Source organism: Gopherus evgoodei, chromosome 2 (assembly GCF_007399415.2).
Source record: "Gopherus evgoodei ecotype Sinaloan lineage chromosome 2, rGopEvg1_v1.p, whole genome shotgun sequence".
Taxonomy (NCBI): domain Eukaryota; kingdom Metazoa; phylum Chordata; order Testudines; family Testudinidae; genus Gopherus; species Gopherus evgoodei.
The window spans coordinates 157,202,859-157,266,068 of record NC_044323.1 but is presented as its reverse complement, the minus strand read 5'-3'; the positions used below and the strand labels follow the sequence as shown (position 1 = coordinate 157,266,068).

At 43.2% G+C, this 63,210-nt stretch overlaps 1 protein-coding gene and 1 long non-coding RNA gene across 6 annotated transcripts; one reads left to right on the top strand and one right to left on the bottom strand.

The window, feature by feature from the left end:
• Positions 1–14,885: 14,885 nt before the first annotated feature.
• On the bottom strand, positions 14,886–35,281 carry ENTPD4 (ectonucleoside triphosphate diphosphohydrolase 4). 3 transcript variants are annotated; one of them, XM_030552045.1, is made up of 14 exons: positions 35,159–35,281; positions 32,329–32,440; positions 31,713–31,835; positions 29,594–29,788; positions 27,841–28,046; positions 25,608–25,758; positions 25,415–25,518; positions 23,967–24,026; positions 21,775–21,929; positions 19,824–19,990; positions 18,042–18,366; positions 17,447–17,532; positions 16,434–16,595; positions 14,886–16,053 (listed from the first exon to the last, which is right to left on the bottom strand). In XM_030552045.1, exons 3-14 carry the CDS (start codon positions 31,718–31,720, stop codon positions 15,825–15,827), a joined length of 1,848 nt encoding a protein of 615 aa, XP_030407905.1. In that variant the 5' UTR covers positions 31,721–31,835; positions 32,329–32,440; positions 35,159–35,281; the 3' UTR covers positions 14,886–15,824. The 3 variants fall into 3 exon arrangements, with proteins under 3 accessions (XP_030407905.1, XP_030407906.1, XP_030407907.1); XM_030552046.1 differs by having other exon boundaries at positions 32,329–32,413; XM_030552047.1 differs by lacking the exons at positions 32,329–32,440; positions 35,159–35,281 and having other exon boundaries at positions 21,799–21,929; positions 31,713–31,825.
• Positions 35,282–48,194: 12,913 nt separating this feature from the next.
• On the top strand, positions 48,195–59,770 carry LOC115646338. Of its 3 annotated transcripts, none has more exons than XR_003998998.1 (3): positions 48,195–48,305; positions 49,482–49,549; positions 59,743–59,770. It is a non-coding gene; the product is annotated as an uncharacterized LOC115646338 (long non-coding RNA). The 3 variants fall into 3 exon arrangements; XR_003998996.1 differs by having other exon boundaries at positions 48,195–48,780; XR_003998997.1 differs by lacking the exon at positions 59,743–59,770 and adding an exon at positions 50,383–51,105.
• Positions 59,771–63,210: the final 3,440 nt, after the last annotated feature.

Below are 63,210 nucleotides of genomic sequence, written 5' to 3'. Positions count from 1 at the left end.
TCTTAGAGTCAGTGTTTCTGCGGATAGAGTCCCTCATCTTGTAAGTATGGCCTGCATTCTTTGTTCCTAGATGCATGACTTGACATTTGGAGATATTCAAACACATTGTGTTTGCTTGCACCCCGTTTACCAAGCGATCTAAATCACTCCGTATCAGTGGCCTGTCCTCTCCTTATTCACCACTCCTCCAATCTATGTGTCATCTGCAAACCTTGGCAGTAATGGTTTTATGTTCTCTTCCAGGTCATTGATAAAAATGTCAAATGGTTTAGGGCCAAGAACCGATCCCTACAATAGTAAAGCATACACACTTGAAGCCCAGTTTTTAAAGATGGGACAATGCAACTGCAAACACAAAACACAACCGCATGCACACCCTGTTACACAAAACTTACCACGTGGATAAGTAAATACCAGATTTGCATCAGCAGTCATGGTCTCTGCTTGCAGAAATTAGGAACACACCATTGGTTCTCTTATCTTTGATAGCCGGTCCCTTGATCATTCCTCTCCAATTTTCAATTCATTCTCAACACCAGGAGGGATGATTTAGTAGTCTAAACCCTGTGTTTTCATTATCTAGACTCCCTGGAGCCACAGGTTCAAATCTCATGTAGGTCAACTTGGCCCCTCATCACAAAGCAGATAAACTGAGCTCTGTGAAGGTTACTTTGTGCACAGATTGCTTGGATGATACCTTAAGAACAGAAGGAGCTACCTGCTCTGTAGAAGCATTAAAGAGGCCGTGGCACTTGTCATGAGAGTTGGCTCTTACAGAGAATGCCTATAAAATTTAAATTTGAGAACTATATCCCTTCTTTAGAATTCTTAGCATGGTTCAAGAAAACTAGAGACAGGATCTCATTCTCTAATAAAACTGATTTTAAGTTTTTGTTTTTTTTTATAAATAGAATCCTCTTATGGTTTTATTGGTCATTATTATAAAGGAGTAATTCACCTCTGAAGCGAGGCACTAAATGGTCTATGCACTAAGCAAATCCTACTGAAGACACCATGGTTTATTTCACCCCAATGCCAATAAAATTCAACAGGACTTTAACAGAAGAAGGTAGTGGTGGCTTTGAGCTGATCTCCCTGACCAAATATTCCCTTCCACCCAATATTGTGCAACGTTACCTTCCACCCCAGAAGTGGCTGCATTTCATCAGTGCTGTCTGCAAATAGACAGTGAGGCACTTTGGAATTAAACACACTACTAAGTAGTATGGGTCTTTTCTACACAAGGGGAATGGTTTTCTAGCAGACTGTTTGTTCTTTCACTACACATAAAGCTGAACATGCTGGAGAGTTCAGATACAACTCTTCCACCTAGCAAAGAAAAATCCCAGAGGATTAGAAGTTGTAGCTGCTGTGCAGAGATTTTAATTAAAGCACTATTCTGATTCTGCAGCTGAGCAACAGAAAGAGTAAAACCACACCCTTAACTAGATAGCATTTTGTTGTTGTTGTTTTTTGTTTTCATTTTTAAGGCTTAATGCAACATCTTTTCCTACAAACCATTGACATCTTGTTGCTTGTGCCTGAACAATCTTTCAAAAGATAAATAAGGGGTAGGGATGAGTTATGAAAACCGAAGTCTGCTCCCCCAAAATGGAAGAATGGTGAGGTTTTGTATGCGGAAGGAGTTTGCTGAAAATTCAGGCTCAGCCATTCAAGGTGCAGAGCATCCTCATCTCCTACTGAGGTCACTGAGAACCAAGGACAGGTGACAGGATTTGGCCCTTTGGCTGCAACCAAGGCCCAGTCCTGCACGTGTTGTGCATTCAGAAAATCCCACTCATTCCCCAATTATAGGACAGTACCATGACCTCTTCAAAAAAATGGACAGTCGGCGAAAGGGAGTCCATCTCACCTTGCAACACGGAGAACTTGAAACAGTTTTTGACGTAGAATTGTCATTTCTCAACCAACATCATTCACTGTAAAACAATAATTTAACAAATTAAGGTAATTCAGTGTAACATGAGGTTTAGTGCAAAACTTCTGTCTCATCTAATATAGTCTAAAGCTCCCCAGGATCTCCTAGTTTAACTGGAAGCACTTCTTTTAGGAATAGAAGAACTCATTTTGCAAAATCTTAAACCTGCTCCAAAAAAGTGATGATTTCTAGATTTAGGGAAGAAAACACTCAATATTTTTGAGGTTCTGCTTCAAATTGGCTTTGGCAAAATACATGTCCTAGGCTGCTGCTGTACTAGAGAGGAAGCATGATCTTATGGTTATACTACTGCATTCAGGAAATTTAGATTCAATTCCCAGCTCTGCCACAGACTGCCTGTGTGACTTGGGGCAAGTCACTTCAGCTCTGTGCCTCAGTTTCCCCATCTATAAAATGGGGATATTTCCTTTTGCACTGTCTTGTCTGTTTAGCCCATAAGCTCTTCTGAGCAGGGACTCTCTTACTATGTTTTGTACAGCACCTTACAGCACCTTACGCAACAGCGGCTCTCATCTCAGTTGAGCCCTCTTGGTGCTATCCTTAATAATATTTTGTTTTTTAAAGCTGTATTCTTCTTGTGATCCTAACAGCCTGGAAGAATTAATTCCAAACACCCTTTATTGCTTGCATAGCACAGGCCTCTAGTGGTTAGAGAGAGATTTGCTTTAAAATTAAATTTCCACTGGAAAACAATGGCTACATTTCAGGGAAATAAAGATTTTTGAAAATCACAAAAGTTCTGCCAAAGCCTGAACTTTAATTAAAAAAAAAAAAGTCTAAGAGTTGCACACAACCACAAGTGCCATTGGGTCTTCCAACGGCAATATTTGTAATATTCTTCCAGACAGTGAAATTAATCAATTGCAGAAAGCAATCAGCTATAAAGTAAAACCACATGCCATGGGAAATATGGCAATAAACATAATGCAGAGGGCACATAAGCAAAAATAATAAAACCAAAACACAATAAAACTGTTATTCTGAAACAGATTGAAGGCAACAGTTGCAAGACTCCTAACCTCTTATCACTCCTTGAGAACCTTGGTATGTGTCTGAGCCAAGCCTCCCCACTTAGGATTCTTCTGGTATGCTCATGGGCATTATGAAAACACACTGTACATTGATGAAAACAGGAACTCCTTTGAAAGGCACAGCCTCTGGAGTATCGTGGCCTTTAATCAAGGAAATGAGCTCCATGTAGGCATTAAAGGAGACTTTTTATTCTGGGGCCTTCCAGAGACAAGGCAACGCTGGTGGAAGAGAAATTTTCTTGCAAGCACTGATGCAAGAGAGGGACCTACATGCAGGATCTCTCTTCAGCAGAATTATTTTAAAAAAAAACATATTAAGAGTGCAATGTGGCTGTAGAGGACATGAAAACCAATAATGCCATATAGTATTGTCAACTTTTAATGTTAAAAAAAAATAAAATCACAAGTTTCAAAAAATATGTTATATAAAAAATCAGAAACTGGCTTCTGGAAGGTAAGCTTTGATCCATACCGAATGATGACTTTGGCTATTAAGATTATATGGTAGAAGACTGGAAAGTCATTTGTTAGCAAAACAGGCTCTGGGAGTGCGATGTGTTTTGTTTTTTAAAAATGTGAAGACACTACAGTCACGTTTTTCCTTGGGAATTCAGCACCCCCTTCATGGAGATCTTCTAGTGGTGCAAAGAGACGAATTACCACTAGGTGGAAACAGTTCTCCGTATAGCAATAATATCCTCTTGTATGTGGAGCTTTACATTTCAACACAACAAACCAAAAATTAAAAGTTGTCTTACACCCACTGGGCCAAATTCAGCAGGGACTTAAACACTGACTAAAGCTGCTTTTGGGGGTTGATTGTCCTATTCCAGTGAGAATCAGAGGTCATTCCACTGTAGGCAATGCGATTACACCAGCGTGAGAATTGATGAGGGAGAACTATTAGGCCCTTTGGGTGTACATTGGTCAAAAACAGGTGCAAGGGACAAAAGGAGTGCAACCTGCACCTCAGTTTGCAAATTCGAATTTGTGGGTGCAATGTACAGCTGTATCCAGTTCCATCAAGGTTAAATTTGAATGCAGGAGCATTCGGGATGATGCAGCATGAACTAAAGTTATGGTGGCAGCTTTTTCTTACACTTCCTGTCAATTTTTTGTTCTGCCACAACCTCTCTCTGCCTCCCTCGGTGTGTAAGTTGCTAAATTAGTTTGACACCTACAGGAGGCCAAACTGGTGTAAGTTACACTGCCTTGCTACTTCCAGCACTGCTTATGTCTCTGCTGAATTTGGCTCGGAGACAACAGGCTTTATTCCAGGCTGCATGGGTAATGCCATCACCATGGGATGAGCATAAATGTATGAGTTCTGGGACATGCAAATTCTCCTCTCACCCCAAAAAGAGAGTTATGGAAACCTGTGTGCTGAGGAATCTGGTGCAGATTCATCCTGACAAGCACAGATCACACCTAAACTAGGAGAGTCTCTGCTAATTGTGCTCTTATGCAAGAGTCTGAACTTGTAACAACTAGTTCAAGGCCTGGTAAAGGATTGAAAGACACTCCTTGGAAATGACATCAGCAGACTGTAGGGAGCTCATGCTGATGTGAAAGTGGGCTGAGGAATGCAGGTGGGAAACAAAGATGTAGGGGAGCATTGCGGGGAGACGGGAGCATTGCGGGGAGACTGGCTTTTGGATCAGTCCTGCCAGATGCTGAGCATCCTCAAATCCTATTGAAGTCAGGAGCAGGGGGGAAAAGAGGGGCTGAGCAGCCTTAATTTGCATTGAGCTCACCAAAGCTGCCTACATCAGCCTTCTCTCCCCCTCCAATTTCCTACCAGTGCTCACACCAGCTCAGCACCACTGGTGGGAGCACTGATGTAGGCAAACTACCAATGGTTGTGAGAGTTTATTGCCATGCCACCTAGACCTGCGCTGAGCAAACTTAGAAGAAATGATTGTAAAAATGCCTGCTGTCCCTTGACACTATGTTCACATGAATATTCCCACCAACAGAGCTGTACCAGTGTTAGCAACCGCAGAGCACTCTGGAGAAGAAACGGCTCCTCTAGACAAGGCCAGCGAATGGAGGGTATTCAGCCCCTCAGAAAGTCAGGCCCCTAGAAAGGTGGAATTTATTTTCCGTAGGCTCAGTTCATTCTCCATCTTGCAGGCCAATTCTATCAGGGAATCGGGGGCCAACAGGTGCAGTCCACCTCAAAAAGCATTCAGAGCTTTCGAGATCCCTGCTAACATCCATGTGGACTGCCTGTGATACTAAGATTCTTGATAGTTAGAAGGGAATAGTCTGTTTCTATAGCACTTAGTACAATGGGGTCATGGCTCAGCAATGTTACAGCAATGCAAACAGACACAAAAAGGTAAAACCCAACGGTAAGCAAGTGAAGAACAAGAGCAGATAACACACAGAAATACCAAAGACCGACATCCTTTTGATCCCTCAACACTGATCAACACTTTCCTTTTCTCCCTGTTGCCAGTTTGTCTTTTTCACTCTGCATTTATCTTGGCCAGGTAGGTGACCAATTCACTACATCGGAATAGCAGCAACAAGCATGGACATGTCCAAATCTGGATAAAGCATCTTTTCAACATGTGCAAACCCTCTGGGGATCCCAAACCTTGGGATGGTTCTTCAGAGCTGAATGACAGCATCTCTGAGGGCCACCTGCCCACAGATGCACTCGTTTTGAGAAGAGCACATGTGCATTTGGGGTTCAGGGGAGAGAGGGGATAAACAAAAAAGGAAACCAAACCACTTTATAGGATGCAAATTGTTTTAAAAGTCCTATCTATGGTACTTATCTGGCCTCTGTCACCCTAGTATCTGAGCATCTCACAAGCTGTGATGTATTTATACTGCCAAGATCCCAGTGGGGTAGGGCAGTGCTACTATCCCCATTTTACAGATGGGGAACTGAGGCACAAAGAGGCTAAGTGACTTGCCCAAGGTCACACAAGAAATCTGTGGTGGGCGAGTGAAATGAACCTGGGCCTCCAAAGTCCTAGGGTATTGCTCTAACAACTGGACCATCCTTCCTCTCAAGCCTGTCACTCGGTTCACTAGACTTTCCAAAATGCTCAGCACCCACACTCGGGACTAGATATTCAGAAGATTTTAGCTCACATTTAAGCACTTAAATAAGTGGACACATTTTCAAAAGGGCTCAGCACCTTGAGTGCAGGGCTCTTCTGAAAATCTGGTCACAGGTATCACAGTGGGAGCAGCTGAGTTGGGTGCAATCGATCCTTACTCTTTCAGGTAATAGAAACTGTTAACACTACTGCGACCGATGGCTAAATATTCCATTTCTCTTCCCAACAGACAAAGAACAGGGAGACAGAATGACACTGAACTGTCCTGGTTTCACCACATCCACAGTAAGACAGTATCAAAATTAAGTGGAAGATGATTCATTTTTAACATGTCAGTAACTGTCAATTTCTCCTTCCACTTGAAGAAGAAGATCATCAATGGAACTTTTTGTTTCACTTATTGGTTGAGTTATCTGTAATAGAAAGAAAATGGTGGGTTTGGGTGTCTAATTTGGGATGCCCTAAAGAGGCCTGATTTGTAGAGAAGCGCCCTGAAAATCAAGGACTTCAAGGCATCTTACCTAGGTCACCTAAAACTCAGGACACCCCAAATCATGAGTCACCTTTGAAAATTTAAGCCAATGTCCCTGCCCTCAACAACTTACAGATGCCATCAGGGGTTGGGGTGGGAAATGTTAGACACTGAATGGGACAACTATGTGGGAAAGCATCTGTTGCTCTCCAAATTGAGGCAGTGGATCAGAAAAACAAAGCTCTCAAGAACAGAAGCAGAATACTGTTGTGCACCCAAGACTGTTCCTGAGTGAGAGGAATATAGCAAGTCACTGCTGGGTACACTCCAGCCTTTACTGAGCTTCATGCATTATTTACTAGCAACAATGATAGGAACAATGAAACAAGAAGGAACAGGGTGCCCCAGATCAAGTTTATCTTCAAGCTGGTTAAAGCTATTGACTGTCCCCTTCACTAAGTGCTAGAGAAACCTGCATAATTAGGAAGGCTCTTTTGTTTCCACATTCTGAAGGCCCCAATCCTTCAATCTGGGTAAAATGAATGGTGTTGTTTGAAAAGCTCAATGTTTCCCTGCTCCACAGGTATGTTTCAAATGGGGTCCACTTTTGTCTTCCAACCACTTCGTCCATTAAGAAGACACATTTAAGAAAACGGCTGCACCTTTCTGCATCTCTTGTTTGCTTTGCACATGTTTCTCCAACACAGCAACAAAAAGAAGAGATGAATGATACATTTAAGTGGCCATGAAGCTAAAGGTTTAGGTGTCACTCACCTGCCCAGCCAGGTCACCAACAAAGGTCAAAGAGCAATGCCCTCGCCTCTTCTTTGCGTTCTTCCCACATGCCTTACCAACCCTAATGGGCCCAGGGAATGGAAAGAGTGAACGGGGGAGGTAGGAAAAAGAAAACAAACCTTGTTACCATAAAAGCACACACAAACAGATCAACACAGCCTTTGTCCCCACACGATCTGATCACAAGGTTAGGACTAAAGTGAAAACATAGCTAAGTCTCTTAAAGGTGTTGCATTTCACTCAGATATTGTTGCTCAGGGCTAGTTTCTAGGTAACAATATTTTTCAGGGGGTTGGGAGAAGGGAGAGATTAGCATGGTTTTCCTTTTTCTTTTGATTGTGTATTTTTGTAGACTTAAAAGGTCAGGCAATCTGCAAAACCACATTGCTTTTGTCCTTCTCTCTCAGGTTGGGTCACAACAACTACTTCTAGTAGAAAAGAGAACTAGTAAAAGAGGATGATCCAGTTTATACCAATAAAAGTATTAAATCAGGATCACATAGCCAGATTTTCAAAGCCGCTCAGGGCTGGATGTGCCAGCACTCAACTCCTCATTTAGGCATTTGAATAAGAGCCAGAGTTGCAAGAGTGCTCAGGACTCAGCTGCTCCCATGGAGATTTACAGCCAGATTTTCAAACTGGCTCAAGAACCCCCAAGCTCTTTTGTAAACCTGATTACTTATTTTGGGGCTCAGTGAAGCTCTTCTGCAGCTCTGGCCCCCCATTGGGGGTGAGGATGAGCAGTTTTGGCAATCTGGGCCCATGTCCCAAAATCTTTTGGGGGAGGTCCTAACAGTTGAAGAAAGCCACCCTTCTGCCATCTATGCTAGTGGTTCTCAAACTTTTGTACTGATGACCTCTTTCACATAGCAAGTCTCTTGAGTGTGACCCCTCCTAAAAATTAAAAAAAAACACTTGTTTATATATTTAACACCATTATACATCCTGGAGGTAAAGCGGGGTTTGGGGTGGAGGTTGACAGCTTGCGACCCCCATGTAATAACCTCAACCCCCTGAGGGGTCCCAACTCCCAGTTTGAGAACCCCTGGTCTACGCTGTACAAAGAAGAACATGCAATGAGTTCATATGAAGTGATCAGAAAGAGGGACTTGTGCTAAACTGAATGCTGCTAAATTATAGAAAAGATGCAAAAAGAATGGTCTCACCCATGTCACACTCACATTTACAAATATTAATACAAAAAGGGGAATGAATGCATTTTAAGGAGCTTGGACAGTAAATGCTAAAAGTGCAAAGAAAAATCATGGCTCTAGCAAGATCCTCACGGACCATTACCTTTTAGTCACCTAGCTTTTTACTCAGCATCCATTTCTTCATCCTTGCACAGTCAGAACTTAAGGAGACTCGACACTGGTATGAAGACGCACCAGCACAGATCCAGTTGAAGGACTGAGGCCTTTGCATGGGTTTTGGCTGTTTAGGCCCCAGTCCTGCAGTGAGCTCCATACAGACATCCCACTGTGCTACAGAGACTCTTGCTTTCTAGGGGCCACAAGTGGAGAACTTACTTTGGGATTGGGTCCTTAGGAATTGTTTACATGGGGAAATTGACGAATAGTTATTCTGCAACAGCTCCCCACCCTGGAGGTTGTTCTTTTGGAACTCAACACATGGCGTTATTCCAGAATAGCTCTTGTGCTTTAGATTCTCATCCTGCTTATTCTAGAATAATTTCCCCATGTAGATAGGCCCTTAGATTGTCTGGTCTTTGGAGATATGGACTGTATGGATGGCACCCACCCTGCATATTAATTAAACAAATATCCTCACATTTCCACACAGGACTGGGCATGGACTCCCAGCTGTTGATTTTTTAAAAAATCCCCAAAGAACTAAGCTTGCTCATGTCAGCACCCCAGCTCCACGCCTCTCAAGAGCAACGTAAGCCAGAGGCCTTAAACCTCTGTATAATTATCTTTCCAAATAGGCTGAAGTAGATACTTAATGTTTTTACTGCAGAGCCTTGGAAACTGCTGGATTCCCTTCCCTCTACCCTGGCTTGCTCATGATTCTTCATGGAAAAGCACATGTACAACTGTTTCTAGGCTGCTAGTAAATCAGGTAAGTTTGATAGTCGGCTCTAGATCTTCTTCTGTACTGTGCACCTCACTGCAAAAAACCACAAAACCATTAGCTACCCTGTACACAGCATTCATAGCAGATCTATAGCTCCACAGCAAAAAAAAAAAAAAAAAAAGGCAACTGAAGTCTCCCTCAGCAGGACTCCTTCCTAAATGGCTTATTCTTGAGACTTCGAGTATTTCAGACAAACATAGCAAAAAGATCCTGAGGGTTGGAATACAACCTCTTGTGGGTCCTCAATATGGGGCTCTCTTTTGAGGCAGCCATCCTCCTTACCAAAACTGCTGTTCTCTGTAGGCAATTTGAGAACTGATTGTCCTTCAGCCCCAGCCCTGTTTCTTCACTGTATCTTATGCAGCTGTGTGAGGTCTGTGCAAAAGGGTTAACTCCCTGCTTGCTGAAAATAAGTAGACCTTTTGTTGTGCACAAAAAAAAACAACTGTTGCGTGCAGTTCAGTATACTCCTGGTTCTTTTCTAGTTGCTTGCTCCTAAACGTATCACCGTGAATGACTGGATGTATTGCTAAGCTTTCTGATTTAAAACACTATACCCCACAGCCCACCTCGTTCTTTTAGGTATAACTAGATTTTAATCAATGAAGCAACAGGGATTTTTAAACCATGATGTAGCAGAAGCCTGCCCAAGAGACCAGGAGGCTAGGAGCAATTTGAGGAATCTATAGTTTATTGATCCTTGAAATACACTCCCCTGTTGATAGCTACGTTAGTGACTACCTAAGACTAGGGCTACATTGCAAACTGATCCCTCTTGTGCACTGGCAGCACACAGATGGAAAGGTGAGTACCTAACAAGATTTCCTTTAGCCCTGCAGGATTCCTGAATCAGAAGGATGCCTGGTCTGATTTTCAAAGGTGCCAAGCATGTCCCTTTCCCCTGGAGTTCAACACAATTTGTAGCAGCTCAGTGCTTGCTCATCTTAATCAAGCCTCAACAGCTGAATTCAGAGAGCTTTTGGATGCAAAATAAGCTCTTAAGCACAATACAATTTACATTAATGAGGAAGTTTTTAGCCCACAGGCCTGACTGATCTTAAGTGTTTTGCCATGTGCTGTTTAAATTTTCAATTAACCCTAGCTTGGCAGCTTTTAGTGAAACAGAGCCTTTCAAGGGCTGTGCTTCCACTGTGGTAAGGAACAATCATTTGCTATGTCATCCTTACTTTCCTTTCCCACAAGATGCAGGAGACCCGAACCACTGGCATCTCAGATTCACTGCACTGCTGGCACCTTTAGGGACAAAACTCAAGGGGAGAGAGGCAGGTCCACCCATTCTGGGTGCCAGAGACTCACACTGACCAGCTGAAAATTCTTTTTTTTTTTTTTTTTTTTTAAATTTCTGCCACTGGCTTTCATCTTTCTGATCCCTGGTATGAGCCTTTGTCTTTGTTACTATAGGAGACCTGTTCAAAGTCCTAGACTACAAAGTAATCTTCAAATAAACATATAACAAAGGATACCTGAAAAAGTAGATCAATTGCTTTCATTAAACATACACTAGTATTCTCTCAGAGATTCACTTGTTTTTGACCATTAATGATACAAGAAAATGCCGCTTTCTGCTAAAAAGAAAAAAGAGACAAAAGTAATAAGTTGAACTAAATTTGATAAACAGTTGAACTTTCTACAATGCTATAATATAAAATAAATCCTCCTTCACTTTGCTATACCCATCACCTACCCTTCACTCATTTTCATCTCTCTGTTCCTCCCACTTTCCCTATTCATCCCATCAGTTCCACACAACACCCCCGCTCACCAGAAGTTTTGGAAAATGATCTGGAACGATCAAATTCAACACATTGCTTTCCTATATAGCCCTATGAGCTATTCACCATTTCCTTTATCCTACCCCCATCCATCCCTCCAGGGTACATTATCCACAACTGGTGTAACTTGTTCATACAGCACCCAGAACAATACAGGCCTGATCCCCCATTGGGGCCTGCGGGCATTACCATGACACCAATCAAGGTACTAAAATAGCACAACCAATTCTCATCATAGCTTGAAGCACTGAATCACACTTTTGAAGCTGAGAACGCATTCCAGCGCAGGGTTCCTCAACCTTTTTCTTTTTGAGTCCCCCATCTCCCCCAGCATGCTATGAAAACTCCACAGCCCACCTGTTTTTCTGCATATAAAAGCCAGGGCCAGGGTTAGCGGGTAGCAAGCAGTGTAGTTGCTCGGGAATCCTGTGAAGCTAACTTGCTCAAGCTTTGGCTTCAGCCCTGGGTGGCGGAGTTTGGACCCCCAGGCTTCAGCCCCGGTTAGTGGGGTTCAGCCTTCTGCCTGGGGCCCCAGGAAGTTGAATGCCAGCCCTCCTTGATGGACCCCCTGAAACCTGCTCATGCCTGCCCCAGATGGCCCCAGACCCCTGGTTAAGAACCACTGTTCTAGTGCAGAGTCAACAAACTCATTCCCTGCTCTCTTGATGAGGAATTGTGGGACCTTGGGAAAGCTATTTATGGCATATTTTCAAAGCTTCTGGAGCTTTAGGGCACCACCCCTCTTTGAAGTGTGTGTACAAAAAGCATCTAGTGGAACAGGACCTCAATCCCACCGGAGAATTATCTGTAAAAGTAAGTGCTGAGGATAAAAACCAGATGGTTAAATCCTCACAGAAGAGCACTGTTTAAAGGGAAACATACTTAGGCCCTGAAACACTCCCTTCCACCTTTTTGTTGCTGTTTTTAGAAGTGAAAGTCACCCCTTGAGTTTTATATTTTTGCATGCTGAATTTCGCAAGACACTCTATATCTTCCAGTAAATGATCCTTGGCATACCCCATACCAGTCAGACTGCAAACTTCCTCCCCACTTCACCACTAACCTCAACCCACATCCGGAGGGAGCCCTTTACCTAAGCATGCTTTTGTGCTCACTCAGTTCTCGGCATCTCAGCAGGAAGTCCAAGCTCTGCCATAATCATTCGGGTAATCGTCCTGATAACCATTATCAGGTCAATGAGTGCAATGAGTTTGTACTAGCATTCCAGACATCAGAAGCAAGTGATTAAGCCACTTGCTGCTATGGAGGGATATTATCTTACGTATTCATTTAGCTAGCAATCAGAAAAATACCACAATTGAAAGCACATTTCTACTTCAGGTGGTGAAATGCAGAGTTTCATGTCATGTACTACTCCATTTTTTTAAAGCTATCTGTTCTTACTCAAAGGTTCAGTTTAAGCCTTCATTACAATTCCATTTCAAAGTGGCAATCATCCATCCAACTATGGTGGTAGTTTTTAAACCAACCCTCCCAGCAATCAAAATACAGCTATGCCTGCACAATCAGAGGCATGGCGACAACATTACCATCTACAACAGATACTGGTAAAACTAGACTTGCACTGTAAAGCATGGATTTCAAAAGTTAAATCAAGGTCAGCACTGACAAGTCGAACACAAAATCCCCAGAACAGAATGGTCAAGCTCTTTTAATCTAGGGTGACCAGATGTCCCGATTTTATAGGGACAGTCCTGATTTTTGGGTCATTTTCTTATATAGGCTCCTATTACCCCCCCAGCCCCGTCCCAATTTTTCACGTTTGCTCTCTGGTCACTTAATCTGTGCTTGGGCCTCTCTCAGGCTGAAATTTGAGAGGAATTACAAACCATAAATCATATTAATAGAATAAAGGACAGAAGAGACCATTACAATCATCTAGTCGGACCTCCTCCAAAACACAGGTCTATCAAGCCCCTATCTTGTGGTTGAGCAAGAGCACATCTTTTAGAAAGACAGGCAACTTCTGCCTCTTTGTGTACACTTGAATTACCTGGAACCCTCCTGTACCCTGATGCTATATAGCAGGAAGCATTATTTGGCCTGAGAGGAATAAACAGGATGGTCATCAAGCTAAGATCTGGGCTACGACTCAGGAGCTATGGGTTTTAGTCTCTGCTCTGCTCCAGACTTCCTTTCCAACCACAGGTAAATCATTAGTCTCTGTGTTTCAGATTTCCATCTGTGAAATGGGGATAATTCCTCCCTGCCTCATAGGAGGTGTGTGATAATAAAGCTATTAATAAATATGAAGTGCTCAGTCAGATACCATGTCTGTGCTACGTGGATAATCTACAATATACAAAAAGGCACAATTCCTTGGGCTAGAGATATGAGAAACTCTTTTTGTGAATTTAAGTGCCAGAAAGATTTTTGCATGAGGATTTAGCCTAACTTCTCCTTAAATCATTCCCCCATCTCCTTTCAACTCCTTGTAAGTTGTACAGCTCAAAATCTGTGTTTAAGTCTGGAAACAAGGGTAAAATGCTACTAACAAGCTGGGCTTTTTACATATAAAGAAAACTTGTTATTGAAATGGTATTAATTTTAGAAGGTAAAATCTCCTCAATAACACTTACAGTGATCAGTTATAAAGCTTGAGTCCCAATTCTGGAACTGTTCACTCATGCAAGTAGACCCACTGGAGAAAGCAGAACTACACTTGTAAAAGTTTATAGGATCGGGCCCATAACATACAGAAGCAGCCAGTCCCACACTCATTGCAACCATTAATCAATTCCTTTTCCAAAGTAGCAGCATGCTTTAGGTCAGCACACACAAAATAGCTCTGGAAATTTAGCAGAACATTCAGATTGCATCAGGTCAGCGTGGTCTTTGAGAAGCCTTTTGCTGTAGATCTGATCTATGTTCTAAAAACTGATTGAAACATTATGCTTACTATGCAAGCTGCTGCTTTTCTGGAGTAGCCAGTGTTTTAAATGCAGCACACATTGTAGTAGTTAGCTACACAGTGATGTCCTAGTCAGATCTGAAGCGTAAAATACTTCGCATCTCTGTAGCTCTAAGATATGGGGGGCTATAAGAGCTCTACTGACATTAATTATGCCTCACAACAGCCTCTGAAGATAGATATTTGATCTATTTGGAAATTCCTATCAAACAGCAAGCTGTGTTTACAAGATTGAACAGTGGCCATGATACAGGCATAAGACAGATCCATCCCCAATAATTTTTCCTCCTCACTGATTGGGGAAACTCTTCATTCACCAATGAAGTGCAGCAACTTCTGGGATGGAGCTTAACCCCTTGAACAGCATATACAATCATGCCACAACAATTTAAAACAGGAAGTGAAAACATACGAAGTGTTTAGATAGGCAGAACATAATTGCCAGAACTTGGTCAGAGAACAAACCTAGAATGATCTGAAACTTAACAAAAACCAAAAAGAAAAAACCACCCACAGATCTGTTTGCTCTTAGTTTAAAAAAAAAGGGGGGGGGGAGGGGTTAGCTCTCTTGAAAAGTTATGATGGGGGGAAGATTGCAATATTGAGATTTGCATAAAGTTTCATAAACACATTTATACTCACCATGGCAGGTGATTTATAACAGGCATGTTAGAAGCGAGAGCAGGCATGGTTTTATATAGGATAAAAAAGTTTTCATCAACGAGAGGTTCATATAAATGCCACTTTTAATCATGAACAAGTTTGCTTTCAAGTAAAACTAATATTGTTTTAAATAAAATATAAATTAACAGGTAAGTTATACCAGGAAAGAACAAAAACAAAAAGACAATGTGCACGTGTCTGTTCCACTACGACTAACTGAAGTCTGTGCATTTTTTCCAGTCCTTTCAAGCTTATGAGAATTTCAGGGACATCTCTGGACCATCACGAAATGAAGGATTAAAAAGAAATCACTTTTGCCATAATAACTATGCTTCTGAGACATCAGGGCGAAACCTGTAATGACTAAACGAAGCAATGATTTTAGTTGTGTTTTGCATAAACACAGCAGTAGCCACATAGATGTTTCTCTTCCATTGCAGTATTTCAACACTTAAGATGTCAGCTTTTCACATTTTATCAGGTATGGTTTTTACTGCTTCTAAAAAAATCCCGCACTTCCTTTTTCTTGATTTATGAAGTTGAGCGTTTAGAAGTTGAGTGATATCAACCATGGACTTGAAAAAAAAATGCATAGCTATATCCACTCATCCTAGTAAGTGATATTTCACAATTTTACTGAAGGAAGAGAAATCAATCAATCAATCATTCTGTTACCATAAGCTGCCTCCATTTATTCATTTACTGGCATCAAGTGTTGACTTCTCCTCCTCTTTAACATGAAAGTGCATCTACATTTTTTAATTAATTAAAAAAACCATTTTTGGCAGATATTCTCTAGTCCACTTGGCGTAGTCTCACCTCAATTTCCCATAATCTAAGTTGTTTCCAAACCTCTTGCTGAGTTCAATACTGCTAGGAGAGGTTTCCTCATATGATTCTTTTGGGAGGGGAGGACAGACAAAAAAAGGAGAAACCCTGAGGTAAAAAAAAAAAATGGCTTGTACTTTAAAATGTCTAATAAGGAGGCTCTTTATCCTAGTATTTCATAAGGCTCCTGGAATCTTCTGTGGTGGGAGGCCTTCCTCAATCCAGAGAGAAGCGGATGAGCCATTGCGCAGCATTCTCCGGTGAATCCGTCTCAGCCTCAGCAGATACAGCACAATGGACAGCAGCACAATCAGAAAACAGACGAAGAACAAGTAGTGATTGTAAACAAAGGAGAAGCCCCTCCAGTGGGAGTGATTGCCTCTGAAGTTCTCTTGCTGGATGTCTCTGAGAAACAAAGGGGGAAACACGTACAAAATAGGAAACAGGACTTCAATCCTTCAGCGAGGCAAAAAAATGGCCTTTTGATCATCTTACCACAAAAACTGATAGTACATACAGTAAACACGCCACAGCAAATATTACTGTAGCTGAGCTATCTGAAGACAAGAGGTATCTAGCTGACTTGCTGGCATTTGTGTTTATCCACAGAGATATTTACTAGACATGCTTTGGTTTAAAATAAGCACCCAGGCCCTACCTACAAGTGTTTTGTATGCTAAACTTGAAGCACTGTTTCCTCTGCTCCTGTTTGCAACCTGCTTTCATATCAAGCCACCCCTTCCATCCAAGCCTTGCACCTAACCATTTGCAAAAACAAGCAGTACCTTAAAGGTAAAAATCGTGTTCGGTAAAGAATGGCTCCCAATGTCCATTGCACTTCCTTATCATAAACCTGCAGAGCAGTTTTTAAATTGCTGTAGTTGATGGGAAAAGAGAAACCACTGTGGAACACTTCATACATCCAGGCAGACTTAAAACACTGATACCTACAGAACAAGCAGAAAAGGCTGGTCATTTGATTTTTCATTTTTTATACTACTTATACAGTGCCATCGGGTCACACAGTACTTATATACACCAAATTCAGATCCCTGCTTTGAGGGGTTTAGAGTCAACTGTTAAGACAAGAATATAGACAGCCCCAGGCCCAATGGTCTTGTACATTAAGACAGGTACAGAGAAGACCTAGCGTATACATAGGTGACAAAGGGTTAACCGATCTCTTATTATTTAAGCCCACTCTTCTCCACCGATCCAATAGTGATGTGGGTTAGCTGTTCTGGACCTCACGGGAAATGGGAGTTGGGTTGCCCCCTCTCCCCCACCCCCTTTTATGAAGGGATGGCACCAAGGATGAGACTGAAAAGCAAAATGGAAGCCATGATTCCTAGTCACCTGCTCCAATCACGATACTGCACCGCAAGATAACACCGGTCCTGCCAACCAGTGACATACCGAGATACCGCTGATTCCATTAAAAGTTTTATAAAACAATAAAAATGCATTGCAAGATTGTTCCCTATAGAGTTGCATTACTGTGTCGCTAAAGAGCGATACTGGTTTATGATCAATCTTTCTTACAGCAGATGCAATTCTTAAGCTTCACTCAACCTGATCACAATGGGTCCCTTCTGGCCTGGGAATCTATAAAATTCACATTCAGATTTCCAATGCTTTTTTAAAATGAGACCCACCTTGCCTCTCTAATATCCCGGGACTGACACAGCTACACCTACACCATATATAACAATATTTTAAAATAAGGCATTTGGGCAGGACACTTCTCTTCTGGCAACTCTGCATGAATGATTTCTGCTGTACAAACATGAATACTCACTTCAATCTATGAAGATCAGCATGTGATGCATAAAGACCATGGTCAAAACGTTCCTGCAGGACAGACCACTTAGTGGCACAATAATCCTTAACGAAATAAACAAAAAAAAGGCTCTGTTTACATATTGAATTAAGCAAAATATACTATGCCAATGGATAAGCAGCTTTATAAATCATTAAATGTAATTTAAAAATAAAAGTCAAAGGAAGGCTGGCAAAAAGTTAGTGGGTCACAGTTGGTTTGTGTTCTGGTCCCTTTTTACATGATTTTAAGGGCATATGCTGCGTGACAGATAAAAACGAAAGAGACTGTAGTTACTTTTTAAAGTATAAGACTTCTGCCTGATTTTTCTACAGCCCTTCTGGAGTTCAGCTCTCAAATTCTGGGATGGAACTTGCTCACCTTAGAATCCCTCTATTATTATGTAGTAGTGAATCGTTCTCATGAGAAAACCCTAATGAGGCCAGACAATGAGCTACCGTCAGTTACATACGTAAAAGAGTTTTGATTCCAAAGGAAAAGCTTCATTGCCCCCGTTTCATAAGTCGACGCTGTTTTGGATCACTGAGAAGATTATACCTCAAGAATGCTTTACCTTTGCAGCTTTAATAAATTTAGCAGCATTGTAGTCTCCCCCCATACGCAATACATCTTCGGTACAGTAGAAGAACTCAGAGAAGCCATAAAACTCGCTGTTCTGGAAGTGCACTGCAGGCTGATAGATGCCATTTAAAGACGTCTGGGTTTCATTGGTCTTATTCATGAGAGGCTGAATAATTTCACGACACAGATTAAAATCTCCAGTCCCTAGCACATACAGTGTCTGTCCATTCTGTCGGATTTCATCCTCAACCTCCAGAGGCAGGCAAGGGTCCAGGTACGGAGACTCAGAAGTCATACCAGTCTGTTTACCCAGAAGTCTGTTACAAGATTAAGCACAGTTGAAACAACCACTGTATGCTCAAAATCCTATTTTGGACAAAGATGTATCATCAAAACAGACAGAATGAACACCAACTCATTCTGACTTGAGCAAATTTTGGCACTTACTTTTACATTCAGAATACATCAAGTCAGGCACACTATGCTAAATCTACCAGAGTTACAAGCCATTTGGCCTGGAGACAGAACAAAAATCCAAGCACTGCAGATTTTTTGTTAAGGTTTTACACTAACTTCATGAAGTGCATCTAAAAAATGTCATGGTGCAGAGCAGGCTTTATTCACAATCCTGAAGCTACCAGAAATAATAGCTGCATCTCTACTCCAGTTACAGCTTGGCTAGCAGATGCAAAAGTATTTAATTAGCATAATTAAAGAAACATTTAATAAAAACAGTAACTGGAAGTTGGCACCAAAAAAAAAGGATAGGTACCGCTAAAATGGCTTCTAAGGCCCAGTCTACAATGCCCCGCATTTTGGATCAAGGAGGTGTCAACAGCAAGGTGCTGTACTGCAACTCCTCCCTGTGGACACTGCGCACATTAACTAAAATAAGCAAAGTTAATAACTTAGTGCAATTTGATAACTTAATTGGTTAAAAGCATCCTGACTGGTTAATAATTAAGTCACACAGTGTTTTAATATCATGGGCTGCAAAGAGCCACAGGAGACACATTAAAGAGCTACTTGTGGCTCGCAAGCTTCAGTCTGAGTATTACCTGCTCAGGATTGAGGCAGTGTGGGATCTGGAGGAGATTTCTGTTTTGAGGGTGAGTCAGAATTTTCCCCCAGCCCCAAAAAAGAAAACAATTCTTCTATTTATCCAGTCAGACATCTGGCACCTGCAGTTAACTATACGGCTAGAACAGACTGGTTGGCTCAGTGAAGTGTGAGCACCTCACATGGGCTAATTCAAATAAATTCAAAATGCTCCCAGATCCTCCTGTGGCTGACGGAATAATTCCTCCTCCAGCAATCTCAATGGTAATTTACACCACTTGTATAAAAACTGACTGTTTCCAAGAATGGAGCTTCCAAATAATTTGCTAGAATGGTAGGTCCTGGGAACACCCAACACTTTGGATCACCAAAGCAGGCATAGGTGGTTCTCCCAGTCCACTCTTTCTTCCCTGGAGCTGGACAGTCCCAAAGCGCTGACAGTAAAGCCATGCAGCAGCATTAAAGCACTTGAGTCCTGTTTAGCTAGCCATTCTCTGAACATCATACATCTGTAATTTGTGGGGACACAAACCTATTTCAGTCCATCAAGGTTCCAGTGTAGTCAAGTTAGGGAATGAGTAGTAATAGTATTTAAAGAGGGACAGGATACTGCTCAGCAATTTTAGATGCGTCCATTTGGGGATCTACATTTTGCTTGGATTTTCAGGACAGTTTAAGCATTTATGATATGAAAATCAGCCACACAGCAAATTACCTGTTTCTAAACATTGTGTTGGTAAATATACTGTCCTCGTATCTCTGCCGTGCTGCATTCCCACCAAAACCAAGGAACGTCGCTACGTACACTCTGTACACGTGCTTGGTCTGATGAGCATCACAGCCCAAATTGAACTCTGCAAGCAAGTTTTTCGCTACTTCTTCCTGCAGGCACCCAAGTGACAGGAGATTAGAGAGACTTTTGAAATACAAAGCAAAGCTAGTCACTACAAGCCTGTGACCACCAGAGGTCTACAGGCACTGAAGTGTCATTTCAGATCAGATTCTCACAGCTTCTCAGAGACTCTACATTCAGCCACTCTCACTCAGATCTCCTCAGACATGTCCCAGTATTGCTTGTCAAAATTTCTGAAGAACTACAGAGAAAACACCAGTTCGAAAGACACTTTGGGCTGGTTCTCCACTACGAGGAGATTGAAGCTGCTGCAATTGATGTAGCAGGGATTGATCTAGCGCGTCTAGTGAAGACCCACTAAATCAATGGCAGAGCGCTCTCCAGTCGACTCCAGCTCTCTGAGAAGGGTAAGGGAAGTCAACCAGAGAGTGTCTCCCATTGACTCAGCGCAGTGAAGGCACCCTGACAAGTCAACCTAAGCTATGTCAACTCCAGCTATATTATTCACATAGCTGGAGTAGTGTAACTTAAGTTGACTTACCCCAGTAGTGAAGAGAAGCCCTTCATGCAGAAGGTGCCAAGAGAATCAGCGTAATGGTGCACGGGGGTTCCAGCATCTGCAGTAGCAGGCTCAAATATCACAGGCATTTTCTTGGTACACATTCAAGAGGGTAGAGGGAGGACCACGGTATCACAAAAACTCTTTAGATCCAACATCTGACCACAAGTTCAGATAGTATAAAACTATACGCTAGTAAACAATTCTTTACAACTCCTTGTACTATCAAATTCGTCTTTAGTTCAGAGGAAATTTTTTTTTTTTTAAATAGCACAAATTGTCAGGTTCCTCTCCCTGTTTAATTTTTGAAACTCTTATACTTTAAGTGCCTTGTCAAAGACTTGTAATAAAACAAGGAGCTCAGATGGTATGTACTTCAAAGATTAAGATGATCCCCCACTAACAATGGTATTGAATTCCAAGTTTTTAAAGAAGTCTCCTATCAGATTTCCACTCCTGTATCCTCTTCCTATATATGGGCATATCCCATAGATGTGTGTAGGGAGAGGGGGAAGTATATTGTAGTAGATCTTTTGAGTTAAGAGGAGAATTCTGCCCTCTATCTGAAGAGGCAGTGCTTGCTAATACAATAGTTCAGACGAGGAAAAATTCAATTTCACAGACTGCTTAAATAAAAATTGTTTAATTTTAACAATGTATTGTAGGTCTAAGCCTGTTTCTCTTATATAGTCTCTCCTCTGGCAAATTTCCCAGGAAGTCAGTGAGAGTATGCCTTATTCAAGACTTCAGGATTTGCCATAAAAATCAATACATACTTTTGAGATTAAAATATGTCATATTGTTTCATTTGAAATTTAGAAGCAAGTTAGTTCTCATATTTTCCACAGTACATACACTGTGTCGGGAACATAACACATTTTGTTTAATACAGTGACCTGTTACTTTGATCAATTTCTCATGTTCTAGCTTATCAAGGGAAATTACATGACAGATAAATACAGCTTCCTTGTCATGCGGGAACTACACAAAACTTTTAGCATGAAAACTCTTAAGTACAAGTCTGCTTAGAAAAATCCAATTAAGTGAAATACTTGTACGAATGAACGTTCCACCATGCTTTATCAACTTTTTTTTCAAATGAACAAAACACAAATGAATTGCTTAGCTGATGAGGGACTCGTGGTCACATCTTCTCTTGCCTGGTTTTGGAATGTGATGTAATGAAACAAAAACCAATGATATGTGTTAAATACAGGGGGGGAAAAAATGAAGGAAAATTGTACAGATAATAACCTGCTGTGAAGAGGCAAAGCTTACAGTTTTTGGGACTTCATATGCTATCTGGGTCGACACGCCGCCCATGTCAAGAATACCCACTGTCCTCTTACGAATGATGGCTTCCTTGTTCTCACTGGTAGGGATATGTACCTCCACTACTGCATCATCCTCTGGAACACAAAATGAATATCTGGCACTACTGAGAAATACATTTGGGATGGGATCTTAAGCAGTATCAAACTCAAAGAGAAAGAGCACCTTCCACTGAACTGCTGTGTTGCTAATGACAAACTTTAATACTGAACATGAATCACTAGACCAGAGGTCGGCAACCTATGGCACGCATGCCAAAGACGGCACGTGAGCCAATTTTTAATGGCACGCTGCTGCCTGCCGGAGTCCCGAGGAAATACAGTCAGTGAGGGGCAGAGCCCGTGCCCCGTCGAGAGTAGCTGCCTCAACGGCCTGCCCATGGGCTCCCACGTCCCCTTACCCGGCAAGGAGACCTGCCCGGGGGCGTGGAGGGGCCCGCTCACCTGGGATGCCTTGGTATAGCTGGCCATGGCGGATTGGCGGTGCGCTGGAGCAGCGGGTTCACTGCGGGACCTGGTCCCAACTCCCGGCGGCAGAACGCAGGGATGGTGGAGGTGGGAGAGGCCAGGGGCGGCAGCAGCGCTGGCTGCTGAGCGTCCCCAGGAGGAGGCAGCTGGCCGAGCCAGGGACTGGTACTTCTGTTCGTGAGCTGGGAGGAGCAGAGAGCCCTGCAGCCTGGCGGCACTGAGCGTGTAGCAGGTGCGGGCAAGTGGGAATCCATGGTGGCCAGAGAGCCCTGGGGCGAGGACCTCGCATACCGCAGGGTCATGCGCCGCCCGGAGCGGCTCCTCCAGACACAGCCAGAGGAGACTCTCTCGCCGGGGGGTGCTAGTTGCGCTCATGCAGTGTGCCATGGGGCCCCCGAGTGGGTGAGCCGGTTGGGGGCTGCAGGAATGGGGTGGGGGGCTCTGCTCAACACCCCCCCCCCCACGCACACCCAGTCCTCTGCCCTGAGCCTGTATCCACCTCACACACACTCAGCCCTCTGCTTGACTCCTTTCACCACCACCTCCCCCACGATCCCAGCCCTGACTCTGGCACCCCCACACATATCCAGCCCCTCCCCTGCCCTGACACCTGCACCCCCCTCATATGCCCCCAGCCCTCTGCCCTGACTCTTGCACCCCCCTAACATACCCAGGTCCCCCACCCCCCATGCACGCCCCACATCCCGACTCTTGCACCCACCACATCCCCATCCTGAGCACCAAATGGGAGCTCTTGCACACACACACCCACATTTCCACCTGCACCCCTCACACCAGATGGGAGCTGCCCAGGTAAGTGCCCCACACCCAAACCTTCTACTCCAACCCTGAGCCCTCTCCTTCATTTTAGCTCCTTGCCAGACTCTTCACCCCCAGCCCTCAGCTCAGTGCAGAGAGAGGAAGAGAATGGGCCAGAACCAGGGAGAAGGTAGGTTCCCACAGTATGTGGGCAGGGCTAGGACCCCAGACTGGCAGCGGGCTGAGCGGGTCCGACAGCCAGGATCCCGGCTGGCAGGAGCCGGTAGATGGAAACCCTGAGCAGCAGTGGGCTGAGCAGTGGTCTGGGGTCCCAGCCACTGGCCCCGCATGGCCCACTGCCTGTCTGGGGTTCCGGCTGCTGGACCCTTGCCAGCAAGGGTCCTGGCCACAGGCCCCGCTCAGCCCGCTGCTGGCCCAAGTGAACAGAACCCCAGACCAGCAGCAGCCTGAGCGGGCCAACGGCATAAGATCAACAATTTAATTTTAAAAGAAGCTTCTTAAACGTTTTGAAAACCTTGTTTATTTTACAATACAATAGTTTAATTACACAATATATAGACTTATAAAGAGAGACCTTCTAAAAAACATTAAATCTTATTACTGGCACGCGAAACCTTAAATTAAAGTGAATAAATGAAGACTCGGCACACCACTTCTGAAAGGTTGACAACCCCTGCACTAGACTAGTCACGTGAAATTTAGATACTGCTCTTCGCACAACGTGTGACTGATGTGGTACAATATGCATACTGGAGTTATTTGAAGACACTCATTAAAAAATAATTATCTGGCACTTTACCAGCCCCCAGGCCCCATGTGTTGAAAATATAAAGGAAGTTCCTTCTAAAATATAATTAATATACTTGCCATCATCAATATGTTCAAATCGTCCCAAAACAAAATTGATGCCAATCCACGCATATACTCCTAGAAGCATTTAAAAAAAGAGTTTGTAAAAATGTCAGGTCATCTGGCAGCTTTTTAAAAAACTATTACAGTTTAGTCTCCCTCAATTATCTTTATACTCATTTCATTTGTTAACAATTTGAAGCATTCCTTCAAAATTCAACAGTTTTTGTCACCTAAAATATTCAAACAATTCTCAAAATCCTAGCTCATTAGTTTAATCATTCAGTAATTCAGTCATTCTTTAAGGCAAATTAAATAAAAAAATTCAGAATAAAACGGGAAGATATTGTCAACTGTAAGTAAGGCAACGTTTTAGTCACGGGTATTTTTAGTAAAAGTCACGAACAGGTCACAGACAGTAAACACAAATTCATTGCTCGTGACCTGTCCGTGACTATACTACATACCTGACTAAAACTTGGGAGGGTTTGGGGGGATGTTGGCTCAGGGGGACATCTCAGGGGGGCGCTGCGGGTGCTGTAAGTGCCAGGGGGAGTGGCAGGGGTGGCAGGAGGCTCCCTACTTCGTTCCTGAGCTCCGCTTGCTGCCTCTGCTCTGGCTCAAGCCCCAGTTCTGTAGCTCCCATTGGCTGGGAACTGCGGCCAATGGGAGCTGTGGGGGCAGTGCCTGCCGGCAGAGGCAGCACATAGAGCTAGGAGCTGAGGGAGAGGAGTTCCTGTAGTCCTTCCGGGAGCCCACCCTAGGTAAGCACCACCCTGCACCCCAATCTCCCCTAAGCCCCTCTCCCCACAAACTCCTGCTGCTGGGGGGTGACACTGCCCCAGCAGCAGCTGGTGCAACTGGCCCAGGGACTGCCTGAGCTGCTCAGGGAGCCCCTGGGTCAGGCACACCAGCAGCTGTTGCAGAAGTCACAGGAAGTCAAGGAATCTGTTACAAACATGCAGCCTTATCTATAAGCCAGTAATAGCCAACTATACTTTCTCTACAGTGAGCTTGTATGTTTCTAAAAAGAGTACTTTTTTCATACAATCATAGAAATACAGGGCTGGAAGGGACTTTGTGAGGTCATCTAGTACAGCCCCCTGCACTGACGCAGAACCAAGAAAACCTACATCATCCCTAGGTAATCCACAACCTTCCTTGGAATCCTATTATATCAGACTTTGGCTGATGTCAGAAGTAAGAGAAAATGGACAAATATGCCTGACAGCTAAATAAGGAGACATTTGTTATTTCTCCTGATTTTAGATGACATTTTACATAAATTATTGGGGCATTTTTTGCTTTTGAACAGAATGCAGAACAGTTGCTGTTGAGACATAAGATGTCTTAACTTACCAAGCATTTTGGCAAAGAAAGCAGCCAGAAATAACAAGAACTTAACAAAACGGGACTGGAACGAAACAAATATTTTAAAACTGTTTTCTTATACAGCATTAACTTACCTTCCTGTTTCCCTGAAATAACTTCTGCATGAGAGTCCGAAAACAGAAAATCAAAATGTACAGGAATATCAGTGAGCAGATCTTCTAGTATTGCCTTCTGCTGGCTGCAAAATTACCAACATTTTGAACAATGGTTAAACTACTCAGAACACTAGGATCTTTAAACAGTGGAAGAAATAAGGTACCTATTCACCTCTCAGGCAGGATTCTCATCCCTGCAGTACAGAGGATATAGAGAGGAGTTTCTTTGTGTTTTGCACGGGGCACGTGTTCTGCAGCATAGTTCAGAAGTGGAGAAATATAATCGCTGACTCTTTCAGGAGAGCTAGCAAACTCTGAAATGCCTGGAGAAACACACAGATGAATGACAAAGTGCCAAGTGTAAGGTAAAAGCTTCTTTCACACAAAGCATCAAACTTGCTTTTAAAAAAACAAACTCACAGGCTTTGAAGTTTTTTTTGTTTTTTTTTTTTTAATACATAAGTCAGCTATTTGCAAATGCTAACCAGTTTTGTCAGAAAAGGGCTCACAATCAGTTAGTGTGTATAACGGAATTACTTAAAAACTAAAAAAAAAAAAAATGATTTGCTCTACTAATAATTTTCCAGCTAACAGTCAATGCAAGCCACAAACCAAATACAAAATACTACTCAAGTATCTATGCTATATAAACACCCTCATAAGAATTGATGGTAATTTCTTTTTAGCTGGAGCAATACAAGAGAGTGACTTCTAAAGTTCTGAAATGCAGTTTACCTCACCCTTCTCCCATTTCAAGTTGTTTCAGTTCATTTTTAAAGTTAAGATTAGTATAACTCTTAAGTGTTCCGCCCAATCCTCACTGTGATCATAACAGTGCTAGCTATGCTATCACCAACATTTCCATGGTCAGCATACACAGGGATATTTTCACACAATGGCATGAGAACTATGCAACAGGAAGACATGGATTGGACTTCAAAAGGAGATTGCTTAAACTCTTATTTTAAAGAGTTCCCAAACAGTCAGTTTTTAATTATTCAAATACATTGTTCCAGTGACAGTTACCCAATTGTCTACTTTCAAATTTTAGACAGATTCCATTTATCAATTAAAATAACTTTGCATTTCACCTACGACATTACAGCATTTTGCAAACAGTAAACCTTATAAACCCTGAGAGAGAAGTATTTCCCACTCTGAAAAACGGAGGTAACTTCTGTACAGAAGTTAAATGACTTAAGGTCACCTAGTGAGTAAACTGCAGAGGTGAGAAGATAACTCAGGTCTGACTCCAATACTAACCAATAGCCACAATCTATTCTTCAGCTCATTATTGCTTTTATGAATTTGTCTCTGAAACATTTAAGAAAAACCAACCCACTACTTGTTTACCAAAATAACAGAAACAAAACCGATTACAACTGAGCAGAACTGGTTATTTAACTGATAACTCAACCTGTAATGCTTATAGGTACCTCCTACCTCCACATTGGCAGCATTGTAACCGTAAAGCTGAATAAAGCACCTTTCAAACCAAACACAGATGAAGTCGATGGAGAGCTACAATAATGCAGTTGTCCATTTCATGGTCTTTGGGAAGCTACTGCAATCCAGCCATTAATATATGTATGTAATATATGTAAAATTTTATATGTAGCAATTTTAAATAATCTGTGGCAAAAACTTCTTTATTGATATGCCTAAATATGAAGTATATATTACTCCTTAATTTACAACTGCATCTAAGAGATTTTAAAACAGGGGTTCTCAAACTGTGGGTTGGGACCCCTCAGGAGGTCATGAGGTTATTACATTGGGGGGGGGGTTGTGAGCTGTCAAGCTCCACCCAAAATCCTGCTTTGCCTCCAGCATTTATAATGGTGTTAAATATATTAAAAAAGTGTTTTTAATTTATAAGGGAAGGGGTCGCACTCAGAGGCTTACTATGTGAAAGGGGTCACCAGTAAGTTTGAGAGCCACTGTTTTGAAAGATGTACATAGGTTGGTTGGTTGTATTTAAACTGACCATTTAGGCAGCAGGAAACGGTTTTTGATTTTGAAGTTAAAACCCCTATTTTCTCAGGCAAACCTAGCGTGATTATTTTTATGATTGGAGACAGGAACAAGCTCCATTATGACAATATTTCAAAAAGCTTAATTTTCAGATGGTTTTTGAATTAAGATCCAATTTCATGAAACTGCAACGCTGTTCTATTTACTACTCTGAGGCCCTTATAAAAGGATGTTTAGTAAATACACCTAATTATTCAATTATGCCTAGAAACCAGTTGTAACTACTGGACTCCAAAAATCAAAAAAAGAAAAGAAGTCAGCTGTCTTCTGAAAAATGAAACCTTGGGTTTTTAATGTAAATCTTGAATATTGTTTTGGGTTAGATAGTTAGCTGTTTAGAAAAAATTACTGAACATTAGGGGTTTTCATACCTGGTTTAATTTTCATAACCACTGGTTTTCTGGTTTTGTCCCTCATTTGTTTGATGTCCAACAGATCATGCGGGTTGCCATTGTGTCTTGGCCAACAATATACAAAGATCCTAGACCCACTGCTGCCACAGTCTACCACGATGCCATAGTTCAGATTGGGATTGCTGGTATCTGTAGCTTCAGTGTCAGTCACTCGAGCAAGGTATCTAGAAGCAAAAGTAGCTGAAGTCTACTGGGAATACGGTTTTGCTTACATATTTGTATTACAAATGTGATTTGATACACCAGACAAAAAAATATCAACCACTTTTGCCTTCTACTAAAGGACCTCACAATTTTTTTATACACATTAAGACAAGCAACACATTGTGGGATTTGTAAGCATTATCTTCATCTTACATAGGGATAACATGAAGCACAGAAAAGAGAAAGGTCTGCCCAAAATCATCCAATTGCTGGTGGCAGAGCTGGAAGTGGAAGCCAGGAATTTCTGACTTCCAGTCAGAAATGTTACCTGCCACACAACACTTCTCCTTCCACTTTTTATATGTGGGGATAAGAACAAATCCAACATGCTAAATTATTGGAAAGTTTAATAGTTAATAAACTAAAAGCAATTTTAAGTGAGGAGAGGTACATTAAAGAGAAACACAAGTGAAAATATTTAAAAATATAACTATGCACATATAGACATTCACATACAGCTGATTCCCCTTATTAGCAATCTCTCTGTTGCCAGCAATGAATTGCTATTATCTGAAGGTTGTCAATAAACAAAAGACAGATGTGCAGAGCTGCAACTATGGGAGGAAGCACTGCAACATGCATGATATGTCTCATCGCAGCCCTGCATATCTGCCTATGGTTGGGAGAGGAAACTGTGGACAGGAAAGCAACAGGGAGGGTTGTAAGGCTGCAGTCAGGGAAGGCATGTCCAAGTGCTTCCTTCCTTTGCTGCATCCCTGCAACCTTTCCTGAAGCTGGGGCTTGGTACATCCCTGCACTTTCTTCCTGGCTGCTGTCCTGCAAGCCAATGAAGGAAGCACTGGGACATGCCGAGCCTAGGTTCTGGTATCAGGGCAGGGCACAGCCTGGAGAGGACAGACAGGTACCATGCAGGCTCAGGCCCACAGCGCTCCCACTCCCTGTGGAAAGCCCCTGCAGCTTCCCTTTCCAGCTGCAGGCAAGTTTTTGAGACTGCAGCCAGGCACGGCATATGAAAAAATTATCAATAAGTCGCATGCCTGTTACCAATATCTAAATCCCATTAACATTACAGGCAGTGGGACAAGACCAGTTCCTGGCAAAACACTGCTATTACCTGGAAGTTAATATCCTGATTGTTATTAAGTGACATCCATTGTATATGTAAGAGATATATAAACATATACAATTGTCCAACAAGCTCAAGGTAAGAGTACTAAAAGGATATAGTGTATAAAAAGTTCAGATCGCACTTATAAGCTTGTTTAGAAGTTTACATCTTTGCCTTCAAGGTGTTTACAAAAAACAACAAATGTGAAATTACCCCAAGAGTGATATACAAGGTTTGGAGAGAGGAAAGATTATTCCAAGACTGATTTCAATTAGCAACATTTTACATAAAATGCTTTCAGTCAATTTATTTTTCCATGTGGCTTTGTACACACCAGGAGATCCAATCACTACCCACTGGTTCAACTGTTTGAAGTGATCAACCTGGAACTCCTGAGTTATGTTCATTTCCTGTCCTGAACATTATATTAGTCCTCACCTGTGAAACTTTTTATCCCTGTACGAACGCCCATATTTATTCCGGATGACAAGGGAATAATAAAGCAAGGAGATGGCAGCAGCAAGTATTCCAATGACAATAATTTGTCGCAAAGTGGTGTTCAGTATACGAGGACACCCCACTGGGGAGATGCTGAAGTGCCAGGAAGCAGGAAACAAACAGGAGATGCTGATTCTGTAATTTATAAAGGAGAAAGACTGCTTGAAATGCATCCTAACAGCAGGGCGCTAAGCCTTCCCAAAACTGGTTAAGAATTTGAACAAATACTTAAATGAACTTCCAACTTTAAAGGTACACACAAAGGACCTGCTCCTGTTCCTAATAAATTACACTAAACTCAGTGGGATCAAGATTACACCTTGAATGCTCAAAGCTAAAAGTAGTATCACCAGTTTAACAGCCAACAAACACCTTTCTGTTGGAGCATGCATCCTTCAATTTCAGTCAAACAGATCTTTTTTTCCCCCCATCTTTAACTACCAAAATCTTAACGTCTCATAGGCCTCCAGCTCAGGTTTTGCTTATGTTTCAATGACATCCAGTGTTAACAGAGGTGAACAATAATTGCCTTTGTAAAATGCAAACCCAAATACTTCAGCACTATGATAGTACATGAGACTTAGGTAATGAAACTGAGTAATAAATAAACAGCCTTACTTCCCCGTACAAACAGAGCAAAAATGAAAAACCCAAAAAAGACAGACAGTAAGTACTGACTTATCACATCAGATTACTTTTTGTATTAGCCACACACGTAAGGAAATGGAAACATTTTTCTCCTCTCAGATTTTCACAATTAGGCAAGCGTTTGACACATGCAGCATTCTAATCCACTACACAAACTTTGCAGTTCTTCAGTTCTGCTTCAGAAGCCACGCATAACAAGTTTTAAAAGCTGCACAAGAAAAGCTTCTTTCATAAAGCTCATGAGCACAAACATATCAGAATGAGTTTTGAGTATAAAACTGTAAAAACCTTTTTTTTGATAAGAACAGCCCTACTGGGTCACACCAAAGATCCATCTAGCTCAGTGTCCTGTCTTCCGACAATGGCCAATGCCAGGTGCCCCAGAGGGAATGAACAGAACAGATAATCATCAAGTGATCCATCCCATTGCCTATTCCCTGCTTCTGGCAAACAGAGGTTAGGGACACCATCCCTGCCCGTTCTGGCTAATAGCCATTGATGGATCTATCCTCCATGAGCTTATTTAGTTCTTTTTTGAACTCTGCTATGGTCCTGGCCTTCACAACAGCCTCTGGCAAGGAGCTCCACAGGTTGCCTATGCGTTGTGTGAAAAAATACCTCCTTTTGTTTGTTTTAAACCTGCTGCCTATTAATTTCATTTGGTGACTCCTAGTTCTTGTGTTACGAGGAGGAGTAAATAGCACTTCCTTATTTACTTTCTCCAGACCAGTCATGATTTTATAGACTGCTATCATATCTCCCCTTCGTCTTTTTTCCAAGCCAAAAAGTCCCAGTCTAATTAATCTCTCCTGATACGACAGCCGTTGACCCCAATCATTTTTGTTGCCCTTTTCTGAACCTTTTCCAGTTCCAATATAGCTTTTTTTGAGATGGGGCAACCACATCTGCACGCAGTATTCAAGATGTGAGTGTATCATGGATTTCTATAAAGGCAATATGATATAGCCTAATTTGCATTTTAATTGAGCTATATTAAATGCCACTGTAATTACTTTCCTTTAATACCATTGTTTCATGGAACTCAAACTGTTGGGCTCTGGAAGATGGTGTTACAGTGCAAGTGCTTTAGAATTCTAACATCTCTATTCTGCATTTATTCTTAGCTTTGCATAATCATGTTCAGCAGAAATGTGATCCAAGACTCATCATTTTTCATTTTCAGAAGAGTTTCCAAATAATTAACCAATTAATCCTCAACATCTCTGTGAGGTAGGTGGTATTGTCCCCACTACAGAATATGGGAAAAAAGAGGTTGAGTGGATGCCCAGGTTGAGAGGCACTCAAACCTCAGAGCTGGGATTGGAGTTCAAGATTACTAGGGTTGCAATCCTATATTCATCATACTGAAACTCTATCTGTTTGATATTGAGGATTAGTTTAAGAGTCTCACCTTCCCATGTTGGGATATGCTGATCAGGGTGGCCAGGCAAATTAGCTTGTGTTCTAGTATCATCCAGACATCCCAGATTTATAAGGCACATGGATCCTCCCCAGAGCCATTGTTCTTCTATTCCTGTATAACACAGATTTTAGTTATGTTAAAAAGTGATATCGTCACCAAGGCCTCAATCCTGTAATTCCTGAGCCCGAATGAAGTCAAACATGTATTAAGATTAGTTTTATGTACTCCCTGCAGCATATCTGGTAAACTCCTCAGAATGAGGTTCTCTATCTTTAGCTCTAGTAAATCACCAACAGGGATGCCAGCCCCCCAAATACAAATAATTCCAACTGTACTCTTCTTGGGGATTTTTTTTTTTTAATTTTCAACATTTCAAACAAAAAAGCAATAAATCCAGACTACATTTTATTAATATTCTTACTTAAATGATTTCTTTCCAATTAATCCCAAAGCACTTTACAAACATAGACCCCCAATACTGCAACAGGATCTGCAGTCGGTTGATGGGATCCCATATGGATGCATGAGTATACCCACACAAATCACACTGTGAGATTGAAGCCCTAAATATATACTGTATGAATTATATGTATGGATCACTTACCCCTGAAATGCAACCACCAATGAGATGGAACAACAGCTGTAACAGTGCACAGCAACACCATATAAAAAGCTCAGGATGGATGATGCTGAAGAAAAAGTAAATCAAGTTTGAACTGCAGGGAGAATTTAAAGACAAAATCTGAATAATTAAATTGGAGTTTGACCGACACCAGCATTAACACTTTTCAACAGAGAAAACCTACCAGTTTACAAAAATTTCTGATGTGTTATTTTTAATAATAGTGGATAAAAATCACATAACTGAAGGAAAGAAAAAAAGACACCTTTTTCAGTTTACTTTCCTATTTGACAGCATCTTTCATATAGTTAATTTCATATCTGTGTAGGCTTCAAACAATAACAATGGAAAGAAACATTAAAATCATGTAAATGTAATTCTGAAACCACAAATTGCCAGGGAAACTATCAGGCATATGTAATACCGGACTACTTCTGACTTCTTTTGCTTTATATTTTTTAAGCTTGTCTAGGTTTCATATTAGCAATATTCCTTTATTAAATAATTAAAAAGTTACTATTTCAAAATCATTTTGGATGTACGATTCTTATTTATGGTCACACATGCTCACTTTTACCTGAACCATCATCTCAGTCAATGACTATGTAAATCCAGATTACAAGTTAAAAAAAGCACTGGAGTTTCTGTATCAGAAATAAAAATGATTAGGGGGCTGGAGCACATGACTTGTGAGGAGAGGCTGAGGGAACTGGGATTATTTAATCTGCAGAAAAGAAGAATGAGGGGGGATTCGATAGCTGCTTTCAACTACCTGAAAGGGGGTTCCAAAGAGGATGGATCTAGGTTCTCAGTGGTAGTAGATGACAGAACAAGGAGTAATGGTCTCAAGTTGCAGTGGAGGAGGTTTAGGTTGGATATTAGGAAACACTATCTCACTAGGAGGGTGGTGAAGCATTGGAATGGGTTACCTAGGGAGGTAGTGGAATCTCCTTTCTTAGAGGTTTTTAAGGTCAGGCTTGACAAGGCCCTTGCTGGGATGACTGAGGATTGGTCCTGCTTTGAGCAGGGGGTTGGACTAAATGACCTCCTGAGGTCCCTTCCAACCTTGATATTCTAGTAAGGAACAACTATTTTTGAAAGAAGTTGTGAGGCCTGGATTGATAGATGCATTTTCAGCTCAAAAATCCAAACAACAAATGCAACAACCACCATCACTGCCTTGAATGTTTTTTTTCAAAATCTCATTTACAAAATGACACACCAGCCAGCCTTAATTATTCTATCAGATATGCTATAAAACAAAGATGCTACAAGACATTTTGAGAGTTAGGTTAGCGCAACAGGCAATCCTGTTAGTGCTGCAGTCAGTAAAACAGTGTCCTTTAGTTTGGAAAAGAGAAGACAGAGGGGACATAGCAGCAGTTTTCAGGTATCTAAAAGGGTGACATGAGGAGGTGGGAGAAAACTTGTTCATCTTAGCCTCTAAGAATAGAACAAGAAGCAATGGGCTTAAACTGCAGCAAGGGAGGTTTAGGTTGGACATTAGGAGAAAGTTCCTAACTGTCGCGGTGGTTGAACATTGGAATAAACTGCCTAGGGAGGTTGTGGAATCTCCATCTCTGGAGATATTTAAGAGTAGGTTAGATAAATGTCTATCAGGGATGGTCTAGACAGTATTTGGTCCTGCCATGAGGGTAGGGGACTGGACTCTCGAGGTCTCTTCCAGTCCTAGAGTCTATGAATCTATGAATACTGTGGAAGCCTGGAATGATCAATATTTCAAGGTCTGCATGGCCTTTAGCAATGGGAGGCAGATAAGCGTTACTGACCCAGATGACAGAATTTAAATTCTGTATTCATAGTGGGTTTTTTGTTTGGTTTCCCCTTTGAAGGAAAGTAACATGGTGCAAACCTATAGTGCAATGCAGTATATGGTTTGATTAGTAAGGTAAGGACAGTAGCTCAGGAACATTACTATTGCTTAGGGCAAGTTTACACTACCACATTACTTTGGAGTTGCTACCCCAATGCAGCTGCACCTCTGTAGCACATCTGGTGAAAACATGCTATGCTGACAGGAAAATGCTCTCCCGTCAGCATAATGATTCCACCTCCACAAGAGTGTCCTTTTCACCTCCCAGTGAGGGAAGTTACACTGACTTCCCCCGTAGTGTTGACCAGCCCAAAATAAATAGGATAATAGTGCCAAGCTCTTATATAGGCCTTTCCAACATTTTCACAAGCAACAATTATAACCTTCACTCACTCCATCACAGAGAGGGGAAGTAACTGGCCCCAGGTTGGTCACAAAGTGAGCTGCAGAGCAGAATCAGGGCAGACCCCAGCAGGCTTAGCTCTCAGTGCCCCCCCTCCACAATTCCCTAAACCTCACTCCCCTCCTAAACTCAGGATGAGAACCCTCGAGACCAGACTTTTAGTTCCCGCCTGCTATAACCCCCTTATCCCATCCTAGAACCGGGAAAAAAAACCAGGAGCCCCAGCCCCCTCCCTCAAAGTATAGAACCCAGGAGTCCGGCCTCCCAGTGTCGTCCCCCCACCTTCTAGAACCAGAAACAGAACCCAGGAGTCCCCAGCCTAGGGATGGAACCCAGGAATCCGGCTTCCCAGTCTCCCTCCTCCCCGCCCCACCCTAGAACCGAGAATAGAACCCAGGAGTCCCAAGCCGGGGATGGAAGGAACCCAGGCGTCCGGCCCCCGCTCTAGCCATCGGACCCCAGCCCAGCCCGACGCTCAGGTGAGGGAGGAGAACCGAGACAAATCCTCCCTCCCCCCCGCTCCAGCCTCCTCCCCGGGGGCCCGCCCAACCCCGCAGCCCCGACGCTGTTCGTACCTGCTGGTCTCGCTCCGGCTTGGCTCGGCCCCGGCGCCACCGCGGCGCATAGCGACACCTCAACCATTCCCACTTCCGGGTCCCGCACGCCGGACGTGACGCAGGCACGCCGATCTTCTCTCGGTCAGCCCAAAAACTAAGGGAAAGGGAGCGAGGGCAATGGGCTGGGCTAAAGGTTGGTTTGCGTGGACTGGGGGCGTGGCTAAAGGCTGGGGCGGGGCTGAGATGGGGCTAGGTTAGGGCAACAAGGCATGATGGGAGTCTAGCTAAGGCAAAGCATCATGGGAGTCTGGCTAGTGCCAGACATGATGGGAGCCTGGCTAGGAGTGGGCTGGGGACATGGCTAGGGTCAGGTACAGTGGAAGTTTAGTTATGGCAGGGCAGCTGCTGTGTAAGGGATCCAGGCAAATAATTAAGTGGATATTTAACTGTCCCGGCCTCACGTGGGGTTCATGCTGGGCCAGCTGGGGCTGTTCATTGACCTCTCCAATGTAGATTTATTTAGCTTTCTAGAGTATTGAATTATTGCAGATTTCCATCATAATTAAAATTAAAAATTAACCCAGCCCCCTTTTAAATGCAATGTTTATTTTGCTGCACTAATAATAGAGGTTCTTCCAGCTGCATGTGCATTAACTGACCATGACTGTATTTATAGCTGAAATTTTTGGCACTACTTATAAATGTTCTACATACTTAGGAATCAGTCCTATAACTTCACACCTAGGACACTGCACACCTACAGTACTGGTAACCCCAAATGTTTAAAAATCATCATTGGCGGGACCCAAAAATATCAGGAGATTGGTTTTAAAATCATGAGATTTTTAAAAAATGGGCTTCTTTTTATTTACCTTCTGGATTCTGGTACTTGGATCATATTTTCAAGCTTTTCTGTACAACCATAGGGGCTAGAAATGTAATGGTGTTTTTAAATGAAAACTGAGATTTTCACATAATCTTCAGGAATTGGGACTTTAAGAAAAAACATCAAATATCACACAAGACTCCTCAAATGTTGCAGGCAGGTGGCACTACACTTATAAAAACATTGCACACTTAGGGCCCTGATCCTGCAGCCATCACGCTGAGGACTGTGCACTTTGAAGAACACTGCAGGTAAAATCCTGGTCCCATTGAAGTCAGTGAGGGTTTTGCTATTGACATTAGTAGGGCCAGGATTTCATCCTGCACGCTTTGGGCCTGAGCCTACAAAAACTTCCACATCAGAGTTTTTTTTGTGGCGATGTATTTGCAGGTTTCAGCTCACACTTTTGAATGCTTTGGCTATTGATTGTTTTAGTTTTGCATGTTGACTGACAGACTGGAGCACCTTTCAGTCACAAATCTACATGCGATCTTAACAAAGACATTGTCCTCACAAATGCACTTTACTCACAGCGCTGTACAGCTGCAAGTGTAGCCATACCCTTAGTCTTTATGAACACTTGGTATTAGTCTTTATCTGCAAATCCACCTTTGGATAAAAACATTAAACAATTTCATATGCAACAGACATACATGGAAATGTCAGTGGATGCAGCTCTGTTGTATTCTACAGTCTAACTAACAGATCATTAAAATGGAACCAAGAAACAGAACACTGAAAGTCAAAGATTGCCACTGTAGTGTCTCCTGAATCTTATTGTCAGGATCAGGAATGGTCTACTAATTACATACTCTGGCCTTAAGTGCAGGGGACTAGACTAGATGACCTCTCAAGGTCCCTTCCAGTCCTACACTTCTATGATTCAGCCACTCTACCTGGATCAACAGGCCTTTTAGTGAGTCTTTCCATTAACACTGGACCCATCACAGATGTCTGAGTTGCAAATAGCATAAAGTTCACACCTACAGGCGGCAGGTTATATATGTTTGCGGTGCTCGGGCTCCAGCAATATTCAGGGCTGGGGGCCCTGCTCCAGCAATATTTGGAGCTGCGTCTCTCCCCCGGCCCTGCCTGGATCAGGCCCCGGCCCCTGTGAGTCTCTCCCCACCACCCCTCCCCGCCGCATCGCTGCCTGGAGCGGGTCCCGGCCTCCACCTTCCATCCCTCCCCCTGCGTCCGCCCTCCGCTGCGTCCCTGCCTGCTCCTGCTGCCAGAGAACGGCTCCCGGCAGAACTGCTGTCTGCTGCTCCAGGATCCTAGCACCTGCCATCCACTAATGGCAAGGCAGGTTGCCCTTACCCTGATCTTCTGCCCTAGCCCTGAGCCTCTCCAACGCCCCAAACCCCTCATCCCCAGCCAGAGCCCTCATCCCTCTGCACCCTAATCCTCATCTCCAGCCAGAGCCCTCATCCCCCCGCACCCTAATCCTCATTCCCAGCCAGAGCCCTCATCCCTCTGCACCCTAATCCTCATCTGCAGCCAGAGCCCTCATCCCCCCGCACCCTAATCCTCATCACAGCCAGAGCCCTCATCCCCCTGCACCCGAATCCTCAGCCCCAGCCAGAGCCCTCATCCCCCTGCACCCGAATCCTCATTTCCAGCCAGAGCCCTCATTCCCCTGCACCCTAATCCTCATCCCCAGCCAGAGCCCTCATCCTCCTGCACCCTAATCCTCATCCCCAGCCAGAGCCCTCATCTCCGTGCACCCTAATCCTCATCTCCAGCCAGAGCTCTCATTCCCCTGCACCCTAATCCTCAATTCCCAGCCAGAGCCCTCATCCCCCTGCACCCGAATCCTCAGCCCCAGCCAGAGCCCTCATCCCCCTGCACCCTAATCCTCTGCCCCGGCCCTGAGCCCCCTCCCCCCCCGCAGCATGAACCCCTCATCCTCAGTCCCAATCCTCATTCCCCAGCACCCTGAGCCTCTGCCCCAGCTCTGAGCCCCCCCGCATCATGAACCCCTCATCCTCAGCCCCAACCCTCATTCCCCTGCAGCCTGATCCTCTGCCCCAGCGTGCACCACCTCCCCCTTCCTACAACCCCACCCCCAGCCGAGCCTGCACCCAAACTCCGTCGCAAAGCCTGCACCCCTCCCCCCCTCCTGCATGCCCACCTCTGCCCCAGCCCAGAGCCTGCACCCAGCACTGAAACTCCCTCCCAGAGCCTGCACCCCTCACCCCTTCCTGCAGCCCCACCACCAGCCCAGAGCCTGCACCCAAACTCCGTCCCAAAGCCTGCAGCCCTCACCCCCTCATGCACACCCACCCCTTGCCCCAGCCCAGAGCCTGCACCCAGCACCCAAACTCCTTCCCAAAGCCTGCACCCTTCCTGCACCCTAATCCCCAGCCCAGGACCTGCACCCCAGACCTCCCACCTGAAACTGCACCCAGAGCCTTAGGCAGGTGGAGGTGGAGTTTGAGGGAGCGGAGTTCGGGGGGCGGGTTCTGGGCACTACCAAAATTTCTACAAACTTGCCTCCCATGTTCACACCCCTGACTGGAATGGATCTGATAAAGTGTGTCTGTTTTCTTCACATCTATTTACTGGTAATGCCAAGGGCTCTTCCAGCCATGATGGAGAGCCTGCTAATTAGAAGAGAGCTAAAATATTTTTGCATAACATTTAAAATGTGCCTAAGTGGAGATGCTGTTTGTCTTATTTTGATAACAAGTGACTTGAGGTCAATTTTTGTGTGAAACATGCCTTTGAGTAATGTTGAAATGTACAATATACAATATAAATTCCGGTAGGGATTATACATGTCAACAAAAGCTCTGTCTAGTTTACAGAATTATTTTAAACACTGTTCTCATATAGGTCCCAATCTGACAGGCACCTCCATATATGTGAGTAATCCCACTCAGTGGTTATATATCATGCAACAATATTTCAGTTCTCTGCTAATTAAATTCACTTGTATAAATGTTGATGGGATTGGGACCATTATTTGGTCCTGTCTCCAAAACTGGCCACAAAAGACTAGAAACCATTTTAGCTGGAACTTTATTTAAACAAGTTGATTTATGGGTTCAGTTGGTTTCTTTTTTTACTTTATATATCAGGAATATCAAGTCTCATCTTCCCTGTTTCTGCTGAAGGACTCATTGGAACAGGAGTCGGCAACCTTTCAGAAGTGGTGCACCGAGTCTTCATTTATTCACTCTGATTTAAGTTCTCGCATGCCAGTAATACATTTTAATGTTTTTAGAAGGTCTCTTTCTATAAGTCTATAATATATAACTAAACTATTGTTGTATGTAAAGCAAACAAGTTTTTAAAAATGTTTAAGAAGCTTCATTTAAAATTAAATTAAAATGCAGAGCCCCCCTGATTGGTGGCCAGGACCTGGGCAATGTGAGTGCCACTGAAAATCAGCTCGCGTGCCACCTTCAGTACGCGTGCCATAGGTTGCCTACCCCTGCATTGGAAGATCAGAGAACTGCAGTAGAAGCTTTTTCAGCCCTCATTGGAGGATATGGGGTTTTGAATCTTTCACAAAAGATGGATCTACACTAGATTTCTTTTTATAGCTTCCACTGATGCAGCTCCAGTAGTGATATCAGCAGTAGAAGTTCCAGTGTAGATAATGCACTGGCATCTAGACTAAACCTATCCAGATGGTTGTATAATGGGCTGGGGCATCAGCCCAATTTCATCCCCCTGGGCACTAGTATAAACCCATTTAAATACAAAACCAAAATCCAGCCAGGTTGTGGTCATTAAAGATCCCAATGCACTTTCTGGATGTGTTTGAATATTAACCCTGCTACTAATTATTATTTTATTTATTATATTGCCGGAATGCCTACCCAAATCATAGTTTAGGACACCACTATGCTAGGCACTGTACAAACATAACACAAAAGACAGTCTCTGCTCTGAAGAGCAATTTAATGCGAGCCAAATGCCAACCTAAATTCACTATACAATTTCAGATTGATAAAGGCTTCTTCACCTCTTGCACTAACACGTTGTGTAGAGTGTTACTGTGCTGTATCAAACAGCCATCATGTTCTATTTCAGAGGTGGCTACATGTCAGTGGCAGATCCCTAACTATCTCTTGCTTACATCTGAAGGAATTTGTAAGGTTTAATTAATGTTCTTTGAGATCCTCAGGTGGAAGGCACTATAGAAAGGCATTATTAACCTGCTAAATATGTTTTAAATTTACAATCAACATAAAACATGCCAGTGCTGACAGTTTCGGGGCAGTGAAAGTTTCCTTGACATGTGTGAATATCATGTTTTCAGTCAAACACTGTTTCTATTCTTACCCATTGGCATGACTGCCTGGGGCAGGGCTGTGTACTCAGCTGCTTTTCCATCTTTGCTGAGCAAGACATTGACACAGTGACCTCCCTCTGTTTTTATTGTGGTGTCTCTAAACATGACATCCTGGCATTTTTACCCTCTCAGAGACACTTTGGCAAATCTCCACACTTGGTCAATTAATATGAAGCTTTCTCACTTCCCCTTGCTCAGCACTGGACGTCATTATTTATTTCTTAAAGGCACAGTATCCCTGTAGTACACATCTTATTGTTTCTTTCCCAGTTTTTTCCTATTCACAAATCCATGCTGCCTTACCAGTGTGCACAGTCTTCCCCAGCAGGATCATCTGTAGACTGAGAGGCAATGCTGGCTGATGAAGATGGGTATGAGAAATTGATATATAAAACTAGAGAGACAGTGTTATCTAGTGGATAGGGCACTGGACTAGGAGAACCTAGTTTTATTTTCAGCTTGGCCATAAAACTGATTTTGTAACCTTGGGGTAGTGATTTCACCATCTGTGCCTCTGTTTCCCCTCCAGCCCTTTCTCCATCTTGTCTACAGGTCTGTCGCATCTTACGCTGGGGTTACGTTCCACAGTCAGCGCATAAAGCGAACATTGCGTATAGTCAAAATTCCATTGAGTGTAATGGCAGGTGGAATCGCCCGCGCTACAAGTACAGTATTACATTGTTATTTTTTTTGTTTGTTTTGTTTTTGCCGACTGCGCAAAGCTGAATTCACGCATGTTAAATGCACGTAAGAAGAGAGAGACCTGTATTTAGATTTATGTTGTTCAGGGCAGGGATTGTGTGTATGTGTAGAACATAGTACACATATGGCTTGCTCTGGGCTGAGATCTCTAGGTGCTATTGTAATACCAATAAATAACAATAATAAAAATTCCACTTAGATACAGTTTATAGCAGGGGTTAAAGATCATAATGTATCTGATTCAAAACAGGGCAGCAATGCGCTTACTATGTATCTTTTATTGATGAAAAGATAGGACTGCCTTCATGGCCTGCTATCCTTGGTATGACTGCCCACAAGAAGGACTATGTAAATATACTAATACATAGTGAGAGACCTACCCAGTGGGTACTAGAATGAGACCCATCAATTCAGACAGACCACTGAACAACCATCAGATGCTAACAATTTTAGGATACTCTTGACATAGTCTGGAATTGAACCAATGACCTGGAGATTGAACACCGTCTCTGTTTTCTAAATAGCCACCTTTAAAATCATGGTGTAGCTAGGCCATTTGCTATGGAGCAACAGCAGCTTTTTAACCAAGGTTCTGTATGAGAGAAGGGATAACCTGTATGAAGCCATGTGGTTGCAAAGAATTTTCCAAAGGTTGAAGCCCGTCTCCCTCAAATCTGCCGCTTGAAGTGGGACAGAGCCACATGCTGCTGTGTGGCTGCTCGGCTCTACATCCTTCATGCATAAGGCATTGTTGCTCATTAATGTATTGCAAGTATGTCTGCAGCACTGGGTGCCAAGCAACGGTGAGTTGATAGATGGTTTTGTAAGGTGATACCTCATAGAAAGGATTTAGCAGGTAGGAACTGCTTTGTTAAAATTAGTTTCTGAAATTCCTCCCAATCAGTCACCTGGAAAATGTCTTTTCAATGCAGATTCAGCACCTACAGTATTCATAAGAACTTGTATGTATTCAGAAATGGTGGTTACATGAGGCCCTGAGTTTAGGACACATTAAGGAAGAAACTGCCATATATGGCTGTATCACAACCTCAGCATCACTCCGTGTTTCTTTTTCTTAGCCTGGCCTGCCCTGCCCCTCTTTGTTGGCTACTTTGCAATTTTCTCCTCTACCACCAGCCTTGCTTATGTGAAAGAGTCAAACCACAGTGTGGACTGGGTTTGCACATGGGCCACGCAGTAACCCTCCATATTGTTCAGCAGCAGGGTTTGCACTGAGAAGCTTTAGCACTACAGCACTGAACACTACCATCTGAGCTAAAGGAGTACCATTCGGTGGTAGCAGTAGTAAACTATTATCCCCAGTGGAACAGCCACTAGAAGAGAGGGTGACACAAACTTTGCCATGTTCTCCATTGTCTTCTGGCCTGGTCTAATTCCCAACTGTGGCAGATAAACTTGGGGAAGGGGCTATCTTCCTGTCCTCTCCTGACCCTCGCCTCAGTGACAAGTTCCCTAGCCCCATCTCATGAGATAGCACAACCTCCCTAACCAAACCTTGATTTACATTAAGAAAGGTGAATTCTATTCCTAACCCTTGCTGTGCACATAGGAAAATAAGGTCTGGGGCTAAATAGGTAACAGCCTCATAAGGTTTTCTCTTCTCTGATCCATGCTGGTAGGAAAGACACATGATCAGCAGCAATGTTTACCTAGCTAAAATGTTACAGTTAGTGGTCTCTGGTAGTATAGGTGGTCCTATTCCCAGCTGTCCCTGGGGCCTTGTCTGTCTTCCAAGAACTTGTGTTTCATTCCAGACCCTAGTATTATGCCATGATGAATTAACCTGCTAACACAGGAGCTACAAAACAGACACTAGCAACTTTCTGACGATAGTTGCTGGAACAAAGGTAGAGAGGAAATGTCCAAGTTCACTTGCAGCTTTAAACTATAACAGTAGTATAATTCTGCCCTCAACCCTTACTGTGCAGTTAGAAACAAACAGACTAAATTCAAGGATGGGCCCAGGAGTCTGGGTTTTCGTTGTGCATAACCTCATCAATCAGGTTTTAATTTTGCAAATCCCGGGATCTAAACCAAAAGGGGGCCTAGGCTCCAATTTATCACCACTGCCTGAGTAGGAGAGGAGTTCAGGTGAAGAGTCCTCGTTTCCTTTTGTGAAAGCTGGCTGACCCCCCCCTTTATAGATTACAACTGGCCAGTAGTTGGGGGGGGGGGTGAGTACTGCTCATGGACACAGTAGCTTGAATTTTTGCACTATCTCTTTTCCTCTGCCTCAAAGCAGGAAGATCGTGCTCCAAACCAGTTAGTACTACCCAGATAATGGAAGCATGAGATTTTACACTTACCAATCAAGTATTAACATGCAAGGGTCTTTGTCTGAATGTGTATAAAAGGTTTGTGAAATTTGTGTAAGGTACAAGGTACAGGCTCTCCTTTTTCTGCAGAATAAAGCATTTTTCCTTATCCCTGTCAGGCTGTTAATTGGCTCTCAGCTAGGCAGACCAGATATTTTGGTAACAGTTTCTGGTGATATTTCGGTATCACTTCCATTTCAGTAATAAGCCATTAGTTTTGCAAAATGTCAGCCATCAGCTTTCAGTTTCACAAAATCAAAACATGACCTATTTTGGATCTAGGATTCGTTGTTTTTTTTTAACCAGACCACAGTTCAGGGGATTGTGAACAAAATGTTTCAGTTTTGGCCCATCTCCTATTACACAGTAAAGGCCAAACCCTGCTCTTTCTCTCATGTAAATTGGGCGTAACTTCCTGATGTCATTGTGAATTTACATCAGTGTAAGTGGAAACAAAATTTGGCCCTCGGTGACTTGAATGAGAGCTGCAGATGCCCAGCTTGTCTGTAAAATGAGACCACTTCGATTATTATTTATCATTATTATTATTATTATTTGCAGTGCCTAGAGGTCCGAACCAACCTCAGGGAGTCATTGTGCTAGCTGCTGCACAGACACATAGTAAAAGACAGTGCCTGCTCCAAAGAATTTGCGATCTAAACAGAGGTGAAAGTAAGCCGGTACGGTCCGGTATGGCGTACCGGCAAGAGCCAGTACGCTGTGCCAGACTGAACCAGCTTCTGCGGCGGGGAGCCCTGGGCCCTTTAAAGCGCTGCCAGAGCTCCAGCAGCCGGGCTCGGGCAGGGATTTAAAGGGCCCAGTGCTCCGCGGCGGCCGGAGCCCCGGCCCTTTAATTCGCCCCTGAGTCCCGGGGCTCCCAGCCACCTCTGCAGTTTGAAAGGCCCCGCCTCTTCCAGTTGAGGCCATGCCCCCGCTCAGATCCTTTAAGTTACTTTCACTCTGGTATCTAAATAGGCAAAACAGATAAAGATTGAGAAAGGACACAAAGGAGTGAAGTAGCTTATACAAAGTCACACAGAAGATCAATAGCAGAACCAGGAATAGAACCCAGGTGGCCTGAGTCCCTGCCCATTGCCTTAATATGGATGTAGGTGCTCAAATTTAGGCCTGCAAGGTTGAGAATTTTGGCCTACATGACCTATTTGTGATGTAGGCAGGTGTTGTTATCCCCATTTACAAGGGGGAAACTGAGGCTCAGAGCTGGAGTGACTTACCATGGCTCACATAGAGTCAGTTTGAGCCAGGACTAGAACCTACAGGCTAAGCTTCTCTTTTCCATTCAAATGTGAACATCTGTCCCAAGTATCTGCACTATGAAATGGAATGTTGTCAACTGCATTTAGACATTTTTAGTTTACCCAGGGGTAAACATTTAGACAGATGGGGAGATATTTCCTTCAAAAAGCCATCGGGTCATCAGCATTTTGTCAGAATTATGTGGGGGCATTTCTTACACTGAATATTTCTTGGAAAGAGTGACACAACTCTGCTCCATCCCTGTACAAACTCTGTATGCAAACAGAGCCAATCCCAGCACAGTGCAGAGAAAGAAAGTAATGCTTTTTGTAACCGCTAAGTGGCAGTGTAGCTTTAAAGTGGCTGTATTAATCACTGCTGGGAAATATATCCTTTCCAGAGCTATGAGAAGAACTATTGATTTTTCCTTGAGATAGCTACAGTGCTGAATTTCTCATGATCACAGATGTGATAATGAGAGGAAGATGAGATTGTTAAGGAAGTGTAGGATGATGGGAGGATTTTCTTGTCCATGTAGTTGCTATTTAATGTTGAGGTTTGCATCTTTGTTTTAAAATCAGTAGAGAGATGTTATTATTAGGCATAACGATAACAATACTAATTAGTATATAATAATTAATCCTAAAAAATTGCATGCCTTTTCTTCATCTGAAAATGTGTATTTTTGTGGGAGGAAAATTTGGTAAAAATCCATTTTCATTTTACTGAGCCGTCCAAGAATTTGAAAGGGCTAACTGTTAGCATAATACAGATAATTATTAATTATAATGGTCTCTCATTGGTCCTCATCTGCTATGCTATTTAAAATGAGACCAGTAACCTTTACAGGCATACATTAAGGCTTTTTATCTATTTATTTGACAATTATTTTCTTTCAGTTACAGATTTGTTCCCCCCCTACTTTTACTCATTAAACAATTTAATTTTATTTCGATTCCATTTTGTTTATTATAAGCAAGCTCATTTGTTGTCAACTCTTTATGAAAAATAAGACAATGTGTGAACCAAAAAACCTGAAAGCAAACCACAAACCCACCCCAGAGCTCTCAATTAACTGGGTCTAATACCAAACTTTCTGTACTGATCTTATCATGTACTGACTCATTCATTCCTTAGCCTTTCCATCCATACTGACTCTCTCTCTGTACAAAGTACAGCTTCATTTAATTACTGTGATTATTTTCTTTTCAATTCACTGTTGTTTCAGGATTTGTGTCTTTTACTGTATTGTAGGTTTGAGGGAAAGATGTGTGTGTTTTAATTCCTGGATGAGGAGCTCAATCCAAAGCCTGTTTAGGTCAAAAGGAGTCTTTCTACCAACTTCAAAGGGCTTTTGGATCAGGCTACAGCTCTGGTGTTCATTGATGAGACTATGCGGCCTTTGCTTTTGTTTAAATTATACGTGTTTAGTTATGTAGCTATAAGCATCCAGGAGTTTTCATGCTCTTCATATACAGACACTTGTTATTAATTATTATACTTTATCATGATTCATTTTGAACCTTGCTGAGGACTTGGCTCAAAGGGCGAATACAGGGACTGATTCTCCTCTCCCTTACACTGATTTCATACCAGGTAGCTCCAGCAAAGCACTTACTTAGCTTTACGCGTACAGTATGCTTTGTCAGGTGTTTTGCTGAGTAGAGATGGACTTAATCATGGGCTTACAGATCAGCACCCACTTAAGTGCTTTGCTGGATTGAGGCCTAAGATCAGTGGAGTTTTTCCAAGGTGTAGAGTGAGCACAGAATCAGATGCACAGAGTTTGTCACCAAGTCACCTGTTTGAGACTCTGCACCTCGGTTCCCCATCTGCAGTGTGAGGATGAGAACGGCTCCCAGGGGTGTGCTGAGATCAGCTGTATAGTCTGCAGCATGGAATGCCATGAAAATGCCTAGACATTATGTTGCCTTGATGTACAAATTACAGTTGAATTTGCTTTTGCTTCTCCTCACCTGTAATGACTCATTTCCATGAGACAAATCTTATGCTCTAAAAGCCAGCTCTCTTGTACCTTTGTTCCTAAATCAGAATGATCAGTGGGGGCTGTTAGGGGCTAGGATCAGACGGGAAACTATTCCTTTGATTCCCTGTAAAGTTTTAAAGTCAGGCAAGAATTTTGAATGGCACTCAGCTGCAGGCAGAGAATGCCAGAGCTTGTGAGACTGCCAGTTCAAACCAATTATGATTTAACTGACTTGCCTGGGCATTAAAATGCCTAATAAAACTTGCTCAGTCATTGTAATATGGACACTACATTTCTGTGCTCATTATCTGATTTGGGAAGGTCATGGACCTGCATATACTAGTCCACAGAAATCATTTTGGTGTATAGTTAGCTCTGATGGTGCCCAAACTGAGCCTTATAACAAACTTCCACTCTGTGTGCAGCTCACAAGAAATATATTGTATTGAGGCTGTGTACCTTGAATGGTCCCTTGAAATATGTATTAACTCCTTATGCTAAACCTTGTATTTAGCAGTGACACTCTGAGTTAGTTTCCCAGACCTGAGGAAGAGCTCCCTGTAAGCTCAAAAGCTTGTCTCTCTTACCAACAGAAGTTCGTCCAAGAAAAGATATTACCTCACTCATCTTGTCTCTGTATGTCAGGAAGGAATTTATCTTCATGAATGAACAACATGCTTATATCACAATGGCCTGGTGTGGAATGAACTGTGGGCATGTGAACTAATGTGCATACAGCATTATTTTAGACCTGTCCTGACATCACGCTTTGGAGAATGTTATATAAATCCCCAGAGGTTCAGAGTGGAAGTGCTTCCAAATCAAATTTTGCACAGAAAAGGAGCAGGTTATATAGTGTGTGATATTGTAACTTCTCCGAGGATTAAGTTTTTCTTGGAGGACCAACACTACAGCTACTCATCCTTTCTATAGCATTTTTCATCCATTGATCTAAAAGTACTTTACAAAGGTGGATATGTATCATTATCTCCATTGTACAGATGGAAAAACTGAGGCACAGTTTGAGGCACTGAGCTTGGCAGTGACATGTTCAAGGTCAGTGGCAGAGCCAGAAATAAAACTCAGGTCCAGATAGTTACCTGTTGTAAATCAGCATAACTCCACTGAAGTCAATAGAGATGATGCCAATTCACACCAGGATCTGGCTCTCTATTCCATCACTAAAGTAATTTCTGTTGAAAAAGTGAGAGGGTCAGATTTTCCACTTGCATATCATAGTAGTAACATTTTACACTCACTCGATTTGCCTCTTTATTGCTCTGCACCTTGTGTAATCGATTATTCCAGTGCTAGTGTTTTATACCCAGTTTGAACATGAGTGAATGACGGCAAAAGGTAGTGGGGACATGAGATCTATATTTAGCAATAATGCCAATCTTTATTAAAGCAACTACTATTCACATGAATAGACTTGATGCTCACCACAGAACTAGCTTGTCTTGTCAGCCAGCCCTAACAAGCGCTTCTTCTGAAAGCTTTATATCCTTTCTCACACTGCCCAGCCTTGTTTTACTGCAGTGTATACATATGTTTGGCACTAACCTAATTCCCTTCATTTCTTCTTCTATTGCAGGTCATTACTGCGCCCATTGGTAAGCTCATTCTACTGCCTGGAACTGAAACGGGCCACAGGAAATCAGATTTTGGAGCTGCTGTCACAAACAGCTGATGTAAGTGACCTGTCAACGGGTACTCCATAGGTCCTTATTCTGCAAGTGTCCCTTCTGCCTGCACAGAACTCCGTTGTAATCATCAGATCACATCGCAGAATCAGGGCAATAGTTGGGTTCTGAGAACAGCATTCAATAGTGATGACAGAACAGTGTCAATGTGAAGTGAAATGAAATTGTGATAGCTCAGTGCTATTGGCATTTTCTTAGATGTATCAGGTGTTTCCTATCTAATCTATCATCACCTACTTATATTGCACTTATCATCACAGTGCAAGATTTTCAAAAGTGACTGGACATTTTGGATACTCACATTTTGAGGTGCCCAGTTTCAGACAGTGCTGAGCATCCAAATGCTTTGGAAAATAAGGCCCCTTCAACATGCCTCGAGTTGGGCACCCAAAACCATCGTACCTTTGGAAAATCTTGGCCGTATTAAACATCTGAGAAGCTCAGTTTAAAAGGATCAAGCATGGTATGTAACAGTGCAGGAATGGGATGGTGTGCCTGGGCCCCTTATGACAACCGAATGTGGCTCTGAGGTGGGCACATTTCTAAACTGGAATTGTTCTAAGTCAAGATAGAGTTGCAAAGATAATGGAGGGATTCAATGAAGTGAGGTTAAAGTACTGAAGGCCACAGGTTTTCTTACATGCTTACTCTCTTTTTAACTTTCGCTGTTACTCTCCCATATATACACATACAGTCTCTCTCTCTTATACTAACTCACATGCTCTCAGTATCTCTCTCCTACACACTATGGCTGTGTCTTTTCTGCTAAGAAAAGGGGTGTTTTTACTATAATGTAACTAACACGCATTAGGTATCATGCAGTAACAACATACTGGTGAGAAGTCACATTAGATTCACCGCGAGGGAAACTAGGGGAGGCCGGTACTGTATCTCCTGCCTGGGGTGACCTCACCTAGTTTACCTTGCAGTAAAACTAAAGTCCCTTATCTCCACTAGCTAATGCGTGCTAGCTACCCCATGGTAAAAACACACCTTTTCTCAGCAGCACAGATAAAGCCTCTATCTACCTCACTGTCTTACGCAGACATCCACCAATTGGCAGCCACAGAAACTCCTTTCATTTTATGCTAGAGGCCAAGGAAGCCTGTTAGTTGGTTAAGTAACTTGTGTTAAGTAATTATTTTCTAATGTAATATCTTTCAGAAATGACAAGTGTGCTATTCCCAAGGCCGCGACCAGAGGCAGTTGGTAGAACCACTTTATCTTAGGAGGTATGTCTTCACTGCACAGTTAACTTGGGTAATCAGCACGGGGTCTGAGTGCTCAGGTTGGCCTAGCTGGGGCATGAGTAGCCACACTGTAAAGCCCTACTTGAGTGGGTGTGTCTTCATGGGTGCGTCACTCACCTTAATTTATATGCCGACAAAGAGAGATGGATTAATACCTTTTGTCTAGCAGAAAACGTGATTGTCAGTTCTGCCTTGATACAGACTTTAGGAACATATTTGCAGTATGCATACATAACTCCTCACTAGTATCTGTATATACATTGCACCATGATATAAGCGTGGCCCTCGTTTTCATTTAAGACTGCACATGATATTCTTTGGTGAACCAGATTGGACATACCAGGATCAGGATATTCTTGTAATCTCCGGCTAGGTGACATTGAGGGGTTTATGGAAGTTTCTTTTTCAGTGGAAGCCATTTTCTCTAAAGCTATTGGACCTTTGCATGGAATTGCAACATCTCAGGTTGCAATTAACCCACAGGTATGGGTATTTCTAGGATAGAAAGAATTACTGCCCATGGAAAACCAGACTGCAGACTCTTTTGGTTTAGAGCTGATGAAAGGTGCTGCAGTGACCACTGGGGTATCCTGATGTCTTCTGTTTCTGCCCAGCATGGGTGCAGCACAGGAAGTGTCACTACCAACTTTCCTCCACCCCTGTACTGTCACTTCCGGTGCACCTCAGGCCTTCCAGCTGGGCTGGATCCAAAGCCCAATGAAGTCAATAGAAAGAGTTCCATTGTTAATAGTCACCTCAAGGGCTGATAGATGAGCTCATCTCCGTAGCCTCTTCATTTCTTGTCTTTCTGTTAGGACTGTTATGAAGGAGGCCGGTTGTTCTCTTATCTTCAGCAGAAGGGTGGGCCTGGAACCAGCCCTCAGAGCCTCCTGTTGGCACAGATAAAGAATCACGTGCTAACGGGTGGAGTTCATCCAAGGCGAATATGGTGAGCAGAGATCTTAGCAGCTGAGTAAGAAAGTGGATACTTTGGGATCAGAAATACTGGCAGGACACTGGAAGAACTTCATGGGAGACTGGAGCTAGTACGCTTGTTCTTGCTTTTCCAGGACATGACAGACATGAAACCTTTAGCGCAGCAGTGGTTGCTTTCTGCTGTGATGGCTCATTGGTTCAACAGATGTGAGCAAACCTATACATGGGCTGCATCTCACAGTCTTAAAAGGCATGATCAGCATGTGATCCTCTTGAAAGCATAAGGACCATGCTTTCATTCAGTCATCTGGTAATGATGTCAAACAGCTGTGCGAGATATAGATGGTTATAGATACATTGGCTAGCTGTGCCGCTATAACTAACATAAACCTTATTTCCTCTCCTACAATATTGTACTTACTCGTGTCTGTACAGGAATTTTAGCAAGTAGTGTAGCTGCATCAGTTTGTATCACTGCAGTGTGATGTGAACCTTGTTGCAAATACTGCTGCACTGGTGGAAACCATTACAAAAAGTTTTTTCTCTCCTGCTGGTAATAGCTCATCTTAACTGATCACTCTCGTTATACAGTAGTGTGTATGGTAACACCCATTGTTTCATGTTCTCTGTGTATATATATATCTTCCCACTGTATTTTCCACTGCATGCATCCAATGAAGTGGGTTTTAGCCGAAGAAAGCTTATGCTCAAATAAATTTGTTAGTCTCTAAGGTGCCACAAGTACTCCTGTTCTTTTTTGCCAGTGTAAACCAGCATTAAGTGATCTCTTCTGCCAAGACTATTTTACTAAGGTGATCTCTCTGGTCCCTTTTGTTTGTTGTTCTCCCCTTCTTATTTTTTTTTCCACACAACAAATCCAGTTGCCTTCAACAAACTGCTCAGAGACAAGGCTTCTGTATATTTTAGAGCAGAGGCACAGTCCACAAAATCGGGACCCAGATCCACATGCAAATGGGATGCAAATAGGTATTTCTAGGATTCATAATTCCAGCCTGGGCCTGTTATAGGATGGGTCTGAAATGTGAAGTTCATGAACAGTCTGAACTTTGGGAAAGTTTATCTCTCTGCAGAAAAGTCCTGTGGAATTGAATTGAGAATGAGCTCCTTTCTGTGGGTTTTCTCAGCCATTCTATAGAATATCCCCACTGTAAAGTTCTATAGAATGGTTAAAACAACCCATTCAAAGAATCGCATCCTGTATTTAAATTCCATCGGTTTTTCAGAGTAATTATTGTAGAAACACATTGGTTCTATCCCTATTAAATTCTATAGGACACATCAGGAAGGAAGAGGAAGTGCTGGCCTGGATTCCTGGTTCAGGCCCATCTCTGTAGTGTATATGGCAAAGGGGTGACAGTTATTTGTCTTTTGCAGACTGAACAGAGATGAGGCAGAGGTGCATAGATTTGTGTGAAACTGGCAGCTCGCTGCAGTGGGGGTGGGACTGATAGGTACAATGTGTGGCTGGCAATGGGGATGGGATTGGGGGCTGAAGTATGCATGGGTGGCAGATGCCACATGAAGGAAGCAATTTGAGGGTCACCAACAACCCCAGAGGCCACAAATCGAGCAGCCCTCCACTCATGTCTGCTTTGCTGCTGACTCCTAACTGAACCTAAGAGGAAGGCAGTTACTGGAACCATTAACTCTCTGGGGAAAAGCTTACAGGAGCTCATTCCCTTGACACTTACTTCCTGTACAGAGACTAGAGGACTAGTGAGAGTGTGTGTTAACAACAGCTAAGGCTGTGTGGGGAAAAAACAGAGTCACCATCATTCTGCTGGTCCGCGGCTCCGGTGGAGCTGCCGCAGTCGTGCCTGCGGACGGTCGGCTGCTCGCACGGCTCTGGTGGACCTCCTGCAGGCAGCACTGCGGCAGCTCCACCAGCGCCATGGGACCAGTGCGCGGGGTGGTGAAATTGCCGTCCGCGAAGGGCACTCAAACCCCTAGCGCCGATTCTGCTCACACCTTCATGTCAACTGTCCGAAATGGGCCATCTTGATTATCACTTCAAAAGTTTTAGCTTCTCTTAATTAATTAGCCTCTTACAGTTGGTATGAGTACTTCCACCTTTTCATGTTCTCAGTATGTATAAATATCTTCTTACTGTGTGTTCCATTCTTTGCATCTGATGATGTGGGCTGAGCCCACAAAAGCTTACGCTCAAATAAATTTGTTAGTCTCTAAGCCCACGTCCAGACTAACCCGCGGCATCGGCGGGTTAAAATCGATTGCTCAGGGATCGATATATCGCGTCTAGTCTGGACGCGATGTATCGATCCCCGAGCGCGCTTACATCGATTCCGGAACTCCATCAACCCGAATGGAGTTCCGGAATCGACACGGAGAGCCGCGGACATCGATGCCGTGCCGTCCAGATGGGTGAGTACCTCGATTTTAGAAATTCGACTTCAGCTACGTTATTCCTGTAGCTGAAGTTGCGTATCTAAAATCGATTTTAATACCTAGTCTGGACGTGGCCTAAGATGCCACAAGTACTCCTATTCTTAAAAGCAGGGGAGTTACTCTAAATTTGCACCAGTGTAACCAAGAGAGGAATTTGGCCCTAAGGGTTCAAACTTGTGGTCCTCACTCAGGCTGTTAGCGCTATTACAATAACTGTGACTGCCCCAAATGCACTCCCCTACTTTGGGGCTAGCTTGATAACGTCTTGGCCGATGACTAAGGCTCCTAGGTGCTAAAGGAATACAAATAAATAATAATAATAATAGGGCGTGCTTTCAATGAGTTCAATAGACTTTGGATCAGCTGCTATTGCAGAAAAGGAGTGGACCTCATAGCACCCCTCCCTCCTCTCAGAATAAGGAAATCAATATCGTCCAAAAGCGAGCAGGTTCTAGCTAGGGTTGTGATGCTTGAACGCAACAAACCACAATGCTGGCTTTAGTTTATTCCATGGCCACATACTGCGCACCTGTTTCGGGAAGAAGCTTGCACAAGGACTTCAGCAATACCCAGCTAAACATGGCAAGGAGACTTTTAACTAGCACCTTGAAGTCCGCCCCGCTGCCTTGGCTTCCAGTCCTTGCAAACATCTTTCCTCCAACCATTTGTCAAGAGATGGCTACGTTGCGCGAGTACAAGAAAACTCTTGCTAACCAAAAGCTCTCGCTCCATGGCAACCTTGCTCACCTGCCTCATGCTCATCGTAAACCCCACTGACCATTCTGAGTAGCCAGAGAAGCTCTTTTTTTCATCCAGCTTCAATCCAGAAGACACCTGGTGAGTGCAATGGGCTGGGTCTGATGTAAACAGCAAGCACCTTGTAGATTATCTCATGTCGAACCTCCTGGTTTCTTGCTTTGCCAAAAACAGTGGATGACCGTCTTAGGATGTTACATGGAAGATGCATGCACCAGTTGCATGAATGAAGAACCAAGGATTTGCCACAGTGTGAATGGGGAGACCTTCAAGCCACCGAACACATTGTGAACAAGTGTCCCATCTTTTCATCACCAGGAGTTCTAGGAAAAGTGCACTCTGCATCTCCTAAAGCTCTCAAATGGGTTTTGGACCTTTCTGTTAACTTGTAAATGTTGCTAGTTCCATATGAAAGAAGAAAAGTAAGGAAAGAGAAGAAGAAAGACTTGGACCCAGAGTTAGGCACTCCATTGATTTCAGTGGGAGCAGTGGCAGTTCCAGGAACCAGCGCTCCAAGCACGTGCCTGGGGCGTCAAGCGAAGGGGGCGCCCTGCTGGTCCCTGTGAGAGCGGCAGTCAGGCAGCCTTCGGCAGCACGCCTGCTGGAGGTCCATCAGTCCGCGGATTTGGTGGCAATTCGGCGGTGGGTATGCTGAAGCCGTGGGACCGGCAGACCTCCTCCAGACACGCTGGCTGACTGCTGTGCTTGGTGCGGTGAAAAAGCTAGAGCCACCCCTGAGTGGGAGTCAGGCACCTAAATACCTTTGACGATCTGAGTATTGGGGTCTGGTTTTCCAGTGTAGTTACTGCTGATTTCTACCACACAGGGCCAGTGCAAGGAAGTTTAGTGCCCTAGGCGAAACTTCCACCTTGCGCCACCCCAGCCCTGCAGCAGCTCCCCGCCCCCCCGGCCCTGCAGTGTGCCCCCCGCCCCCATGGCAGCTCCCCGCACCCCGCAGCAGCTCCCCACCCCCGGGCCCGAGGATACCTGCAGTACCTCCCAACCCCAGCTCACCTCTGCTCCGCGTCCTCCCCAAGCACGCTGTCCTGCTCTAATTCTCCTCCCAGGCTTGCGGCGCCAAACAGCTGATTGGCACCAAGCCTGGGAGGTGGGAGAAGTGAAGCAGCAACTGCACAGTGGAACCCCAGGGCTGCCAGCAGCGTGCTGACCCAGGGGAACCCCTGGGCTGCCAGCTGCCGGCAGTGATGCGCTGACCCAGGGGAACCCCTGGGTTGCTGGCGGCAACGCGCTGACTCAGAGGAACCCCTGGGCTGTCGGCTGCTGGCAGCGACGCGCTGACCCAGGGGAACCCCTGGGCTGCCGGCAGCAGCGCGCTGACCCAGGGGACGCGCTGACCCAGGGGACACCCTGGGCTGCCGGATGCTGCAGCGGCTCGCTGATCCAGGGGACCCCCTGGGCTGCTCGCTGCCGCGGAGGCGCACTGACCCAGGGGACACCCAGGACTGCCCGCTGCCGCCAGCAGCTCAGACTCCCTCTTCATCCCAGCAGCAGTGGGCCGCTCAACCACTTAAAAAAAAATTGGGGGGCGCTGCTTTTTGGTGCCCCCAAATCTTGCCACCTTAGGCAACCGCCTAGTCCGCCTAAATGGTTGCACCGGCCCTGCTACCACAATAAAGGTGAGGAGAATCAGATCTCAGGCATTTCACTTAATATGTACCATTCTTCTGGATCCCTGTCCCCTGTTCAGCGCAGCCCACGTTGAACAGAACAGCCCTCCACTTTCTATTTTAAAGCATCTGTTAGTCTTTAAGGTGCCACAGGACTCTTCGTTGTTTTAAAGCAGAAGCTGCATCTACAAAACAACCTTGTTAAAATATTGTCCCTTGGGGAAGCTGATGGGAGAGACAAGGTGTGTTCAGAATGGGTGGGCTCCTATCTCTTTGTAACATATCTATGGCTGATCCACTATCCTGCCAGCACCCGCCCGAATATCTGGTTGCTGCCTGAACAGCAGCAGGGAGATACAAGCTGAGGACTGGAAACACACAGCTGTGTGTAGGGGAGTACCCTTTCTGATCAATCTAAAGTCACCATTTACCAGTCGGAGTTAGAGGGAAACATGCGGAGGAGGAGGCAGCATATGGAGGACAGTGTACAGCGGTGGAGGCGGAGCATTGTTTTTATCCTCTCTTCCCGCATTTTTATGCATTGTTCTTAATCTCCCTTGTGCTCTGGTTCCAAAACCAGATGGGCACCTCCACAAACTAACTTGCCCCTGCCGCCTGGCATTCTTTGCTTAATATAGATTGTAAATCCAGAAGGGACCATTATGACTCTTCCAAACTTGTTGGGTTGTAGATGTTCTATGAATTAAGATACTTGCATAGTCCTGATTACTGTAATGATAATTCAGGCACCTCCAACTCACTAATGACCATGCCCTTTGTGAAGAAAGTCTGTTTTATTACCTCCCTCCCCTTTTTAACGGGTGAGGAACTGAGTCACAGAGAGATGAAGTGACTTGCCAAAGGGCACACAGCAAGTCTGTGGCAGTCCCAGATTTGCACCCAGATTTTCTGAATACTAATACAGTGCCTAAAACACAAGATCATTCTTTTCCCTCTTCCATTCCAGCCCATTGATTTCTATGGATTTAAGTCTGCTCACACTTGTAAACAGAACTAAATTGAGGACCATAGCAGAAAGAAACCAACAAAATGCAAATTCATTCCAGAGAAGTCACTTCTACATGCATTCCCTGTTCTGGCAATATGCCTTGGAATCACAGGCACCTCTTCAGACAGCTGCATCTTCCCCAGTGTTTCCTTAGGGCTTCAAATCAGAAAGACAAGGTGACGAAGAGGTTTGGTTAAGGGAGAAATACAAAAGTGGGCATAATTACCCAGGTCTATATAACCTTTCTGTGTTATATTAATCCACCGTGCTAAATGATGACAAATTAATTCAGATTATGTGCAGTGGGACTTCAGGAACAATGCCCATTAGTCATATTTTAGCCTCAATACATATGTGAAGTCATTGGGGGCTACATGAGTACAGAATCTAGTGTGAAAGTAGAATGAATTAAATTGTAAAAATAAGAATGGATTAAAGAAATGTTTTATGTACCTTTAAGCAGAAATAAGAAATGTTGAAATACAGGTGCTATGAAAAGACACATTAGGCATAAACAAGGGTGCTAATGGTGAAACATTAACAGAGGATCGGTAATAGTTAGTAAGGAAATAAGATATGCATGCCTAACACAGGTAAACTTATCAGATTCTGCTTCGTTTGTTTTCTTGTTAAGTGCTCGCCCTTTTATCTGTATAAATAAGATAGTTTGTGTCTTGCATGGTGCTCACATTATCTGGGTGTTATTGGCGGAGTGCTGCTCTAATAAAACAGGGTGGTCTGACAAATTGTGAGTCCTGATTCTAACTTTGACAATTTGGAGGTTCCACTGAGATGGCAACCGTCTTCACTGGGGCTGTGTGATTCCTGACCGTTTTTGTAGGATGACCGTGGTAGCCGGCACCTGGGCATTTGGCCCGAGCGGTCCTCCACTAGAGCAGAAAGGCGCACAGCCACAGTGAGGTCTACGCCATCGAACCTGTTGGTTCCCACTCTGTTCTGGTAGGGATCCCGGGATCTGACATCAGGAATCTGGTCAGGTAATTATTTCTGTGTTTTGTCAGGACTGAGGACTGTCCTGTCTCTGTGGCCACGTCCAGACTAGGAATTAAAATCGATTTTAGATACGCAACTTCAGCTACGAGAATAACGTAGCTGAAGTCGAATTTCTAAAATCGAGGTACTCACCAGTCTGGACGGGGCTCCATCGATGTCCGCGGCTCTCCGTGTCGATTCCGGAACTCCGTTCGGATTGATGGAGTTCCGGAATCGATGTAAGCGCGCTCGGGGATCGATACACCGCGTCCAGACTAGACGCGATATATCGATCCCCGAGCAATCGATTTTAACCCGCCGATGCCGCGGGTTAGTCTGGACGAGGGCTGTGTCTATCCGTCCTCTTGTGGAGTGTTTGAGTCTGGGTGCCGTCTCCGTCCGGGGACAGGCCGACCGAGGGGTTCCTGTCTCCGCGGTCTGAGTGAGTGGAATCTGCACAGTCGCAGCCGCACCGCACCCCCTGGTGTGAAAGCAAGAGTGACTGAGGCAGTAGCCTGTGGGTTCCTTTTGTGTGTTGCACAGGGCATCGCTCTGACGAACCCGAATTTCCTTCTTGTGTGATTGTTGTGTGAAATCCTCCTGTATGGGTAACCAGACATCTAAGTCGGGACAGTTCCCTGAATGAACGCCAGCTCATTTTATGTATTTAGGATGGGTCTGGACTCCTGTAAAAAAAAAAAGGTCCAGACTCCTGTAAATTTCTGGAAAAATGGTCTAGGCTAACTCAGGGGGATCCCAAAACTCAGTGGCCACTGTTAAAATCTTGGAACAAAGACTGAGTAGACGTCTTAAAGGACAAACTCAGCCAACCTAAAAGTAAATTGGCTAAAGGAGAGGTTAATTGTTTCATGCAGTGGTGGCAAGAGGCAAATCATAGGTGGACAAAATCAAAACTCACCTCTTAATTATTCAAATAATAAGTTAAAAGCTTTATTAAAAGCCTCCTCTCCCACCACCAGACTGAGCGCTCCCCTTTACCCCGTTCTCTAAACCCCGGATCGATCCAACCCTCTTCATACTCCCATCTCATTGTAAAAAGGACAAAAAGCCCCTTGTTCTGTTCCCCTTTGTTGTCTGCCTCAGAAACTGATTCTTTAGTGTTCCACTACCAATTCAGCAAGGAGGGTGGGCTCCTCAACTAGCCCCCACCCTTCCTGGTCCCTTTCCTTGAACATTTCTTTCAAAATTGTGAAATGACCACAATATCACTCACAAACGGTTCATTGGAAAAAGCAGGATCGGGCCCAGACAAGCAGGCAAGCAACAGATAAAGAAACAGGTTGAAAGCCCTAAGGGAATAGTGTCAGGCGTAAGAAAAGCAGTAAGTGCAGGCATGAACCTCTGGAACAATACTTAAAATGGTGAAATCTGAGGTGATAAAGGTGTCATTTTGGGACATAAACAAGTGATTTAAGAAAAGAGAGTAAAAAGTTAACTCTACAGAGGCTGAAGAGAATTAAGCAGTTTAACTTTGTGGAAAATGTTAAAAAGACCATGTTAAAGAGAGAGAATTCTTGGTTTCTTTGCAGCCATTCTGAAGAGAAAATGGGCCCTTTTCCAGAAGAGTGCCTGTAAATAATCCATATATATATACAGCTATGCAAAAACAAAGCAGTGTAAAAAAAATGTTAAGGAAAAGAAAATGTGTATATATCTATTTGTCTGTGAAAATATGTAAAGTTCTAAGAATCTAAACCAACATATCTGGTTTGTAAAACTCCTGTTCTGTAAGTGTAAGATAAATTGATTTTGTTTTTGTTTTTAATGCCACTAAAAATTCATTTGACTCTTTAATTCAAAGTTGCAAAACTGACAGACCTTTTTGCAAGACACAGGTAATTAGTGTTGTTTGGCTTTGGGATTTAGCATTTAACCCTTAAGGGGTAACTTGATTCTTTACAAAAATTAAAATGTTTTTTAATAAAGACCAAGTCATGGCTGCAATAGGGCAGTCAAAATCAGGAGAATAGGTAGAGATTCTGGAGTCTTTTTGTTTGTTTGGTTTGTTTTTTTGTAACAATAGCCGATAAGAGCTGTAATGAAAGAATAAGAAATTAACAGTGACCCTCTGAAGCAACAGCAGAGGTAAGGTGCACAAAACAAAAAGAAGCAATGTTAAAAACACTGAGCCTTAAAATGACTCTGTGTAATCAGACTGTCACTTTGATAAGAGTACATGAAAACTTTGTAAGAACAAAACAAACAGTTACACCTTATGTAAAAATGAATATGGCTAATGTTTTTGAAAAGTTATAGTATAGAAAGAATGTGCGTTTTCCCTAGGACATGTGCAGTGTATATTGTAGAAAGGGATGTAAAAAAAAATGCAAATGAAACGTGCTGCTGAATTAAAATCCTATTAGGGCTTCAAGAAGAGCTGCAATAGGCTGTGTTTTCTTTTTCAGATCCCTGTGTGTTAAGACAGAGTCTCTGAGCTCTGCTGATGGCTTTGAATCCAAAAGCCAAGCCTGTGTTGATACAAATTACCTAACTGGGTGATAAAGAAAGGTGAGAACTGCCAGCACAAAAGAAGCTGCAAATAAAGAACATACCTGGTCAGCAAACAAACTGCCTACATAAAAGGAACATTAAAATAACTTTAATGTTAGTAAGTACCCCTGCAACAACTTGTAGTGTGTATGATTTTTGGAAAAATCCTTTAAAGTAATATGGTAATGATGCTTTTCAGCTATTACCTGTGAATAAACTTAAAGCTTAAGGCAGCAGGAAAAAGATTACAAACTTGGTCTGCTATATCAGAGGAAAAACTTGAGGTACACCACCTCATGAATTTAATAACTAAACAGTGGAATAATTTCCGCATAACCCTTAAAAAGTAGAACCCATTAAAACCTGGCCTGCCTATAGAAAAAAAACACACAAGAAAATATGGGGGTAATTCCTCTGTTTTGCCTGCAATCAGCAAGGGTATTTGTAAAGGAAAGGAATCTTTTATGTACTAATCAATGCCACCCCAAAAGGGATAGAAAAATGTTATTTTTGTCTTTCAGATAATTCAAAGTACTGTATAATGGGCTATGTGTATGTGTTAATTCTTGGGGAAAAGTGTTTAAAAAGTGTTAGCAACTTACCAGAAGACAAATGTAAATGTAATGTAAGTACTGTGTTTACCAATAATCACATTTACTATTTGCCACAACAACAACAACAACAAAAGAGTCTCAGCTTACTGTAAGCACTGATTTAGCTGAGTTCTCTATCAATCTTAGCATTGAATGGCAAACAGTTACCAATCATCTGTTAAAAGGTAAAAAGGTAACATGGTTCATAAAAAAAAATAAAAAAAAAAATGTGGAAAACGGGACTATTCATATTATACACGCAAATGGGGACATGTTAAGAATTGCCACTGCAGAAAAGCATAACAACTTACCATTGGTATAACATATTTTCTGGATGGTCTCTCACAACTACTGGCATACTAATGTAACTACCCCTAATTGTTTTTGGTTTTAAATTGTATGTGTTTAATTGAAATGTTTAAACTGTGCTGGTGGATAAAACAAATGTATGTAAAGCTAAAGCCACAGGCCCAAATCACCTCCCAGTATTTTCTATTACATGGACTAAATAAGAAGTGACACTGGCGATTAATAATCTTAGTGTCAAAAGGGGGATATGGAGGTTGATATGTAGGAGCAGGATTTTATAATGTCCCATAAGAATTAATGTATAATTTGATTTCATCCTGCTAGCCACCTTTTTTAAATAGCAGAAAGAAATGACCCCCTGGGACTATAAGATTCTGTTTTCTCATATGCATTACAAATTGGGCCCTCTGTAACTCTTTGTTTTAAGATTTAGGTAGTAAGAGACAGGATTCTCTATTGTGTCTATGTTAAGTAAATTAGAGAAACATTGAAGGCCTGGGTCTCAACATAAATTGTCTTAGTTATCAATTGTAAAACTTAGCAAGGTTTAATTTGCAATGCTGTTTTGTTCTATATAAAATACTACTGTTTGTATTCTCAATCTATTTGTGTGAATGAGGAATGTATGCATCAGGAAAAGATAAGGTGTGAAGGCCATTGTTACAGCCAGAGTCAAGGGACGGCTGTTAAACTGTCTGGTATCTCAGAGTGGATACATGCTTCGCAGTGTAAGAATGCACCACCCCCAGTGAACCAACCACCACCTCAGGACCACGCAGAGTCAATTTTTGACTCCAGAAGAAGACGTAGACGAACAGCCTGTGATACCTTACAATCTACGCTCTCGTAAGGATTGCCTGAAGCAGACGACTACATAAAGCAAGGCCCAAGAAGAAGCAGTAGTGAGCCTAGCACCTGCTGCCTGGTGGACATAAAACTGTGACTGCAGTTCCCTCAGTTGAGGTTGTCATAACTAGAAGGGCCCTGCCTCCAACATGCGCCTCTGGTGGTGCCTGTTCCTTGGCTGTTGGTGTCTTAAGGTCTGGGGAGTCCACAATAACAATTCTTTTATCCAGCAGCAAGTGTGGATAGCTCAGACCCTTATTATTTCTAAATGCTGGGTTTGCAGCCACATCCCAGCCCACTCTCAAACTGGTGTTCCTGTCCTGGCTATCCCACTCAATTCCCCAGACCTCACTGGAGGACCTTGTCCGTTTAACACAATATGGAACAGTAATGACACCTGGGAAGAGGCTATTGGCAGTTCCTTTATCTCACTTGGGGGAGCAATACACCAGGCAAAAAGGCTCCTAAGGTTACAATCAATAGTTAAAATAATGGCAAATAAAACCAGAGAAAGTTTAAGAGCCCTGGCCAAAGAAACAGGGGCGATCTGACAGGTGGCCCTCCAGAACCATCAGGCATTGGACATAGTGCTGGTGGCCAAAGGAGGGACCTGTGCTCTCATTGGAAAACAATGTTGTCTGTTTATACCTGACAATACCAATGAGGTAATAGATCGCACTAGCCACTTAGAACAAATTGCATATCTTCCCCAAGTAGAGCTGAGTTCTTTATGGAAGTGGCTAAGTAACCTGTTCAATTTCTCTGGCATAAGAAACTGGTTGTTTCAGGGAGCCCTAACTATCCTGTTTGGAATCTTAGTGATTTTTGTATGCTTTCAGTTAATCTCCTGTTGCATCCAAAATGGTGTAAGACATGCCACACAGATAGCTGCCCCAAACCAGAGTGCTAATAGATGATTCTAAATATCACTGATGAAGAAATAAAGAATGATTGATTTGTGGAACCGGTAAAATTTTGGTCATGGCGTGAACTTGACCAAAAGGAGGGATTGTGAAAATAGAATGAATTAAATTGTAAAAATAAGAATGGATTAAAGAAATGTTTTATGTACCTTTAAGCAGAAATAAGAAATGTTGAAATACAGGTGCCAGGAAAAGACACATTAGGCATAAACAAGGGTGCTAATGGCGAAATATTAACAGAGGATCGGTAATAGTTAGTAAGGAAATAAGATATGCATGCCTAACACAGGTAAACTTATCAGATTCTGCTTCGTTTGTTTTCTTGTTAAGTGCTCGCCCTTTTATCTGTATAAATAAGATAGTTTGTGTCTTGCATGGTGCTCACATTATCTGGGTGTTATTGGCGGAACGCTGCGCTAATAAAACAGAGTGGTCTGAAAAACTGTGAGTCCTGATTCTAACTTTGACAATTGCTGCATAGCTTTAATGGAGCTGCATTGTGTAGATTTTCTCTTTGGTTTCTAGTCATGGGAGGCCATATTCTGATTTTAGTTACATGGTGTGACACGGTAGGGAATGGGGTGGATTGACCTGGGAATGTCATCTAATTTTACTGGGACCGTCCACATTGGGGATAGGATAGCAGGGGATGACTTTATTTGAGGGACAATACCTGAGCCTGTAACCTGAGCCGGGAGAGGGGTGGGGCCAG

Excerpts from the sequence above, each read along its gene's own strand:
- ENTPD4 (XM_030552045.1), bottom strand. Across the intron at positions 18,367-19,823 it reads AACACAATGTTTAGAAACAG|ACTTCTGGGTAAACAGACTG; the intron begins GTAATTTGCTGT and ends ATCTTGTAACAG. Across the intron at positions 16,054-16,433 it reads ACACGATTTTTACCTTTAAG|AGACATCCAGCAAGAGAACT; the intron begins GTACTGCTTGTT and ends TTTGTTTCTCAG.